Source organism: Coregonus clupeaformis, unplaced genomic scaffold, assembly GCF_020615455.1.
Source record: "Coregonus clupeaformis isolate EN_2021a unplaced genomic scaffold, ASM2061545v1 scaf1381, whole genome shotgun sequence".
NCBI lineage: Eukaryota > Metazoa > Chordata > Actinopteri > Salmoniformes > Salmonidae > Coregonus > Coregonus clupeaformis.
This window is the reverse complement of record NW_025534835.1, coordinates 91,031-146,256: the sequence shown is the minus strand read 5'-3', so window position 1 is coordinate 146,256 and position 55,226 is coordinate 91,031. Positions and strand designations below refer to the sequence as shown.

Below are 55,226 nucleotides of genomic sequence, written 5' to 3'. Positions count from 1 at the left end.
ATTAGTTCTACCTGGATTATGTTGGAGAGGCTTCCATTAAAGAACACCCTCTGTGTTCTCTTAGACAGGTAATTCATTAGCCACAATATAGCAGGGGGTGTAAAGCCATAACACATACATTTTTTCCAGCAGCAGACTATGATCGATAATGTCAAAAGCCGCACTGAAGTCTAGCTAAACAGCCCCCACAATCTTTTTATCATCAATGTCTCTCAGCCAATCATCAGTCATTTGTGTAAGTGCTGTGCTTGTTGAATGTCCTTCACTATAAGCGTGCTGAAAGTCTGTTGTCAATTTGTTTACTGTAAAATAGCATTTTTTTCTGGGCAAACACAATTTCTAACAACACTTTACTAAGGGTTGGTAACAGGCTGATTGGTTGGCTATTTGAGCCAGTAAAGGGGGCTTTACTATTCTTAGGTAGCGGAATGACTTTTGCTTCCCTCCAGGCCTGAGGGCACACACTTTATAGTAGGCTTAAATTTAAGATATGGCAAATAGGAGTAGCAATATCGTCCGCTATTAACCTCAGTAATTTTCCATCCAAGTTGTCAGACCCCAGGTTGTTGAAACCCAGTCAATATTTAAATCACCTAGAAAATATACCTCTCTGTTGATATCATATACATTATCAAGCATTTCACACATTATCCAGATACTGACTGTTACCACTTGGTGTTCTATAGCAGCTTCCCACAAGAATGGGCTTTAGGTGAGGCAGATGAACCTGTAGCCATATCACTTCAACAGTATTTAACATGAGATCCTCTCTAATCATTACAGGAATGTGGTTCTGAATATGAACAGCAACACCTCCACCACTGGCATTCCTGTCGTTTCGCTAAATGTTATAACTTTGTTTTGCTACCACTGTATCATCAAAGGTATTGTCAAAGTGAGTTTCAGAGATAGATAGAATATGAATGTCATCTGTTATTAGCATGTTATTAATTTCATGAACCTTGTTCCTTAAGCTACATATGTTAACGTGGGCTATTTTGAACACTTTTCTGGGACGCTTGCTTGTTTTCATTGCTTTACTGGGAAGCTTAGCAGAAGTTACCGCCTCATTGCTAACAGTATTACTCTGGTTCATGGGCACATTATTGCTGAATACAATAGCTGTAGGATCAGCAGAGGCATTCAGGGCAGTTAGAGGGACATATATTAGGTTACTTACATTGTGTCTACCAATGCCCCTGATGTAATGTACATTTGCTGAAGCATTTTGACAACTCTGCGTCACGTTAGTAGGCATTAGCTGAGCTGGGCTTGGGTCATTGATAATTCATTGTCTCAACGCAGCCTTATAATGCTGTGAAATGATCCAGGAACCCAAATGATTTGGGAGAATCCCATCCTCCTTATTAAACGTGCTTTGTTTCCAAAAGGTATCGAAATTGTCAACAAAAGTTACACCCATTGAGTTGCAATAATCACATAGCCAGTTGTGAAGAGAAAGAATCCTGCTAAATCATTCAATGCCATGATTCAGAGAGGGCACAGGGCCAGATTTGATGGGCTTTTTATTAGTGTCTAGCAGAGAGTCAATCAGCTCTTTAAAATCCGGTTTCAACTGTTCAGAGCTGCCCTTCATAATGTCATTAAAACACACATGGACTATGATAGAATCGATGTCCATTGCCTGGCGTAGTACATTCGGGAGCAGCTTAGTAATGTAATTTACTCAAGCTCTGGGATAGGAATAGTCACATTTCTTACCATGCAGCTGCCCAAAATCACGGCTGGCGAGAAGGACGAGGAAATCCGCCCACTCCCACGCTTCACAGGCCTCCGACAGATGGAGAAGGCCCGCTCATTCCAGAGCAGGGACGGAAGGTTGCCGACGTCGACTTAGAAATCGTAGTAGTAGGCACTGCGGCCGCAGATACAGGCACCCCCAGCGACGAAGGTGCAGGAAGATTCAGAGAACCCTTTAAGGACGGGCCACAGGCAAGATAACTTGAGCCTGTAGCGCCTGGTGCTGGCCTCCGACAGATGGAGAAGCCCCGCTCGATCCAGAGCAAGGACGGAAGGTTGCTGACGTCGACTTCGAAAATCGTAGGGGGAGGTGTAGGAGTAGGCACATCGGCAGACACAGGTACCCCCAGTGACGAAGGTGGAGGAAGATCAGGCTCCAGGGCGGCGAAACGATTTGTTGTTTGTATCCGCACCGGTCCTCTCGTTGGGAGTGTAGACTGCTTTTGCAGGAGACCGCTGTCTTCGGCTTCCACGGCTCGTGAACCACCATTGTTGACATGCGACCATCATTGATTGCCATGCTCTTCTTGCTGTGCTCCTTCGACTCCGCTATCAAATGGGGGTGCTCCGGGCAACACCGTCCAGTCGAATAGTAGTGACGCCTCAAGCACTGCGATGCAGTGCCTTAGACCGCTGCGCCACTCAGGAAGCCCCTCAGGAGTGTTTTATACTTTGTTTGTTCCCAATGATTCAGGTAGAGTCTGTGCGCTTGGTTAACACACCCCATCACAAATTGAGAACAGACTTTCAGCATGCTTATAGAGAAGGACATTCAACAAGCACTTACACAAATGACTGATGATTGGCTGAGAGAAATTTATGATAAAAAGATTGAGGGGAATGTTTTGTTAGACTTCAGTGCGGCTTTTGACATTGTCGGTCATAAGTCTATTGCTGGAAAAACGTATGTGTTATGGCTTTACACCCCCTGCTATATTGTGGATATAGAGTTACCTGTCTAACAGATAACAGAGGGTGTTCTTTAATGGAAGCCTCTCCAACAAAATCCAGGTAGAATCAGGAATTCCCCAGGGCAGCTGTCTAGGCCCCTTACTTTTTTCAATCTTTACTAATGACATGCCACTGGCTTTGAGTAAAGCCAGTGTGTCTATGTATGCAGATGAATCAACACTATACACGTCAGCTAGCACAGCGACTGAAATGACTGCAACACTTAACAAAGAGCTGCAGTTAGTTTCAGAATTGGTGGCAAGGAATAAGTTAGTCCTAAATATTTCAAAAACTAAAAGCATTGTATTTGGAACAAATCATTCACTAAACCCTAAACCTCAACTAAATCTTGTAATGAATAATGTGGAAATTGAGCAAGTTGAGGAGACAAAATTGCTTGGAGTAACCCTGGATTGTAAACTGTCTTGGTCAAAACATATTGATACAATAGTAGCTAGGATGGGGAGAAGTCTGTCTATAATAAAGCGCTGCTCTGCATTCTTAACAGCACTATCAACACGGCAGGCCCTACAGGCCCTAGTCTTGTCACACCTGGACTACTGTTTAGTCGTGTGGTCAGGTGCCACAAAGAGGGACTTAGGAAAATTGCAATTGGCTCAGAACAGGGCAGGACGGCTGGCCCTTGGATGTACACAGAGAGCTAACGTTAATAATATGCATGTCAATCTCTCCTGGCTCAAAGTGGAGGAGAGATTGACTTCATCACTACTTGTATTTGTGAGAGGTATTGACATGTTGAATGCACCAAGCTGTCTGTTTGAACTACTGGCACCCAGCTCGGACACCCTTGCATACCCCACAAGACATGCCACCAGAGGTCGCTTCACAGTCCCCAAGTCAAGAACAGACTATGGGAGGCGCACAGTACTACATAGAGCCATGACTACATGGAACTCTATTCCACATCAAGTAACTCATGCCAGCAGTAAAATTAGATTTTTTTAAAAAGATAAAAAATACACCTTATGGAACAGCGGGGACTGTGAAGCAACACAAAAGCAACACAAACATAGACACATGCATACAAACACACGATAACATACGCACTATACACACGTACACATGGATTTTGTGTTATAGATATGTTGTAGTAGAGTAGAGGCCTGAGGGCACACACTTAATATGTTGTGAAATCTGTAATGTTTTTAAAATGTATAACTGCCTTAATTTTGCTGGACCCCAGGAAGAGTAGCTGCTGCCTTGACAGATCCCTCACTTCCAAGGCAGTAATAGTCAATGAACTAATCACGTATCATAATCTTGATGTGATTGGACTGACAGAAACATGGCTCAAGCCTGTTGAATTTATTGTGTTAAATGAGGCCTCTCCTCCTGGTTACACTAGTGACCATATCCCCCGCACATCCCGCAAAGGCTGAGGTGTTGCTAACAGTTACGACAGCAAATTTCAATTTACCTCTGCAAAAAATACTGTGTTTTCATCTTTTGAGCTTCTAGTCATGAAATCTATGCAGCCTACTCATTCACTTTTTATAGCTACTGTTTACAGGCAGTGTTCCACACCGAGTTCCCTGAGTTCCTATTGGACCTTGTAGTCACGGCAGATATTATTCACATTTTTGGTGACTTCAGTATTCACATGGAAAAGTCCACAGACAAACTCCAAAAGGCTTTTGGCGCCATCATCGACTCAGTGGGTTTTGTCCAACATGTCTATGGACCAACTCATTGCCACAGTCATACCCTGGATCTAGTTTTGCCCCGTGGAATAAATATTGTGGATCTAAATGTTTTTCCTCATAATCCTGGACTATCGGACCACCATCTTATTATGTTTGCAATCACAACAAATAATCTGCTCAGACCCCAACCAAGGATCATCAAAAGCCGTGCTATAAATTCTCGGACAACCCAAAGATTCCTAGATGCCCTTTCAGACTCCCTCCACCTACCCAAGGACGTCAGAGTTCGAAAATCGGTTAACCACCTAACTGAGGATCTAAATTTAACCTTGCGTAATACCCTAAATGCAGTCACACGCCTAAAAACAAAATAATTTTGTCACAAGAAATGAGTTGCCTGGTATACAGAAAATACCCGAGCCCTGAAGCAAGCTTCCAGAAAAGTGGAACGGAATGGCGCTTCACCAAACTGGAAGTCTTCCTACTAGCTTGAAAAGACAGTTCCGTGCCAAATTGAAGAGCCCTCACTGCTGCTCGATCATCCTGTTTTTCCAACCTAATTGAGGAGAATAACAACAATCCAACATTTATTTTTGATACTGTCGCAAAGCTAACTAAAAAGCAACATTCCCCAAGAGAGGATGGCTTTCACTTCAGCAGTGATGAATTTCTTCGACGAAAAGATCATGATCATTAGAAAGCAAATTACAGACTCCTCTTTGAATCTGCATGTTTCTCCAAAGCTCAGTTGTCCTGAGTCTCCACTGAACTTCTAGGACCTAGGATTAATGGAGACACTCAAGTTTTTTAATCCTGTATCTCTTGACACATTCATGGCCTCTAAACCTCCAAACTGCATACTGGACCCTATTCCAACTGAACTACTGAAAGAGCTACTTCCTGTGTTTGGCCCTCCTATGTTGAACATAATAAATGGTTCCCTATCCTCCGGATGTGTACCAAACTCACTTAAAGTGGCAGCAATAAAGCCTCTCTTGAAAAAGCCAAACCTTGACCCGGAAAATGTTAAAAACTATAGTCCTACATCGAATCTCCCAAAAATTTGAAAAAGCTGTTGCGCAGCAACTCACTGCCTTCATGAAGAAAAATAATGTGTACGAAACGCTTCAGTCTGGTTTTAGACCCCATCACAGAACTGAGACTGCACTCATGAAGGTGGTAAATTACATTTTAATGGCGTCAGACCATGGCTCTGCATCTGTCCTTCTGGGGGCGTCCTCCGAGTGGCGCAGTGGTCTAAGGCACTGCATCGCAGTGCTAGCTGTGCCACTAGAGATCCTGGTTCAAATCCAGGCTCTGTCGTAGTCGGCCGCGACCGGGAGACCCATGGGGCGGCGCACAATTGGCCCAGCGTCGTCCAGGGTAGGGGAGGGAATGGCCGGCAGGGATGTAGCTCAGTTGGTAGAACATTTGCAACGCCAGGGTTGTGGGTTCAATTCCCATGGGGGCCAGTATGAAAAAAAATAAAAAAGAATGTATGCCCTCACTAACTGTAAGTCGCTCTGGATAAGAGCGTCTGCTAAATGACTAAAATGTAAAATGTAGACCTTAGTGCTGCTTTTGACACCATCGATCACCACATTCCTTTGGAGGGATTGGAAACCCTAATTGGTCTACACGGACAAGTGCCTGGTTTAGATATTATCTGTCGGAAAGATATCAGTTTGTCTCTGTGGATGGTTTGTCCTCTGAGAAATCAATTGTATATTGTATGTTTCGGTGTTCCTCAAGGTTTCGTTTCCGGACCACTATTGTTTTCACTATATATTCTACCTCTTGGTGATGTCATTCGGAAACACAATGTCAACTTTCACTGCTATGCGGATGACACACAGCTCTACATTTCGATGAAATATGGTGAAGCCCCAAAATTGCCTACCCTGGAAGCCTGTGTTTCAGACATAAGGAAGTGGATGGCAGCAAATTGTTTACTTTTAAACTCGGACAAAACAGAGATGCTAGTTCTAGGTCCCAAGAAACACAGAGATCTGCTGTTGGATTTGACAATTAATCTTGATGGTTGTACAGTCGTCTCAAATAAAACTGCGAAGGACCTCGACGTTACTCTGGAACCTGATCTCTCTTTTGACGAACTTATCAAGATTATGTATCTTCGTAACATTGCAAAAATCTGAAATGTTTGTCCAAAAATAATGCAGAAAAGCTAATCCATGCTTTTGTCACTTCTAGATTAGACTACTGCAATGCTCTACTCTCCGGCTACATGGATAAAGCTCTAAATAAACTTAAGTTAGTGCTAAACACGGCTGCTAGAATCTTGACTAGAACCAAAAAAAATTATCATATCATTCCCGTGCTAGCCTCTCTACACTGGCTTCCTGTTAAGGCTAGGGCTGATTTCAAGGTTTTACTGCTAACCTGCAAATAATTACATAGGCTTGCTCCTATACCTACTGTATCTCTCCGATTTGGTCCTGCCGTACGTACCTACACGTACGCTACAGTCACAAGACGCATGGCCTCCTTATTGTCCCTAGATATTTCTAAGCGAACAGCCGGAGAAAGGGCTTTCTCCCATAGATCTCCATTTTTATGGAATGGTCTGCCTATCCATGTGAGAGAAGCAGACTCGGTCTCAACCTTTAAGTCTTTACTGAAGACTCTACAAGGGCATCTCTTCAGTAGGTCTTATGATTGAATGTAGTCTGGCCCAGGGGTGCGAAGGTGAACGGCAAGGCACTGGAGCGACGAACCACCCTTGCTGTCTCTGCCTGGCCGGCTCCCCTCTCACCCTATTACTGGGTTACTAGTGCTCTTGCATGCCGTCCCTAGGAGGGGTGCGTCACTTGAGTGGGTTGAGCCACTGACGTGATCTTCCTGTCTGCTTTCGCACCCCCCTCGGGCTCGTGCGGTGGAGGAGATCTTCGTGGGCTATACTCAGTCTTGTCTCAGGGTAGTAAGTTGGTGGGGTCATAGTGGTGGGGTCATAGTGGTTGGCCCTGTCCAGGGGTATCGTTGGATGGGGCCATAGTGTCCCCCCGTCTCAGCCTCCAGTATCTACTGTATGCTGCAATAGTCTATGTGCCGGGGGGCTAGGGTCAGTCTGTTATATCTGGTGTAATTATCCTGTCTTATATGGTGTCCTGTGTAAATTTAAGTATGCTCCCTCTAATTCTCGCTCTCTCCCTCTCTCCATCCCCTCCTGGAGGACCTGAGCCCTAGGTCCATGCCTCAGGACTACCTGGCCTGATGACTCCTGGCTGTCCCCAGTCCACCTGGTCGTGCTGCTGCTCCAGTTTCAACTGTTCTGCCTGCGGCTATGGAACCCTGACCTGTTCACCGAACGTGCTACCTTGTCCCGGACCTGCTGTTTCTGACTCTCTCTCTCTACCACACCTGCTGTCTCGACCTCTGAATGCTCGGCTATGAAAAGCCAACTGACATTTACTCCTGAGGTACTGACCTGTTACACCCTCTACAACCACTGTGATTATTTGACCCTGCTGGTCATCTATGAATGTTTGAACATCTTGAAGAACAATCTGGCCTTAATGGCCATGTACTCTTATAATCTCCACCTGGCACAGCCAGAAGAGGATGCGCCACCCCTCAGAGCCTGGTTCCTCTCTACGTTTCTGCCTTTTTAGGGAATTTTTCCTAGCCACCGTGTTTCTACATCTGCATTGCTTGCTGTTTGGGGTTTTAGGCTGGGTTTCTGTATAAGCACTTTGTGACACCTGCTGGTGTAAAAAGGGCTTTATAAATACATTTGATTGAATTTGATTGTTAATATTCACACACAGGCCTAGTACTCAGTCATGTAGAATGACCTTTCGCTGGTCTATTGAGAGCTCATAAACGGCAATGAGTTTACCTGCCAGTACCATGCCTCATTAAGTTTGCTATGATGGCGTCAGCAATGGTCAACAGCCTACATGTTGCCATCTTCGCTGGCTACCTGATATAAGTACATTGCCTATATCTACAAGTGGTTGCCTGGGTCATATTGCTTAAGGTTTGCATGTACATGAGTAGATATTTTAATGTTGATGATTACCAGATGATTACTCATTTAGTTTCAGCGAGGGCACCCGGCAGTGCGTCTCCAGGGCGGCTGGGTTCATGCTGCTTACGGTTGCTAGGGAGAATATTCCCATATACCAAGATGACAGCTCATCTTGCCTCAAGCGAGGGTACCCAGACGTGCGTCATATGAGACATACGTTGCACAGCTCATCCGAGACGTGGGTAATATTCACACAAGGTATACACAGTCTTGTAATGGTAGGATGACTTTAGCTGGTCTATTTGATAATATCTAAACAGCGCTTTCTGCCTTAGTTACACATAGTCATGCTGTTTTAGCCAGTTTTTTGCCTGTAGGCTATTTTATATTGACGCTTTGCTTGGGCAGTGAGCTACCCTGAAGGAGCAGAGCCTATATCGTCAAGAGTTGCATTATTAATTCTTTAATATTTATTTTTATTTTTATTTATTTTATTTAACCTTTATTTAACCAGGTACGCCAGTTGAGAACAAGTTCTCATTTGCAACTGCAGTCTGGCCAAGATAAAGCAAAGCAGTGCGATAAAAACAACAAACAGAGTTACATATGGGGTAAACAAAATGTTCAGTCAATAACACAATAGAAAATATATATACAGTGTGTGCAAAATGTAGTAAGTTATGGAGGTAAGGCAATAAATAGGCCATAGTGTAAATCAATTACAATTTAGTATTAACACTGGAGTTATAGATGTGCAGAAGATGATGTGCAAATAGAGATACTGGGGTGCAAATTAGCAAAATAAATAACAATGTAAAAAACAATATGGGGATGTGGTAGTTTGGTGGGCTAATTACAGATGGGCTGTGTACAGGTGCAGTGATTGGTAAGCTGCTCTGACAACTGATGCTTAAAGTTAGTGAAGGAGATAAGAGTCTCCAGCTTCAGAGATTTTTGCAGTTTGTTCCAGTGATTTGCAGCAGAGAACTGGAAGGAATGGCGGCCAAAGGAGGTGTTGGATTTGGGATGACCAGTGAGATATACCTGCTGGAGCGCATACTACGGGTGGGTGTTGCTATGGTGACCAATGAGCTAAGATAAGGCGGGGATTTGCCTAGAAGTGATTTATAGATGACCTGGAGCCAGTGGGTTTGGTGACGAATATGTAGTGAGGGCCAGCCAACGAGAGCATACAGGTCACAATGTTGGGTAGTATATTGGGCTTTGGTGACAAAACGGATGGCACTGTGATAGACTACATCCAATTTGCTGAGTAGAGTGTTGGAAGCTATTTTGTAAATGACATCGCCGAAGTCAAGGATTGGTAGGATAGTCAGTTTTACGAGGGCATGTTTAGTAGCATGAGTGAAGGAGGCTTTGTTGTGAAATAGGAAGCCGATTCTAGATTTCACTTTGGATTGGAGATGCTTAATGTGAGTCTGGAAGGAGAGTTTACGGTCTAACCAGACACCTAGGTATTTGTAGTTGTCCACATATTCTAAGTCAGACCCGCCAAGAGTAGTGATTCTAGTCAGGCGGGCGGGTGCAAGCAGCGTTCGATTGAAGAGCATGCATTTAGTTTTACTAGCATTTAAGAGCAGTTGGAGGCCATGGAAGGAGTGTTGTATGGCATTGAAGCTCGTTTGGAGGTTTGTTAAGACAGTGTCCAATGAAGGGCCAGATGTATACAAAATGGTGTCGCCTGCGTAGAGGTGGATCTGAGAGTCACCAGCAGCAAGAGCGACATCATTGATATACACAGAGAATAGAGTCGGCCCGAGAATTGAACCCTGTGGCACCCCCATAGAGACTACCAGAGGTCCAGAAAACAGCCCCTCCGATTTGACACATTGAACTCTATCTGAGAAGTAGTTCGTGAACCAGGCGAGGCAGTCATTTGAGAAACCAAGGCTATTTAGTCTGCCAATACGAATGCGGTGGTTGACAGAGTCGAAAGCCTTGGCCAGGTCAATGAAGACGGCTGCACAGTACTGTCTTTTATCGATCGCGGATATTATATCGTTTAGGACCTTGAGCGTGGCTGAGGTGCACCCATGACCAGCTCGGAAACCAGATTGCATAGCAGAGAAGGTACGGTGGGATTCGAAATGGTTGGTGATTTGTTTGGTAACTTGGCTTTCAAATACTTTCGAAAGGCAGGGCAGGATGGATATAGGTCTGTAACAGTTTGGATCTAGAGTGTCACCCCCTTTGAAGAGGGGGATGACCGCGGCAGCTTTCCAATCTCTGGTGATCTCAGACGATACGAAAGGTAAGGTTGAACGGGCTAGTAATAGGGGTTGCGACAATTTCGGCGGCTAATTTTAGAAAGAAAGGGTCCAGATTCAGATTTAGATTCAGATCCAGATTAAACATATTTCTACTTGGTGTTTTCCTTTCTGAACTATTGAAAGGTAGCTGATATGCATTTTTCTACATTGTAATGGACACAGTGCAACCTTTGTTAGCTTGGCTGCTGGCAGGCTTCGGTGCAGTATAGCAAAGCCAAGTCAACCCATGCTCATGGTTCTCACAGGGGAAGTGAAATGATAGGCTACAATGACTTTGCTCATGATCATGTACGCCGCAAATTAAATGTAACTATAAGTTCCTTGAATTGTCTTTATTGGGTGCCTTTTCATTATCTGGATAGACACTTGTGGTTTCTAGCTAACGTTACACCAATCAACTACATTGAAATATTTTTCATTCTGTTTCCTTCTACACACACGTAGCTATGCGGTGATCCCTTGCCTGTTTCCTGAAGCGCGAGCTCACACACACCACAGTAACCACCGACCAGCCCAGCGGAAGCCCTTGATGAGTACCGCAGCGATTCCCCATTTTCCTAAAACACGTTGGCTATAAATAGGCTAGTTAACAAACTGTCAGTGGAAGCCCTCACTGCATGCTGACTCAGACGGTCAGGGTTGAAGTGATGTAGGCCAGTGGATAATATCGTAGTCTCATTCCCATGTTCTACTCCTTGATTGGTGGAGAGGTTAACTGTTTGTTTAGGCAATTTTTTTAGGCTTCTCCTAACCTGTGCAGTGGCAGGCAAGAAAAGACCCTTAGCGTAGCCTCTTCTAGCCTGGGCATTTAGTGCCCTCTGTTGGAGAATAGTTATACTACTTGTTTGGAGATACTGCTTGTTTGGCCCATGATATTCGGAGATTTGCTATAAAAAGCAAGGCCCATGGTCATTAGGACATACAAAGAAAAACATCTTCAAACATTTTGCAATTTGAAAACAAAAATGTGTATTTCTTATCGGTCGAAGTATACCCTCCGTGTTTCAGTCTGTTTTCGTCTGTTTGGTGCCTACTAAACACTACTCGGGACAATACCCTGTGAGTGTATAGGAGTAATGGTGCCAGATCTCAACATGGCTGTTGTCCAAAGAATTCGAGCGGATGAGAAAAAAAATGGTGTCTGCCTTCTCTCCCTCTCCAATTTCATTCTGGTACTGCTCAGCCACAAGCTCTTGGTCTGCTCTGCCTAGCATTTTTTTTTTCCTTCATCACTATTCGGTTGTAATTGTTTTTTTTTGTCATTTAGCAGACGCTCTTATCCAGAGCGACTTACATGAGTCATTTAGCAGACGCTCTTATCCAGAGCGACTTACATGAGCAATTAGGGTTAAGTGCCTTGCTCAAGGGCACATCGACAGATTTTTCACCTAGTCGGCTCGGGGATTAGAACCAGCGACCTTTCGGTTACTGGCACAACGCTCTTAACCACTAAGCTACCTTTAGCCTACACCACCCACAGTTGTAGGTAGGCAATACATAGGCTACTGTGAAATTAATTTAATTTTTTCTTGGAATAGAAACACCATAATATAAATCAATTTAATTAAGCTAAAATATCAGAAAGAAATCATAAAAAGTAAAGGCCAGTATCAGCTTTTTTTCATAAATAAAATAAAATAAATAATTTCAAACTGCAGCGGTCAAATTATTTGCTCACAGAAGCAAGAACCAACAAGCTTGACATATGCATTGAGCATGGGAATTATTATTTATGATTTCTTTCTGATATTTTAGCTTAATTAAATTGATTTATATGATGTTTTTTCTATTCCGAGAAAAACAAAAATACATTTTACAGTAGCCTATATATTGCCTACCTAAAACATATTTTAATACATTTGAAGTCCTTCACAATAGAAACTACATATCCTAATGTTAGAAAGTAGAATATAAACTATATATAGGCTACTGTGGGTGGGGTAGGATAAATAATTACAACCGAATAGCCCCAATTAAAAGAATAGTGATAAAGGAAATGAAAAATGCTAGGCAGAGCATGCCCAGAGCTTGTGGCTGAGAAGAACCAGAGCGAAATTGGAGCACAGAGAGAAGGCAGACACCATTTTCTAAGTCTGCTCGAATTACACTCTACTCCTCACTCTACACTTACATGCTCTGGCATTCTCATGCTCATTTGAATGACTTTGTATCTCATTCGAACGACTTAGTATCTTGTTTGAACGACTTAGTAACTGGCATTCAAAAGCAGCCCTGCCTTAGGCTATCGAAGAACTGTCAATGAACAATCATATCAATGGATGGAATCAGGGAATGAATGGCTGCAGCAACCGTCACATGGTCTGCAAGCTGCTTAACATATGAGGCATAATTAGACAAAATAACAAAATAGCTTGTTCAAACGACTTTGTATCTCATTCGAACGACTTAGTATCTTGTTTGAACGACTTAGGAAAAGAAACAACTTAGTATCTCGTTTGAACTTTTTAAACAATAAATTTTTTTACTAAGTCATTCAAATTAGATACTAAGTCGTTTGAACAAGATACTAAGTCGTTCGAATGAGATACAAAGTCGTTTGAACAAGCTATTTTGTTATTTTGTCTAATTATGCCTCATATGTTAAGCAGCTTGCAGACCATGTGACGGTTGCTGCAGCCATTCATTCACTGATTCCATCCATTGATATGATTGTTCATTGACAGTTCTTCGATGTTCAAACAAGCATTCCAAGTCTTCGTTTTTTGTTATTGTTGTCCACAATCACAAAATAAGTGTATGCAGGCCTACATGTTTTAGCTGTTTGCTGAGTAATAAATCCACAGTCACAAAGGAAGTGTATGTAGGTCTACATGTTTTTAATCAATGCTCATTTTCACCATGAAAATCATATTTTATGCAACACAGGAAAACGATATAAGACTTTGGTCTTGTTTATTCAGCAACTTCTTTGCCCTGTAAGAAGAAAGACAGAATATAATGGATGAGTATTAATAATGAACATGCTAAATATATTAATATATGTACATTTGGAAATCATGTAATGGATCAAACATTTAAGGCTCAGTGCTAAGCTTTGATTTTCAATTTTGACGTACCAACTTAGTTTTAATTAATCCATTTATGTTTTGACCCGAAATGTTATTCTTAGAGATCTTAAATACATTTTAGTATTTTATTTAATTAATTAATTAAATATTAATTTTTTTATTTATTTTTTATTTTTTGTGTAAAAGTTCTGTATTGACCTCTGTGAAGACTGCATCATAGGTGGTGTTGATGTGGCCATATGTGACTTGTTTCAGGAAACTAGGTGTATGTCGCGTGTCACTACTTCACAGGAGCGCCATTTGAACATAAACTTTATTTATTTATCAAAATGCGTTTTTTTGGCAGATTGCCTTCTGAAACATGTGAACTTTCATGTGCCTTAATAACAAACGTGTATGCCATCTGTAAATACGAATACAATTGTTAAATTACGAGACTAGTTGGTTAAGCCATGGAAAAAGACAGCAACCTTCCCGCTAGATTGGCTGAGATACTGAGTGGGCTGGACATGCCGAGAGATGAGTTCAGATTGGTCTGCCATGTAGCACGCTACTGTCTATAATATGAGCTGGTCGGTATGTGTAGGTAATCCTTTCTAACGCGTTGTTTTTGAAAGATATCACGTCTTACAATTGCATAAGTGTTGCTCTCCACTTTCTGGAGGACCAAGTTTTGAAATTAGGAGAATTAGAGTATGATAGCTAAGGAGATGGAGACAATTCTGGTGTTTCATTGCAAATATGCAGACAGAGTCGAAAAGAGAACACACAGAAGGCTGTTGTATAAAACACCTGTCTCCGGATTACATCTTCAAACTAAAGGCAACCATGGCATCCATGACAGAGAGGGAGAAGTGTCCATCCATGTATATGGGCAAGATAGTCTAGCTAGCTACATTTTCAGACATTACACGTTTCTAATTTTGTCAGAATGTCGTTTTCATTTCAAGTTAAAGTGTACTGTTAGCTAGCTAGCTAACGTTAGCTGGCTGGCTTGCTAGCTAACATTACGTGTATGATCTGTGTAGTAATATTATTAGTATCTCAGAGCCATTTTCATTGCTAGTTATAGCCTAATGTTAGCTAGCTAACATTGAACCTGGTTGGTTAGCTACCTGCAGATTCAGTCAGGGTAGTAACATTAGAGTTGGGATTATGGCTAATTGTTTAGCTAGCTAGCTACATGTCTAAACAAAAGACTCCACTATGCAAGTAACTATTTCAATAGAATTTTTATGATGTCACTGCGACAACTGTCGATAGACGTAGCTGATAAATTCGCTCTGGCTATCTACTCCGACTTCAGAGCACTCTCGTATGACTGTGCCAGAGTGCAGAATAACAAATGTACGAAAGCTCAACACCCATTGAATATGGGCAGTGTCAGTAAACGTTGGCAAAAAAGCATAATTCAATTGTTGCCAGCAGCACAGTTATGGTCACCAACGCTCTGGTAACATAAAAACAGCCTCTGGATAACATAAAAATTGACAATCTGACAACGCTCTGAGTTTACAAATGTCCAGAGCACACTCTGGCACTCCAGAATAAATTTACGAACACACCCGTAGTATAAACCAGCCTTTAGTCTTGAAATCTTTGGTTGTTTAATACATAGCCTCACATGTGAATCCTTAAAGAAATGGGTGGGGCTAGGGCTTAAGTGGGTGTGAACGATGCTGAATGGGTGTAGACAAAGAAGAGCTCTCCAGTAGGTGTACCAAAACATTCAAGGGCCCTTTTCTCAAAAGTGAGGTTACAAGTTTATCAACTTTAAAAGCAGAATTACTTTTCCATTGTTCCTCAACCGTAGTGCATGATATATATTTTTTTATACAAGTCTCTACTTTTATCCAATGTAAAAAACACCATTTCAAATTTTGCTACATAAGACTAAATCGAGCCAGTCGGTCACATATTTGATCATTTAGTCAGATACAGGTTTAGCAGCAGCTCTGTACCTTTCCAGTGTCGCGGGTCTTGGCTCTGAGCTTGTTGACTTGAGTCTCAGCGATGTCAGCACGCTCCTCAGCCTCCTCCAGCTCATGCTGAACCTTCCTGAACTTAGACATGTGGCTGTTGGCTTGTTCCTCCTGGGTGAGGAAAAGAGAGGAGTAAACATCAGTATTCAAAATTTGAAGCTTCAGGTAGCATATTAATATTCTTTTTTTCTTAAGGTATTTCAACGTTTTATTTTATTTTATTGACTGATTTAGGAATAGCAATGTTCATAGGGAGATAGATGATACAGCAGAGAACGTGAGTGGTGGAACGGGGGAACAAACCAATGCCTCCAGGGGCCTCCAGGGGCCTCCAGGGGCCTCCAGGGGCCTCCAGGGGCCAATCAGAAGTATTAACTCCCCTTGGATATCTTCACATTTAATTGTGTTACAAATTTGGATTAAAATGGATTTAAATTAAAAATTTTGTCAACGATCTACAAAAAAAATACTCTAATGTCAAAGTGGAAGAATGATTCGTTTTTTTTTTTAATTGATGAAAAATAAAACCCTAATATATCTGGACTAGATAAGTATTCTCACCCCTGAGTCAATACATGATGTAAACACCTTTTGGGAGCAACTACAGCGATGGGCAAGTCTCTAAGACCTTTGCACACCGGGATTGTGCAATATTTGCCCATTTACTAATTTCAAAATTCTTCTAGCTTTGTCAATTTGGATGTTGATCATTGCTAGACAGCCATGTTTATGTCTTGCCATAGTTTTTCAAGTCAAAATCCCTCTCATTAGCTACCCACAGTTAATACTGAGCGAGTAGGTGTTTGGTGTGAGTAGTTGAATTCGTCTGTGAGCTTCATTTATAGGCTGTTTTACATTTTATTTAGTTGAGTGTATCGACTGACAGCCTGTACAGGTCTGGACCGATTTTTGAATATTTTTTTGGTGCCTATTTTTACTCACGTATGTGTGATCAATATGGCTGTAGGCAGAAGCCTTGCTTTGGCGTTTCTAATTTATTATTCAATTCAAACGTGGAGATGATCCCCCACTCCCATTCCAGCTACACCGAAAGAAGTTGATGACGCATGGGAGGAAGTGTGAACTTTGGCCATGAACAACTTTAGCGGCACCTGATATCACCGTTCCTCCTTCCCTTTAGTTTCTTTACTTTACTTTAGTCAAAACTGTAACTAGGCCACTCCGGAACATTCATTTACTTCTAGGTAAGAAAGCCCCAGTGTAGATTTGGCCTTGTGTTTAGGTTATTGTCTTGCTGAAAGGTTAATTCGTCCCCCAGAACCAGACAGAACCAGGTTTTTCATCTTACAGGGATTTTGCCTGTTCTTATCTCCATTCTGTGTTTTGTTTTTTTAATCCTGAAACAATCCCCAGTCCTTGCCGATGACAAGCATACCGATAACATGATGCAGCCATCACCATGCTTGAAAATATGGACAGTGATACTCAGTGATGTGTTGTTTTAGATTTGCCCCAAACATGACGCTTTGTATTCAGGACAAAATGTTTTCCTTTGCCAGTATTACTTTAGTGCCTTGTTGCAAACAGGATGCATGTTTTTATACTGTACAGGCTTCCTTCTTTTCACTCTGTAATTTAGATTAATATTGTGGAGTAACTACAATGTTGTTGATCCCATCCTCAGTTTTCTCCCATCACAGCCATTAAACACTGTACTGTTTATAAAATCACCATTGGCCTCATGGTGAAATCTCTGAGCGGTTTCATTCCTCTCCGGCAACTCAGTTAGGAAGGACACCTGTATCTTTGTAGTGACTGGGTGTATTGATACACCATCCAAAGCCTAATTAATAACTTCACCACCCTCAAAGGGTTATTCAGTGTCTGCTTTTTTTTACAGCCATCTACCACTAGGAATTGAAAGAGCCTAAACTATGGACATTAAACTGTATGGACATAGGGCGGCAGGTAGCTTAGTGGTTAAGAGTGTTGTGCCAGTAACCGAAAGGTTGCTGGTTCTAATCCCCGAGCCGACTAGGTGAAAAATCTGTCGATGTGCCCTTGAGCAGAGCACTTAACCCTAATTGCTCCTGTGAGTCGCTCTGGATAAGAGTGTCTGCTAAAATGTAAATGCATTTAAGTTTTGTAATGTCTACAAGGGAAAAAAATATGTTTTTGAATGTATGCTTTCAGGGTATTTGACTAAGTATGTGACTCACCGCTTCCTCAGCCTGCCTCTTGTAGGCCTTGACTTTCATCTGCAGCTTATCTACCAGGTCCTGAAGTCTGTTAACGTTCTTCTTATCCTCCTCAGTCTGTGGGAGAAGATCAAAGAATCAATGCCCCATAGTTTTATACACAAACCTGTCTGTGTTAGTGTCAAGTTTGTGAAGAAGGTACTTTCTCTTACCTGGTAGGTGAGCTCCTTGACTCTGCGCTCATACTTGCGGACTCCCTTGACCGCGTCTACACCTCTTCTCTGCTCAGCCTCCACCTCAGTCTCCAGCTCACGCACCTTTGTGGAAAAAATGGATGTAGGCATTTATTTGAGGTGGTGAAATCAGATTGTCTGTTCCTATGTACTTTTACAATTTTAATTGAAGGGTGTCTGTAATGATAACAACATCTTTTCATTCTCTAGGTGAGAGAAAAAGTCATTACTCAATGCTCCTGTGTATTTGTATATGATCAAATACATTTCCAGCAATCAGTCTTTCAATCAACTCTAATCCACCCTGCTATTAACTCACCCTGGACTCCAGTTTCTGGAGCTGCTTCTTGCCTCCCTTCATGGCCAGATTCTCAGCCTCATCCAGGCGGTGCTGCAGGTCCTTGACTGTGACCTCCAGGTTCTTCTTCATCCTCTCCAGGTGAGAGCTAGTGTCCTGCTCCTTCTTCAGCTCCTCAGCCATCATGGCCGCCTGGAATGGTAGTTTGTTTAATTTATGCACCAATTGGCAATAATCATAACGTCCCTATGAGATCTTTGTTGTGGTAAACCAGCCCGGCTACCATTGGCCCTTGGATACAAATCAAGTGGATGTAATTGACTCACGTCAGTGATGGCCTTCTTGGCCTTCTCCTCTGCATTCCTGGCCTCCTGGACGATGTCCTCCACCTCTCCCTGCACCTGCACCAGGTCAGACTCCAGCTTCTTCTTGGAGTTCAGAAGGCTGGTGTTCTGGAGGAGGTAAAACGATTTGTTTGACTCTCAAGAGAACTTACAAGTCACAAAGCTGAAATTATTAAAATCTGAACGCAAGCAATGTCAAATTCCAGGTGTGTGTAAACGGTATGTTAGGTAGAGTTTAATTTGAAGGGGCTTTTGACCGGTACCTGGGAGTGCAGCAGTCCAACGCGCTCGCTGGCGTCTACCAGCTCAGTCTCAGCCACTTTGCGGCCTCTCTCTGTCTGCTCCAGAGCAACTCTCAGCTCCTCGATTTCAGCCACCATCAGACCGTTTCTGCGCTCCACCATGGCTGCCTGCTCCTTCATATCATCTGAGGCGCGGACGGCGTCATCAAGGTGCAATTGGGCATCCTGGGGTTCACAATGACATAGGTTCATTAGGAGTCACTGACCACCTTCCAGAGACACTTGAAACCCCACCTCTTTAAGGAATATCTGGGATAGGATAAAGTAATCCTTCTACTAATTTTTTTTTTTTTAGAATAATAATCATATTATAAAGTGGTTGTCCCACTGGCTATAAGGTGAATGCACCAATTTGTAAGTCGCTCTGGATAAGAGTGTCTGCTAAATGACGTAAATGTAAATATAAATTACTTGTGGAAGTAGAGGTGATAGGATGGGTGATAGAAATGCTCATTGGTAAGAATTTCCCCAATATCACTACCGTTCAACAGCATATTAGTTAACTCTATTAAATTCCTCTGTGCTATAATTTTCTACAGATTCACAAGCAAATCCCTCCCCAGTCCCTTTACCTTGAGCTGTCCCTGGACATTCCTCAGCTGTTTCTGGGCCTCAGCGGCCTGCCTGTTGGAGTGGCTCAGCTGGACCTCCATCTCGTTCAGGTCTCCCTCCATCTTCTTCTTCACCCTCAGGGCGTCATTCCTGCTCCGGACCTCAGAGTCCAGGTTGCTCTGCATGGAGTCAACCATCCTCTGGCTGTTCCTCTTGATCTGCTCCATCTCCTCGTCCTTCTCAGCCAGCTTCCTGTCCACCTCACCCTTGATCTGGTTCAGCTCCAGCTGCACACGCAGAATCTTGGATTCCTCATGTTCCAGTGTTCCCTGAACAAAGAGAAGCAGTCAGGCAAATTGTGTTCAATACATTTGGATGTGTATAACACAAGGAATTAAATATATATGACTACAATAAACATCAATACAGGGAGTGTTGGACTGTAGCTGGCATTGGCTAGTGTACCACTTTAGTCGTATTGTTTGTATATCGTATTTTAAATTTGTGTGACTGTCCTTGTCTATCAGGGTTTTGTTATTTGTCATCTTTTGTGTTTTTAGTGGACCCCAGGAAGAGTAGCTGATGCTTCTGCAATAGCTCATGGGGATAACACTATTTTTCCAATCAAACAGCTGTAGTTTGTACCTCAGCCTCCTCCAGAGCGGTCTGGATCTCAGACTTCTCTGTCTCCACGGTCTTCTTGGCCTTCTCCAGCTCATGGATGCTCTTGCCAGTCTCTCCGATCTGCTCAGTCAGGTCAGAGATCTCCTCTGCACACACAAACACAGGAGCAGTTTAGACTTGGGAGATTTTGGGGGATATTGCCAATGCAATGAAGTTGACGTTGAATCATAATAATTACTGGGGCCGAGCTCCCCGCAATCCACTGTAATAGCTACTGTAAATTGGACATTGCAGTTAGATTAACAAGATGTTAAGCTTTCTGCCCATATAAGACATGTCTATGTCCTGGAAAATTTGCTGTTACTTACAACAGTCATGCTAATCACATTAGCGCAGGTTAGCTCAACTGTCCTGTATATGGGACACCGATCCCGTAGAGGTTAACCAATAGCTACCCGGACTATCTGCATTGTCTCTTTTTGCACTAAATCATCACATGTGCTGCTGTTACTGTTTATTATCTATACCTATATGCAAAAATCTACCTCAATTATCTCGTACCCCTGCACATGGACTCTGTACTTTTACCCCGTGTATAGAGCCTAGTTATCATTACTCATTGTGTATTTTTTTCCTTGGGTTATAATTTTTCTATAATTTCTCTTTTCTTTCTCTTTGCATTGTTGGGAAGGGCCCGTAAGTAAGCATTTCACTGTTAGCCTACACCTGTTGTTTACGAAGCCTGTGACAAATACATTTTCATTCATGAAATTAATCAGCACTTCATAGGGTCTTGCAAATCTAATTGCCCCCACTTCCTTGGGTCGTTCAAAGGAATACCGATTACAAGTTTTTTTTTAAATGGTATAATAGAAAATGTTGAAGATTACAGATTACAGATTACAGATTACTGCTGTCAAATGCTCACGTTGCAGGTTCTTGTTCTCTCTCTTCAGAGTCTCCAGATGATCCAAAGCCTCCTCGTAGGAGTTCTTCATCTTGAAGAGTTCAGTGCTCATAGAGCGAACCTCCTTCTGAGCTCCTTCCAGCTCAGCCTGACCCTCCTCATACTTCTGCTTCCACTCTGCCAGAACCTAGGGAAATCCATTAGAAGTCATTGATGAAGTTTGGAATCAGAAATATGCTACAATTATATTACAATTGATCATATAGCAGACAGAAAATATCACCCTAGCATGAGGTTTATTCATTTTAACCTTGTCAAAGTTTCTCTGCTTCTTGTCGAGGTTGGCAGCCATTGCGTTGGCTCTCTCAACATCAATCATGAGGTCCTCCACCTCTCCCTGCAGCCTCTGCTTGGTCTTCTCCAGGGAGGCGCACTTGGAGTTTGTTGCCTCAATGGTCTCCTCAGCCTCCTGCAGACGCTGGGCCAGCTTCTTCCTTATGGACGACAGACGGTGTACAAATGTTAAAATACATATCAACGTAATATTTTCTTAGAGCCCCCTACCACCCTCACCATCCACACCGTATATTTGAGTTTTTGCTGTTGAGTGTGACTCACTTGGCCTCCTCCAGCTCCTCTGTGCGCTGGATGGCATCAGTTTCATACTTAGTCCTCCACTGAGCCACCTCACTGTTGGCCTTAGACATGCCGCGTTGCAGCTCTGCCTTGGCCTCCTGCTCCTCCTCAAACTGCTCCCTCAGGAGGTCACAGTCATGGCGGGCAGACTGAACACCGTGGGCCAGTGCGTTTTTAGCCTGTAAGAGAGAAAAGGAGATAAATTACAAATGACAAAGTCTCTGAGGGTGGCGTAGTCACCGTCTATATGAAGCTCTAAACTCTGTAGTCGGTGATGTCCGTTTTGAGTCCCTTACCTTGACCTCCTCCTCAATCTGCCTCTTCAGCTCCTCCACCTGCTGAGTGAAGGCCTGTTTTCCTCTGGTCAGCTGAGACACCAGGGATTCCTTCTCCTCCAGCTGGCGGCCAAACTCACCTGCAGGGATAGAGGGACCTCTTGTTAATGGGGTCTCTGTTCACTAAGTTTGAAAAATGTGTTTTTTAAGGTAACATAGGGCAGTGTTAGGTCTTGAATAGTCGGGGTTGGGTGGATAACTTTCTAAATGTAATCCGTTAGTTACTAGTTACCTGTCAAATTGTAATCAGTAACGTAATTTTTGGATTACCCAAACTCAGTAACGTAATCTGATTACTTTCCGTTACTTTTGGATTACTTTCCCCTTATGTGGCATTAGAAGCAGACAAAAAGGATCCATCAAATGCATTTGGTGATCATCATAGTGGTCTCTGAATTGTGGTCAGACTCGCTTTTGGAACAAACAAACAAACTTGCGAGAAAACATCATTTCTGAATTTAAAAGTAATCAAATAAGTAATCGTCTAGTTTTTCAAAAGTATTAGTAATTTGATTACAATATTTTTTCTGATAATGTAACCATGGCTTTAAAGTGCGACCATTACAGTTTGCGTTTTTTTGTAATCAGATTACATGTAATCAGTTACTCCCTGTGAACAGTACAGTATAAACTATGTGGACTGGACTATGTGGGTACAGCCCCCAACCCATGTTATTGTGTTTTACAGAAGGAAAGCATTGGTTTGTTGTTCATTGGTGATGATGGGTACCATTTTCTGTCAGGAGTCTGGCCCTCTGTCCACTGATGTCGTTGATCTGGCGAACATTCTCATCATTCTTAGTCTTGATCTCGCTCAACTGGTCCTCAAGAGTACGGCACATCTTCTCCAGATTGCCCTGTTAGTGAAACATGTTCCATCATAACTTTATATATGGGACTCCTGTCAACTTCAGTTCACTTGAATGGTAATGTAGTTGACCCTCCTCAACACTGCTTGATCAAAGCATCACTACTCACCTTAGCCTTGGCGACAGCCTCCATGTTGCTGGAGAGGTCATCAATCTCCATCTTGTACTCACTCTTCTCCTTCTCCAGCTTCTGCTTGACGCGCTGCAGGTTGTCGATCTGCTCCCCGAGCTCAGCCACACTGTCGGCCTGCTTCTTGCGCAGAGCGGCAGCTGTGGCCTCGTGCTGCAGGGTGGACTCTTCAAGATCACGACGCAGCTTCTGGAACTCAGCCTCACGCTTCTTGTTCATCTCAATCTGAGCAGCAGTGGCGCCTCCGGCCTCCTCCAGCCTCTCGCTGATCTCCTCAAGTTCCCTGGAGAGATCGGCCCTCTGTTTCTCAACCTTAGCCCTGGCAGCACGCTCAGCCTCAATTTCCTCCTCCAGCTCCTCAATCCGGGCCTAGAACAGGGGGCAGGAGCAGGGAGGGATGAACACTACAATACATAAAATAATAATAGTGTGTATATTTTTCATAAATGTGTTCATACAAAGCCAGTTACACTAATATAATAAGTAAATAGTGTCCCATGCGGGAACCAAAACCATAACAGTAAGAAGCACCAGCAAGAAGCACCATGTTTCAACCTACAAGCCACCAGGAAAAATGTGTGCTACCAGAATATTTTTTTATGAAATGTTTCAGGTGTGTGCTTTCCTGTACTGTACCTGGAGTTCCTTGATCTTCTTCTGCAGCTGAGATCCCAGAGACTGCTCATCCTCAATCTTGCTGAGGAGCTGGGAGGTCTCAAACTCCTTCCTAAGAAACACAAACACGTCGATTGCAAAGATGGTTTTGGTCCGATAGGGTAAAGAGAGAGTATCATATGTAAATGCTATTTCATAATTTCAAGAATTAGTCAAGAACAACCATTATGATCAAGATGGCAGGTAATACTGTGTTAATTTATTTGTGTTTACTTCTTGATTTTCTCATCAGACTGCTGCTTGTCATTCTCCAGGTCCATTATGGACTCCTGGGCCAGTTTCAGATCTCCCTCCAGCTTTCTCTTGGCTCTCTCTAGGTCCATACGGAGCTTCTTCTCTTGCTCCAGAGAACCCTCAAGCTACAAGATAAAAACACACATGTATTTTTCTTATGTAAACAACTGAAGATAATATCATCTTACATACTATCATGGCCAAAATGTCAAACTCCACTCACGTCGTCCACTTGCTGTTCCAGCTTGGTCTTGGACTTGGTCAGAGTGTTGACTTTGTCCTCCTCTGCCTGCAGGTCGTCCAGTGTCTGCTGGTGGGCCTCTTGGAGGGCTTTCTTCTCCTTGGTCAGCTTGGCAACACTCTCATCCAAAGACGCCATCTCCTCTGTCAAGTTTTTAACCTGAAAACGGCCACACCAAAATTAGCCTTTGGTCACTTCACCATGAAGGGGAGAATTGGTTTGATATGTATTTCATTCAGATTAGAAATGTCAACAAGTACTGTTCTATAGAGTCAACACTAGATGGCAGTGAACTCAATGCCAGTGTACTGAATGGAAGTCATAAACGAGGGGGATCTGAACATACAATTACTGTAGGGAGAGAGGGGTGGTGAGAGAGAGAGAGGAGAGAGGGGAGGAGAGGAGAGAGGAGAGAGGAGAGGAGAGAGGAGAGAGGAGAGAGGGGAGGAGAGGAGAGAGGAGAGAGGGGAGGAGAGGAGAGAGGAGAGAGTACCACTATTCTACTATTTTGTGTCTTCATTTTTCCTGCACACATAATATAACTGTAATTCCATTTCTGTTGAGCTATTTTATGTTTTGAGTTGATTATTGTTTGGTTAGACTGTCTATGGATGACACAAGACCTTGTTTTCAGTTGCGTGCTTCTCCTTCTCCACTTTGGCCAGGGTGAGCTCCATGTCATCAATGTCCTTCTTCAGCTCAGAGCATTCATCCTCCAGCTTCCTCTTCTTGGCAGTCAACTCAGCATTCATCTCCTCCTCATCCTCCAGCCTCTCGGTCGTCTCTTTGAGTTTGGCCTCCAGCTGGATCTTGCTCTTGATGAGCCCCTCGCACCTTTCCTCAGCATCGTTCAGATTCTCTGATTCCTGGTTTCAGAACAGGAGAAAAATCAGCAGCCTCACTTTGTGTATCAACATATAGATTTGATTTAGTCAGAGGTCAGAGCAAATCTATATAAATTCATGAAATATATATATATATAGTACCAGTCAAAAGTTTGGACACACCTACTCATTCCAGGGTTTTTCTTTATTTTTACTATTTTCTACATTGTAGAATAATAGTGAAGACAACAAAACCATGAAATAAAACATATGGAATCATGTAGTAACCAAAAAAAGTGTTAAGCAAATCAAAATATATTTTATATTTGAGTTTCTTCAAAGAAGCCACCTTTGCCTTGATGACAGCTTTGCACACTCTTGACATTCTCTCAACCAGTTTCATGAGGTAGTCACCTGGAATGCATTTCAATTAATAGGTGTGCCTTCTTAAAAGTTAATTTGTGGAATTTCATTCTTTTTTAATGCATTTGATCCAATCAGTTGTGTTGTGACAAGGTAGGGGTGGTATACAGAAGATATCCCTATTTGGTAAAAGTCCAAGTCCATATTATGACAAGAACAGCACAAAGAAGCAAAGAGAAATGACAGTCCATCATTACTTTAAGACATGAAGGTTAGTCAATAGGGAACATTTCAAGAACTTTGAAAGCTTCTTCAAGTGCAGTTGCAAAAACCATCAAGCGCTATGATGAAACTGGCTCTCATGAGGACCGCCACAGGAATGGAAGACCCAGAGTTACATCTGCTGCAGAGGATAAATTCTTTAGAGTTACCAGCCTCAGAAACTGCAGCCCAAATAAATGCTTCACAGAGTTGAAGTAACAGACACATCTCAACATCAACTGTTCAGAGGAGACTGCGTGAATCAGGCCTTCATGGTAGAATTGCTGCAAAGGACACCAATAAGAAGAAGAGACTTACTTGAGCCAAAAAACACAAGCCATGGACATTAGACCGGTGGAAATGTGTCCTTTTGGTCTGGTGTCCAAATTGGTGATTTTTGGTTCCAACCGAAGTGTCTTTGTGAGAATCTCAAATATTAAATATATTTTTGATTTGTTTAACACTTTTCTGGTTACTACATGATTCCATATGTGTTATTTCATAGTTTTGATGTCTTCACTATTATTCTACAATTTTAAAAAATAGTAAAAATAAAGAAAAACCCTTGAATGAGTAGGTGTGTCCAAACTTTTGATTGGTGCTATATATATATATATATATATATATATATATATATATATATATATATATATATATATATATATATATATATATATGTATATGTGTGTATATATATGTATATGTGTGTATATATATATGTATATGTGTGTATGTATATATATGTATATGTGTGTATGTATATATATGTATTCATATATGTATATGTGTGTATAAATGTAAATATGTATATGTTTGTATAAATGTATATATGTGTGTGTGTATAAATGTATATATGTATATGTGTGTATATATGTATATGTATGTATATGTGTGTATAAATGTAAATATGTATAAGTGTGTATAAATGTATATATGTATATGTGTGTATATATGTGTATATATATGTAAATATGTGTGTGTGTGTGTGTGTGTGTATATGTATAACATGGAGAATAAAAATGTGTGCTCATCTGTGTATTCTTGTGTATGTAAATGTGACCTTATGAGGATCATTTCTCACTCACCGATGCAACTTGGAGTGCCAGGTCATTCTTCTCTTGCGTAATAGACACCATCTTCTCCTCCAACTCCTTCTTGCGGGCCAGAGCCTTGGCCAGGTCTGTCTTCATCTTGTCGAAGTTCTCCTTCATGTTGGCCAGCTCCTTCTCAGTCTCGGCACTCTTCAGCAGGGGCTTGATCTTGAAGTACACCTTCATCCATGGCCAGGTTTTCACATTCATGAATGAGCGGATGTTGTACTGGATGGTGAAGATGGCATCTCTGGTCAACAGAAAGGATAGAGTGGCATGGTGAGTGACATGCTTAAAGGCCCAGTGCAGTCAAAATCATGATTGTCCTGTGTTTTATATACATTTCCACACTATGAGGTTGGAATAATCCTGTGAAATTGTGAAAATAATGAGAATGCCCTTTTAGCGTAAGAGCTGTTTGAGAAGTTCGCCTGAAATTGGTGGGATGGCGTTTTGACCTGCCTGGTGACATCACCAGGCAGTAAGTTAGTTAATAGACCAATAAGAAAGATTTCCAAACCTCTCTGCCAATAAGAGCTAGTTCTCAATTTTCACCTCCCCACTAAGACCACTCCCAGACAGTCATAGCTAAATTCTTGCTTGAGAAATTGCTCTTTGCTAAGAAGCTATTTTTGTTTCTTTTTCACTATTTTAATTTTGAAACAATCTTCGTAAGGTACTTAATTGTTACCCATAAATTATTTGATATTGAGATAAAAACAGCTGCATTGGACCTTTTTTAAAGCTACATTCAGGAATGCAAGGACTTACAGGTCATGCTTAGCTCATGAGGCATTTTATATTCTTTAAGAATTAATGGGTAAATAGTTTATTTATTTATTGTCCTATCATGATTGAATGGTCCCCAACCCTATATCCTAGACACCCACCTGAGCGACCCACACACTAAGGAGAAGTCCTTATCTGTTTTATAGGCCTACTGCAAGTAGCCTATACACAGCCGAGACTGAAAGAAAGATCACCGCGGTCAGAGACCCACTAAAGCAGCACTGCCCCCTCAAGTTTCTGAGCCTGCCTGGCAGGGTTGGTCCACCAAAGCCAAAGCCTCCGAATGGGTGAGCATAATATACAAGGAAATTCTCAAAGCTTGCTAATGAGAACCTTGACGACCTCGTACCTAGCCGGTGGGGAATCCGGTGGAGTACCCCCACCCAGGTAGTGGCAGTGCTGGCAACACTGGCTGCAGTAACCCATGGGGAGGGGGTCAAACTCGGACAATCAAAGAGGGGGCAAATTATTGTGGCCCTGGCGGCACAAAATAATCAAATGGTCTGACTGCTCGGAGATGCTTGGGAAAATGCTCACAACGGGGGACCAGTGTCTGTGTGTGTGTGTGTGTGTGTGTTTCAGGGTAGGGGGGTGTATCTAAGCTCCATCAGCTAGGACTTGACATTGGTTTATCAGATCTCCCCATTCTTGCTCAATTTTTGCAGGCCTTCTCAAACAGCTACAACTGTAAATGCATTCACACGTCAAGCCTTCTCTTGAGTTGGGCTCCGGGATGGAACAACTGTTGAACATCTGAGCTTGTGGTTGTTTGTGGGGGGAAGGGTGGGGAGAGTGTGTGTGTGTGTATGTATCCCACATCTGTTGCTATGGGGTAATGATGTTAGTGGCAGTATAGGTTGAATCACAATTATTGCTTGCCAAAAATGTGATTTTTGTAATGCCAGTCCTGGTTATAGGTAACAATCCTTCATAGGAAGTGCCTACATCATTACGTGTATTATTCATTAATTGTGGAATAAATAAAGATATTCAATAATTTTTTATATATATATAAAATAACTATTCAATATAATGGAGGTGAGTGCGTTGGAAATGCCTTTGGCTGTTAATCTGCTGCTGTTCTGTGGGTGCCACTGTGTGCTCTTTCTAAAGGATGGGTCCCGATCTCTCAAAGGCCCTAGGATCCAGGGGGACAGGGGTGGTCTGCCAGTCACCGGGACGACAACCCAACTTGGGATGGGGGGAGGGTTTTAGCGGATGGAATAGTGGATATTGGAGAACAATTGGAGATTTACTCAGTAGCAGTTCAAATATCATGGTACAGCAATATGGATACACAACCATCATGGTACTTTTTAATGGTAAGTTTACAAACATATATTAGCATAAATATAATTAAAACTTGTATCTCGTTATGGTAAATGGTGAAATAAGTATAGCCAGTTATAATTGTAATGGCTTAGCAGATAATATGAAAAGACATTCAGTATTTACCTGCTAAAAGAGAAGGAATATAATATATATTGTTTACAGGAAACTGATTCAACAATTTTTGATGAAGTTGTATGGAAAAAGGACTGGGGGGGGGGGGGATATACTTCTCCCATGGGCAAAGAAAATCAAAAGGGGTGATGACATTAATTAATAATAATTTTGATCCGAATGTGTAAACTGTCCAAACAGATCAGCAAGGTAGACAGATTTTTTAAAATATGTTATTGGACCATAAACAGATTTGGCTCATTAATCTATACGGTCCAAATAATGATGATCCACGCTTCTTTGAAAATAATTTTCTTTCAAGCCTACAAGCAATACAATACTTTATTATTATGGTGTGAGATTATAATACGGTTTTAAATACCTCAATGGACCCTCATGCACTTAAGGAAATTACAAATATCATGGATATATTGGAACTAGTGGATATATGGAGGCTTAAATATCCTGACCTAGTGAGATATACATTGCAGAGGCTAAATCAAGCTAGTCGTCTTGACTACTTTCTTATGTCATTCTCGCTGGCACCAAAAGTTGAATCAAAAAATTGGCATGTACATTACTCTTGCTGAATTTCCAAGTGGGCGAGGATATTGGAAATGTAATCAAAGCCTATTGGATGACAACTAGTTTTTAACCAAGACAGAAGAATTCATAACATACTTTTTCCAACATAACATAGGTACAGCAGATCCCCTTGTTGTATGGGATCCTTTTAAATGTGCCTTTAGAGGCCATGCAATTCAATACTCATATTTAAAACAAAAGAAACGTAGGTGAAAAGTGTTCATATTAACAAAGGAAATAGAGGGACTAACAGTACAGATAGATAGCAATAATAACTGTACTAGAGAGGCACAGAATAAGTTAGAGGAAAAACAAAAGAAATGGATGAACTTATTCAAGAAAGATCAAGTCTAATATATTATAAAAAAATAAAGCGAACTGGATGGAATATGCGGATCTTCAAAATAGAAATGCTACCAAAAATAATTTACTGAAGTTTGTTACAAATTACGTCACCCATGATCCACCAAACAATATTTTGAAAGAGGAAGCAAATTACTTTAAGCATATGTTTTCGTTTCAATCTCCTCCATCTCCACTAAACTAAGTTAATTGCAAGGATTATTGTTCAATTAATAATGTCAAATGAACAGCTGTACAGAAAGAGTAATGTGAAGGCCAAATTACAGAGGAGGAAATTCTCGATGCAATTAAAGCCTCCAAGTCCGGGAAAACTCCAGGGCTAGATGACATACCAGTTGAGGTATATCAAATATTTTTCAATGTACCAAAGGTCCGTTATTAACATGTTTTAACCACTCCGATAAAAATGGTAGACTATCAGATACTCAACAAGAAGGTCTGATTTCACTATTACTGAAACAGGACCCAGGTGGTAAATGTGAAGATCCAGTATAAAGATGCAAAAATTCTAGCAAAATGCATAGCGCATAGAATTAAAAAGGTGTTAGATTTTATTCATGGACGATACATTGGAGATAATATAAGACAAGTACAAATCTGAGAAACCAGGCCTACTATTCATAGCAGACTTTGAAAAGGCTTTTGATAAAGTATGACTGGAATTGATATATAAATGCCTGGACTATTTTAATTTTGGAGAATCTCTTATACAATGGGTTAAAGTTATGTATAGTAACCCTAGGTGTAAAATAGTAAATAATGGCTACTTCTCAGAAAGTATTAAATTGTCAATAGGAGTAAAACAATGTTGTCCATAATCGGCATATCTATTTATTATGGCCATCGAGATGTTAGATATTAAAATCAGATCCAACAATAATATCAAAGGGGCTAGAAATCCAGGGCTTAAAAACAAAGGTGTCATTGTACGCTGATGATTCATGTTTTATTTTAATACCACAAGTTGGATCCCTCCACAGCCTCAGAGGATCTAGATAATTTTTCTAAACTCTCTGGATTACAATCGAATTATGATAAGTGTACCATATTACGTATTGGATCTCAAAAAATGTTAACGTTTACATTAACGTGTAGTTTACCAATACAATGGTCAGACGGTGAAGTGGACATACTAGGTATTTATACCCTGAACAAAAAATAAACGATCTCACTACAATACATTTGAATAGAAATTAGACAAGATTTTGCTACCATGGAAAGGACAACAGCTGTCTATTTGTGGGAAAATCACCCTGATTAACTCTTTAGTCATATGCCAGTTTACCTATTTACTTATGGCCTACACCCAACGACTTGTTTTTAAAAATGATATGAGTCAAAAATATTCAATTTTATTTGGAATGGGGAAGCGAGACTAAATTAAACGGGCCTATTTATATAATGAATATGAATTCGGAGGGCAGAAACAATTAAATATTAAAGCGTTAGACGTCTCACTCACTAAAGGCTTCAGTCATACAAAAGCTACACTTAAATCCGAACTGGTTTTCTTGTAGATTAGTAAGAATGGCTCACCCCGTGTTCAAGAATGGCCTGTTTCCCTTTATTCAGATTACAACCTCTCACTTTCGGTTAATTGAAAATGAAATCATTTCCAAACTATCGCTATTTTTAAAACAAGCAATAGAAAGTTGGCTGCTATTTCAGTTTAATCCACCAGAAAAGACCAAACAAATATTACAAGAAATATTATGGTTAAACTCAAAAATACTAATTGATTATTTATTTATTTTTTAAATCAGAAAAAAAAGTATAATCTTTGTAAATGATATCACAAATAGGACTGGTGACATGCTGTTAACAAAAATATATGGAAATGTCTTCTCTATCCAAAATTACAACCAACTGATTGCAGCATTACCGCAGTGTAAAGGGGAAAAGGTAAGGAACTTGTCTGTCGGCATTAAAGACCAAAATTGCCTAAAGCAAATCGTGATGAATAAAAAAGTTTAATCTAAGAACCAAAAAATGGACAGCTGCGCCATACATGTTGCAACATAGTTGGGAGGAGATTTTCGATTTTCAATTCAATTCAAAAGTTTGTGAAAGACGCCAGATTCAAAACTAAAATTATTACACATTATTCTTGCAACCAACAGAATGTTATATGTATGGGAGATACAACCATCTAAGCTCTGCAGATTTTTCTGCGAAGAGACAGAATCATTAGATCACTTGTTTTGGTACTGCCCATATGTAGCTTGTTTTTGGTCGCAGGTTCAGGAATGGCTGAAAAATTGCCACATTTACTTGGAGCTAACTCTGCAAAGTCATAGTCAATCGATCAATAAAATAATAATACTCTTAGCAAAACATTATATCTTTAATTGACAATCTGTAGAAACTATGAGACTAGAAAGGTTCAGGACTTTTGTGAAACCGCATAGTTAAAAAATATATGGCTAATAGAAATCAAAACTGGATGGCGTTCAGAAATAGATGGTATGGGTTGAGGGGAGCTGAATGGTGAAAAAACAATGAAAAAAAAATAATAAGTCTACTATTCCTCACCTCCTCTCCATCATCTTGGTGAACTCTTTCCTCATGAGGAATCCACGGCTGAGAGCCTGGACCATGCCGATCAAAACGGCCAGCTTCTCATCTCTCATCTCCTCCAGGACACCCAGCAGACCGGCTTTGAAGAACACCTGAGGCACAGGTAAAAATGGAACATTGGAACCACAGTCAGATGGTTACAGATAGAAAGGGTTGGATCAAAACAGGGCAACAACACCACTGGATTGATTTGAACAACATAAACATTGCATAGGCTGTTTCTAAGTTGTAAGTTATTGTACAGTTGCAGATGAATAATGAACACAGATACAGATAACTGCAACCAAATCACTCTAAACCAATGCAACATGATAATGAGTTGAGTTTCTATACTTAGATGTGAGTAAAAATAGTTTTCCAACCTTTTTCATTAGTTAAATGAAGATACTGGTGAGATGTTGAACAGTTAGTGTTGGAATTATCATTGAAGTTGTGTTTTGTTGTCAGCTTTTGCTGGGGGTATTTGACTGACCTTGGTGTGTCCAAACTTGTAATCGTCGTGATTTATGTCAATGGACCCAAGCAGCTTCTCAGAAGCCTTCTTGTTGTCCATGAACTGGCCCTCGGGGATGACACTGGCATTCAGTACTTTGTACCTGAATGAGGAGACATTTTTAACTTATGTGAAGTTGTAATAGGTTGGTTATACAGTGCATTCGGAAAGTATTCAGACCCCTTGACTTTTTCCATATTTTGTTACGTTACAGCCTTATTCTAAAATGTATTCCAAAAAATATTGTTCTCATCAATCTACACAGAATATTCGATAATGACAAAGCAAAAATTGTTTTCAGAAATGTATGCAAATGTATTAAAAATAGAAAAAACAGATGCCTTATTCACATAAGTATTCAGACCCTTTAATATGAGACTCGAAATTGAGCTCAGGTGCATCCTGTTTCCATTGATCATCCTTGAGATGTTTCTACAACTTGATTGGAGGGCACACACCTGTCTATATAAGGTCCCACAGTTGACAGTGCATGTCAGAGCAAAAACCAAGCCATGAAGTCGAAGGAATTGTCCGTAGACCTCCAAGACAGGATTGTGTCAAGGCACAGATCTGGGGAAGGGTACCAAAAAATGTCTGCAGCATTGAAGGTCCCCAAGAACACAGTGGCCTCCATCATTCTTAAATGGAAGAAGTTTGGAACCACCAACACTCTTCCAAGAGCTGGCCGCCCGGCCAAACTGGGCAATCGGGGGAGAAGGGCATTGGTCAGGGAGGTAACCAAGAACCCGATGGTCACTCTGACAGTGCTCCAGAGTGCCTCTGTGGAGATGGGAGAACCTTCCAGAAGGCACCTAAAGACTCTCAGACCATGAGAAACAAGATTGTCTGGTCTGATGAAACCAAGATTGAACTCTTTGGCCTGAATGCCAAGCGTCACGTCTGGAGGAAACCTGGCACAAACATTTCTAAAAACCTGTTTTTGCTTTGTCATTATGGGGTATTGTGTGTAGACTGATGAGGGGAAAAAATCAATTTTAGGATAAGGCTGTAAAGTAGCAAAATGTGGAAAAAGTCAAGGGGTCTGAACTTTCCGAATGCACATGAAATAGCTATTCTGATGCTGGGAAAACTCTTGGAGCAGATCTTTCTGTGTGTGTGTGCGTGTGTGTGTGTGTGTGTGTGTTGTTGTTGTGCGTGTGTGCATTTGTGTTTGTGTGTGTGTACCTCTGCTTGAAGTCAGCGTAGATGATTCTGCTGGGGAAGCCCTTTCTGCAGATCCTGATACCCTCCAGAACACCATTACACCTGAGCTGGTGGATAACCAGGAAGTTCTCCATCAGACCTGGTAAAACAAACCAAGTCTCTTTTAATACACATAAACAGATTAAATATTGGACTCATTAAGGTTACTCATACTGTATTGATAAGATGTAATATTTAACGCAATATTTCGGGACCTGGAGTCTTTGACTCGTTGGGGATCAGGCAGCGCACAAAGTGAGGATGAGTGCTCCTCAAGTTGGTCATCAGCTTTTGTAAGTTCTCCTGTAAGAGGGTTACAAACCATTTTCTCATAAATAATTTATGATAATCAATGCACCTTTTGAAGGACTGAATATACACATTTCAAGAGCTCACCCTGAACTGGGAAGACACAGTCTGCATGGAACCACCCTTCTTCTTGCCTCCTTTCTTGGTTGTATCTGTTCAAATGTGGAAAAGTAAAATATAATTATAAATAAGAGAATCAAATGCAAACACTACCAATGAGATTGTGTAAAATAACACCTATTGTATGTGTAAATTAAACAAGTGAATAACCCTGAGAAATTGTGATACATTCAAAGGCTTTAAAGACAATGTGGGTCTGAGTTGTAACTAGGGCTTAATTAAATATGTTGACGTGATGCTGGTCTTACCCTCAGGTGGGGCAGCAGGATACAGGGTAGCCATCAGTTTGACTGAGGACTTCCCGTACATCAGAATAACTGAGTCGTTCAGGGGGTCCTTGTTCTTCTCCAACCAGCCAGTGATGTTGTAGTCCACAATGCCGGCGTAGTGCACCAGGGAGAAGTGGGCCTCTGCCTTGCCTTTGGCAGGCTTGGGCTTCTCATATGCCTTGGTTTTGCCAAGATGTTGGTCGTTCAGCTTGTTCTTGAAGGTAGTGTCTGACGCCTTGGGGAACATGCACTCCTCTTCAAGGATGGAGAAGATGCCCAATGGCTTTACAAAAAGAGATGTATATCAAATGATTGATATTTACATTTAGGATCACATTTATTCCTTTTGCAAACATGCTTTTATAGGATTCTATTCATTTAGGGGCACAAAATAGGAAACCTATTGAGTTCTCAACAGTCAGATACATTGTACCACTGTGAATATATCTCTCGATAACTTACCTTCTCAATAAGCTCAATGCAGGCAGCCAAGTCCATGCCGAAGTCAATGAAGGCCCAGACGATTCCCTCCCTCTTGTACTCCTCTTGCTCCAGGACGAACATGGTGTGGTTGAAAAACTGTTGCAGTTTCTCATTGGTGAAGTTGATGCACAGCTGCTCCATGCTGTTGTACTGTTGGTGGAATTTCAAAAGGGATAATTTCATTCTACAAGGCTGTAATCCTTCTTAATCACAACTAATTGTCTTGTTCTGGTCTCATACTCACATCAAAGATCTCAAACCCGGCAATATCGAGCACACCGATATAGAACTGCCTTGGATTCTTGGTGTCCAACATCTCGTTGATACGGATGACCATCCACAAGAACATCCTCTCGTAGATGGACTTGGCCAGAGCCATGACTGCGTTATAAACCTGCAATGATAATAACTCAAATTATTACAGGAGATATTGGCCATGTCTAGTGATAAGGCGATAAGCGCTTGGGAAAACAACATTACTATTTTTAGAAAGCAATGCACTCATCCCCAAAATAATTCAGGTTGTTAGAAAATGGTAGACGTTTGATGCTGTGTTTGACCGCCTTACCTGAGGCACAGTCTGTCCCTTGGTCACGTACTCGTTGCCGACCTTCACTCTGGGGTAGCACAGACATTTCAGCAACTCAGCTGAGTTCAGGCCCAGCAGGTAGCCGATTTTATCAGCAACTGGAGAGAGAGCCAACAACAACAGATCACTTGTTTCTGATGTCAAACTGACAAAATAGTTTGGCCAGCTCTTTTGTAGGTTAGGTTTAGATTTGAACCCACATCTATTATTTAAAATCATTTTCCGGGGGTTTGAGTTTTTATCTCATGCCTGTCTGTCTTATGTGTTCTATTTATATGTTTGGGACTGGGAAAGGGCCTAATGCTTTCCATATTGTATATCTTTGAGTGGGACTCACCCTCTGTGCCGTCTGGCTCGGCCTGCTCCTCACGCTGCTTCTGCTTGAATTTCAAGTTGCCATGGTGCATTACAGCTCCTGTCAGCTTGTAGATGGCCATCTTCTCATCATTAGAGAAGCCCAGGATTGTAATGGCATCCTGGCATTAGAGAGGAAGTACAACCGTGAAGAACTGAACGGCAGTTTGCTCAGTTACAGTACACTACCGTTCTGTGTTCAGTCCAGAACAAATGGGATGGATACAATTGACTGGCTTCTCTGTTCCACATGATTGCTCTTGGCCAACACACTAGTATATGGCAGCACAAAATTAGTTTTACACAGTTCCACAGGGCATATAGTGGCAGTCTCTTGTGGATGTCTTACAGGTATGTGCCTCAAGGCGAAGAGTGAAGGCATGAAGAGTGCCTTGAAGCACGTGCCTAACTAACACAAGGTGCCCAGCTGCCACCAAGTTGGAATTGCACAGTGCATTCAGTGTGTATGGTGATCCTACCCATTCCATATCTAGAGTTTGGTTAACACTTTGTATGACTCACATCTGTGGCATCCAGCTCGACCTTGTCGTCGATGCTGGCCACAGTGACCTGACCCTGGCTGATCATGGGGAAGTCGTAGGGGTTGGTGGTGATGAGCGTCATTTCTGTGGACAACGGATAATGGTTTGTCAGTTAAATCTCTTAGAATTGTGCTGTCCTACCTTTACAGTATCTCTCCCTCCTTTACTCAATAGATGGACTCAAGGATACATGTAGTATATAATACATAGCATCAAAAGAGGGGACTGAGGCTCCAGGACTAGTGCATCACAGTGCATTACTTGATAGATCTTTCCCATGAAAGACCTTGAAAGACCTGACCCATGTTTAGATGCCTTGTTACCTTGGATGTAGTCATTGTAATAATATTAACAGTGTGGAGTATGAAAATGTTTAATAAGTTCCACAGATGGGGGTGGGAATAATTTCACATAAACCTCTACTTTGCCTTACCAACTAGCTCAGGTTTGTGGTTGGTCATCATCTGGTAGAAGATATGGTAGCCTCGCTCAGCGGGCAGCTGGAAGGCCACTCTGGACTTCTCCAGCAGGTCTGAGAGAGAAAGAGAACAAGTGATAGAAAAATATTATATCTGATGATGTGATCTCCTCGAAATATGCTGTGTGAATTAAAAAGATTCTCCGGTACTTTTGTATACTTTATAGTCAGTAGTTCTGAAATTATCGCTCACGAGTCAAAAATGGTCCCCGAAAATTACGTACTACCTCACATATGTGCAGATATGTGCACCAAGTCATTACTCTCTCTTTCGCTCTGCTGTGTGTGCAACTTGCTAGCTGTCACTCAAATGGCGAAGGGCTGAAGCTCATTGGCTGAAACTTCAATTGCTAGGGGGCTGGCCCACCTGGGGGAAAATGTAGGGAAAATGGCGCTTCCAGAAAAAAGTCACTTTAAAACTAGGGATTTCCTGGCTAATTAAGTTAAGACAGATTGTGCATGTATAAACTACACATAGACACATCCAGCCCAAAGCACGAGATTTAAAAAATACTTGCTAGTCTACTACACATAGACACATCCAGTCCAAAGCGCGAGATTTAAAAAAGACTTCCTAGTCTTCAAAGTTCCGGAGCAAGTCTTTAAGGAAAGCATTGAGAAACAATCAAAACCAACTCACAGGTCTCAATGTCAGCTTTAGCCAGTTTGCCTCCTTGGAAGTGAATCCTGATGAATTTACCCTATAGTAGAGCATGGGGGTTAGAAATAGGTCAACTAAATAAATCTACCATTTTACTTTGATAGACCCCTTGAAATGTTACAGTTCGTTGGACATCTATTGATACAACTATAGGGAACTACTGACATTTTTCCACCCAATATAACGTACTTCCACAGTCAATTCTTCATACTTACGAAGCGAGACGAGTTGTCGTTCCTCACTGTCTTGGCATTACCGTAAGACTCCAGCAGAGGGTTAGCTGCAATGATCTGATCTTCAAGAGACCCCTGATTTGAGAAAAAACACAAGTTGCTCAGAAACTGGGAAACACTTTACTTAAAACAGTATTCAGCACTTGAATTTTTTTTTTACACAGCCCACCAAACTGAAATATGTTAAAAAGGCATAACCTACCTGCATTTTGGTGGGGTCTACTTCCTTCTTGACACCAGAAACTGCAATGGTGGCGAAGTACTGGATGACACGCTTGGTGTTGACAGTCTTTCCTGCACCGGATTCTCCACTGGTTTATATGACCGAGAATGATGGGTTTAAGTGTCATATTGGCTTTTGCTAAGAAATAGCACTGACAAATACACTGTTCACCTGTTTTCTAACATAAGTTAGAATATTTCCACTCATCGACTCATTATTACGCACAGTCTAATCCATTCATAATGCCATGTGTACTGAACACATATATAAATGCAACATCCAACGATTTCAACGATTTTCCTGAGTTACCGTTCATATAAGGAAATCAGTAAATTGCAAAAAAAATGAATTAGGCCATGGGTGGGCCTTGGAGGGCATAGGCCCACCCACTTGGGAGCCAGGCCCAGCCAATCAGAATGAGTTTTTCCCCACAAAAGGGCTTTATTACAGACAGAAATACTCCTCAGTTTCATCAGCTGTGGCTGGTCTCAGAAGATCCCGCTGGTGAAGAAGCCGGATGTGATCCTGGGCTGGCATGGTTACACATGTGGTCTGCTGTTGTGAGGCCGGTTGGACATACTACCAAATTCTCTAAAACTTGTTGGAGACTGCTTATGGTAGAGAAATGAACATTAAATTCTCTGGCAGCTGCTTTGGTGGGCATTTCTGCAGCAGTCAAAATGCCAATTGCACACACCCTCAAAACTTGAGACATCTGTGGCATTGTGTTGTGTGACAAAACTGCACATTTTAGAGTGGCCTTTTATTGTCCCCAGCACAAGGTGCACCTGTGTAATGATCATGCTGTTTAATCAGCTTCTTGATATGCCACACTTGTCAGGTGGATGGTTTATCTTGGCAAAGGAGAAATGCTCACTAACAGGGATCTAAACAAATTTGTGCACAGAATTTAAGAGAAATAAGCTTTTTGTGCGTATGAAACATGGGACCTACACTTTACATGTTGCGTTTATATTTTTGTTCAGTATATTTTCATCACACCCAAGTGACCTAATCCATTCATAATGTCATGTATTTTATAACACCAAGTGACCCAACATATTACAATAGAAACATCTTCTCAAGTGGAATTATAGTAAATAACTTACGTAATCAGGACGGACTGGTTCTCCTTATCTAGAACCAAAAAACATGTTCCTTATTATACTCAAGCAACATTATGGGTACATAATTGCATTCATAAGCATCATCATGAATTTCATTTTTTGGTACATTTTCCATTTAAGTCTAGTGAAATCAAATATTCCCAGCAAACTGCTTTAACTAGAAAACAGTGAATACCATCCATCCATGCATCCATCCATCCATGCATCCATCCATGCATCCATTTACATTTTACATTTCAGTCATTTAGCAGATGCTCTTATCCAGAGCGATTTACAGTTAGTGCATTCATCTTAAGATAGCTGGGAGTGACAACCACACATTACAGGCATAGAAAGTACATTTTTCCTCAATAAGGTAGCTGTCAGTAGAGTCAGGGCTAGAAGTACTGGTTAAGTGTTATTTTTTTATATATATTTTTTTGCATCCATCCATTCATTAATTTATCCATCCATCCATCCATCTATCTATCTATCCATCCATCCATGAGAGCTCGTACCAATCATCATGAACTGAAAGGCGTTGTCAGAGACGGAGAAGATATGGGGTGGAGCCTCCATCCTCTTCTTCCCTCTGTAGGCGTTGACAACATCTTCGTCATACACGGGGAGCCACTTGTAGGGGTTCACCGTGGCACAGAAGAGCCCAGAGTAGGTCTGGATGAAAGGGATTCAATGAAATTAAGGGATTTATGTGAGGATGAGGGTGTGCTTTGATATACTAATGTGGATCTACTGTATTGGTATGTTTTGGTTTCTACAGTTCATTTCTGTGTAGTACTGTTTGTGTGTTCATGCATGTGGGAATTTCTTATGTTCATTTACAGTATGTGTGTATGTTTATGCAGGTTTCTTACATAAATCATCCATGCTGCATAACGCTCTTTGAGGTTATACAACACAGAGGCTTCATTCAGGTAGGTCATCATGGCCATGTCCTCAATCTTGTCGTACTTAGGGGGGTTCATCTGGTAGATGTCTGCTTCTTTGAACTCTTTATCCTGAAACGGTCAGAAATCTAGATTACACACGGATCAAACTGGACATGACTGAATGCTTTTTGCTCATTGAATACAAGTTCAATCTTGGTCCCGTGTAGCTCAGTTGGTAGAGCATGGTGCTTGCAACGCCAGGGTTGTGGGTTCGATTCCCACGGGGGGCCAGTATAAAAAATAATAAAAAAAAACACTTAAGTCGCTCTGGATAAGAGCGTCTGCTAAATGACTAAAATGTTAAAAAATGATTTTTTTAAATCCCCACTGACACATACATGGTGATTCTTGACTAGTCAATATCAATAACTCCATGCCGTTTTTAAATAGTTCAATAAAAGTGTTTTGTTTGAGGGTTAAAAATATTCTGTTAAAAAAAGAAAAATGCTTCTTAATCTTTTGTTAATGATTTCATATTGACTTGTGGCATGTTTTTGATCATTTTGAAATATATATATATTTTTTTTAATAGTGTAATTGCACAAACTTGAATTTGAATACTTTTCAGATTGGACTTACCATTGTAGTGCCGTCAGGATTCGTGACTTTTACAGTACACTTTCCCTCTGTCCTGCCAATGATCAGACCCTTAAGGTACAGCTCCTTGACGTCTGTCACATAGCAGGCGTTCTTTGAATCAAAGGGTGCGGCTTGTGCCTCAATCCTCTCCCTCTCGGGTTTACGAAGGTACATGGCAGCCTTGCCGTAGATTTGCATCTCCGCGTCCGTACTCATGGTGACGGATCACTAGGAAAGAGATGAAACAAGAGACATGATTGACTCTGTGGTGCATTCCTCCCCAGTCAATAGAGTGAGCGGTATCTCACACAGAATATTTTTATCACATTTTATGTGAAGACTCAAACCACGTCTCACCTTCTTTTTCCACTCCTACAGATGAATTTGTACGTCTTGGAGGACCCTGTGAAACATCAGGGTGTTGTGAATACGCATATCTAAAGCATTATAATTTAGCCCCCGAAGGGCTAGAAAACATTTTGAATGGCATCATTCAACTTCATCATTACAGTCCAATTCGACTACAGGTGCAACTGGAAACTTTCATTTTCCTATTTGCAATTCACTTTACTACACATTCTCTCAAGACTTCAAATAAATACCCCTGAAAACCCAGTTACATTCTAGACCACCCCCTCAATTTACAAACAAGAGCAGGAATACCACTTTTTACGGTGAATGAAAGTTACACTTTACATTAAACTAAAACATTTTAAATCAATGCCACTTGATTGCATATTGTAAAATCATACAAAAGACATGTAAAAAAAAATGCTGAACTCAAACAGTGTAGTTAGTTACTGCCTCAGATGCTGAGCGCAAATATGAAACTGTATGTACAAATCTAAGGAGGCGGAGAGAGTCTTACCACAGAGGAAGAAGGTATCTGACTTAAGAACGCTGGGGCCTCAGCCTCCTTATATCTGTTTGAAAGTGCCAAGCAAGCAAAAGTTAATTATGGACCACTCTGGTAAAGGAAATGGATTGGATGAGAGACCTCTGTGTGTCTGTGTCTCACTAGCCCCACCCACTTCCAGGAGAACCACACTCCTTATTCTTTAACCATTGATTGTTCTAGACTACGTTGAGACCTTGAGGAGGATCAGGTTACCTACTGCAGGAATGTCTGCATATGACATGTCCATCTAACCTGCTACTAGAGTAAAGCTCTGTGGCTGACCTTGAGCTGTTGTACTTATTAAACTTGTACAAACTGTAATTTACATAAATCAAATACAGGGCTTTAGTTTAGAACTCAACCTACTGCTTGAATGTAAATATCAGACTGGGATAAATTGACGTTCGCGATCTCCCGCTATCTGCAAGTGTGGCCAATGGCATAACACCTTATTGACATGAAATTCAACCAACCAATCTTAATACATAAACATTAGAATACATATTTCTCTTTAATATAATATAATATTTGTCTCAATAAAATTTCACAGAATTTACGTAAATGAGAGATGTCATAAACTAATAATTAAAAGTTTGATTTATCAAATGTATTACAATGTCATTGCCCCTCAAATAGTGTAATGGAGTGAGTCCATGTTGTCCCAAACCTATTATAATTCTTTATATATATATAATATAATCTGACCTTATTTAGTTGAATTTCAGTGGCATTAATCCTTATCAAGAACTATATATATATTTTCCCCCCCTTTTTTTTCTTCATATTTCTATTTTTTTTGCTAGTAAACACGTGAACTGTCTCCTCACCTCATTGTGATGGAGTTGGCCATTACCTTGTGCTTTGCTTGGTTTGATTTATCACTCTGGTGAAACCATATTAAACACATATTTAAAAACTAGAACAGACACATTTAGGCTTTAAATTATAGCTGATAATGTGTAGTTATTAATCTACAGTGTGAAGAAGCTTAAGGTGCTAAAACAGTCCAGTATGATTCTTACGATTTAAGGTTAGAGTTAGAATTCCTATGACCCATGACACCAGTACAGTATTTCATTAATCTTATCCACTCATATGGCTGAGGGAGATATAATACAGCTGCCTCAAACTTTTATGACTTTTATTCTGAAGTAAATCGCTTATCAAAAGGCTATTTATACTTTATAAATACTTCATAAAAGTTTTGAGTGACCAGTCTAATTTCTCACAAAAACATGGAAAACCCATAGGTAGAGATTCCATATATACAGTTGAAGTCGGAAGTTTACATACACCTTAGCCAAATACATTTAAATTCATTTTTTTTTCTCACAATTCCTGACATTTAATCCTAGTAAAAATTCCCTGTCTTAGGTCATTTAGGATCACCACTTTATTTTAAGAATGTGAAATGTCAGAATAATAGTAGAGAGAATAATTTATTTAAGCTTATTATTTCTTTCATCACATTCCCAGTGGGTCAGAAGTTTACATACACTCAATTAGTATTTGGTAGCATTGCCTTTAAAATTGTTTAACTTGGGTCAAACGTTTCAGGTAGCCTTCCACAAGCTTCCCACAATAAGTTGGGTTAATTTTGGCCCATTCCTCCTGACAAAGCTGGTGTAACGGAGTCAGGTTTGTTTCAGTTCTGCCCACAAATGTTCTATAAGATTGAGGTCAAGGCTTTGTGATGGCCACTCCAATATGTCTTGAGATGTTACTTCAATATATTCACATAATTTTCCTTCCTCATGATGCCATCTATTTTGTGAAGTGCACCAGTCCCTCCTGCAGCAAAGCACCCCCACCTCATGATGCTGCCACCCTGTGCTTCACGGTTGGGATGGTGTTCTCCGGCTTGCAAGCGTTCCCCTTTTTCCTCCAAAAATAACGATGGTCATTATGGCCAAACAGTTCTATTGTTGTTTCATCAGACCAGAGGACATTTCTCCAAAAAGTACGATCTATGTCCCCATGTGCAGTTGCAAACCGTAGTCTGGCTTTTTTATGGCGGTTTTGGAGCAGTGGCTTCTTCCTTGCTGAGCGGCCTTTCAGGTTATGTCAATATATAGGACTCGTTTTACTGTGGATATAGATACTTTTGTACCTGTTTCCTCCATCTTCACAAGGTCATTTTCTGTTGTTCTGGGATTGATTTGCACTTTTTGCACCAAAGTACGTTTAAATAAAATAAAAATATGTCATTTAGCAGACTCTTTTATCCAAAGCGACTTACAGTCATGCGTGCATACATTTTTGTGTATGGGTGGTCCCGGGGATCGAACCCACTACCTTGGCATTACAAGCGCCGTGCTCTACCAGCTGAGCTACAGAGGACCACAACGTTCATCTCTAGGAGACAGAACGCGTCTCCTTCCTGAGCGGTATGATGGCTGCGTGGTCCCATGGTATTTATGCTTGCGTACTATTGTTTGTACAGATGAACGTGGTACCTTCAGGCGTTTGAAAATTGCTCCCAAGGATGTGGAGGTCTACAATCTTTTTTCTGAGGTCTTGGCAGATTTCTTTTGATTATCCCATGATGTCAAGCAAAGAGGCACTGAGTTTGAAGGCAGGCCTTGAAATATATCCACAGGCACACCTCCAATTGACTCAACTGATGTCAATTAGCCTATCAGAAGCTTCTAAAACTATGACATCATTTTCTGGAATTTCACAAGTTTTTTAAAGGCACAGTCAATTTAGTGTATGTACACTTCTGACCCACTGGAATTGTGATACAGTGAATTATAAGTGAAATAATCTGTCTGTAAACAATTGTTGGAAAAATTACTTATGTCATGCACAAAGTAGATGTCCTAACCGACTTGCCAAAACTATAATTTGTTAACAAGAAATTTGTGGAGTGGTTGAAAAACGAGTTTTAATGATTCCAACCTAAGTGTTAATACATTTCCGACTTCAACTGTACATGTGTTTTGAATGTTGCTATGAACGGTACAACAACATTTACTTAAAGGTGTTATGAATGGTTTCACAGAAGTGTTATGAACGCCTTTATGTGTATCACCTTCAGATAAAGTAAAAGTAATAACGTGTCACCAAAAGAATCACAAATCCTGAAACAATTCCTGTCTTTCTCCACATTGGAGATTTTATCTGAGATTTATCCTTAAGGTTTGATATACATTTACATTTACGTCATTTAGCAGACGCTCTTATCCAGAGCGACTTACAAATAGGTGCATTCACCTTATAGCCAGTGGGATAACCACTTTACAATGTGTATTTTTATATATATATATATTTTTTTTTTGGGGGGTTGGAGTAAAGGGGGGGGTAGAAGGATTACTTTATCCTATCCCAGGTATTCCTTAAAGAGGTGGGGTTTCAAATGTCTCCGGAAGGTGGTGAGTGACTCCGCTGTCCTGGCGTCGTGAGGGAGCTTGTTCCACCATTGGGGTGCCAGAGCAGCGAACAGTTTTGACTGGGCTGAGCGGGAACTATGCTTCCGCAGAGGTAGGGGAGCCAGCAGGCCAGAGGTGGATGAACGCAGTGCCCTCGTTTGGGTGTAGGGACTGATTAGAGCCTGAAGGTACGGAGGTGCCGTTCCCCTCACAGCTCCGTAGGCAAGCACCATGGTCTTGTAGCAGATGCGAGCTTCAACTGGAAGCCAGTGGAGTGTGCGGATTTGTATTTGTTAAGAGACATAGGTTCATGGTATCAATCAACACTTTTTCTTTCAAGTCAATCATTTCACAGCTTTTAATATCCATTGAATCTTTTCTGTCAAACGTCTGCAATCAATTGTTGTGTAAAAGTTATTTATTTCCAATTGGTTCAGCTAAATTAATGTGGCATTTTGTTTTATTCAATCGTGCGTCTCATCCGATCCCCTACTAGCAGAATAAAGTTATCACAATGTTCTCCCAACCTATTTGCAACAATGTGACAATGTCATGTATTAATTAAGCCACTGTTGGAAACATCATAGGGGGCGCTGCAGGAGTCATGTTGAGTAGGCAAGGCCAACAGTCTTTTAATTTCTTGAGCTATCCTATTCTCATCTCTGCAGTCGAGGCTTATTGTTTTAAGCCTTTGTAGTGATTGAGTATCGGCCAACTCTTCCACACAGCTGCCACAACATATTTTCTGGATGCGTTGTGGATAGAGAGAGTTCTTCATACCATGCAGATTATTCAAATGGAGTTCATTACATTCAAGATATTTTAATGGGAAGGTGTGTAGATATCTTTAAATTATATTTGACATTTGTCATGGTATCAGCGGGACATGTTTCTCTTAGATCCACAATTGGGCATAAGCTTTCCTTAGAATCAGCTTACCAAGTCCTCAACTTAACCATTACGGGGGAAATTACAAAACAGATGTTAGATCAATGTCAAAGTAATTCTGTGCTTACCTGGTACTCCAAGCTAGAGGGCACACCTGTACACTTGGCCACAAAGGCCAAAGCTCAGGATTCTCATAATGGAGTGAGCACTGTAACGGAGTGGTAAAACGGTACCTGGACAGGAAGGGGTAAAGGTGTGCTGTAGATGAATGTAGCGGACCAAGCCCAGGTCTGGAGACCTGCTGGCAGTGTGCACAGGCTTTGTTCACTAACACATCTGATTGATTTGAATCAAGACTATGAGCAGTTGATTAGCTGAATCAGCTGTGATAGAGCTGACACGCCTGATTGATTTGAATCAAGACTATGAGCAGTTGATTAGCTGAATCAGCTGTGATAGAGCTGCGGTGGAACAAAAGTTCTGCACACCTTGCAGCTGTCCAGAACCGTTACTAAACCCTGATGGTAACATCACAATGACATCGATGACATCACAGAGTGGCAGGAAGCTTAGTGGATAGAGTGTTGCGCTAATAATTGAAAGGTTGCTAGTTCTAATCCCCGAGCTGACAAGGGTTTCTTAGGGGGATATGCAAAAAAATAAATATATGTATTTTTTTTTTACATCAGACCAACTCCTTCAATGGCCTACTCGTTGAAGTTCGCAGTTGTCTAAAAAACACAAATTTTGCTCAAAACGTTTTACCCTTAAGTGTGTGTACATTACTGTATTCATACCTGGGATATTGTTTTTCAACAGGAAAAGTAAAAAGCCTCTTTAAGGGTGCTGTAAATACGCTCACATGTTATTGTGACAGGCGTGAGTTGCCTGCGAGTCCCCAGCCGTTGGCTCACAACAGCATTTTTTTGTAACATGATTTAATCCATTACAATGTCCCCCCACGGTAAAGGTCTAAATTGGGATGTATAATGTCACATGCAGTGGCAGGGATCCATATAACAGTCCTGGTCCCCTTTGAAAGACTTGGAGTGGCCAGAGCAAGGCTTAGCTCATTCAGAGCTTATTTTCCATACAGGCCACATATAATGATAATATAATAATATGCCATTTAGCAGACGCTTTTATCCAAAGCGACTTACAGTCATGCGTGCATACGTTTTTGCGTATGGATATCTCAGTGGTAAATATATTACAGTAGCCAATGTCACCAATGTGAGGACAGGGTTGACTAAAATGGTCAAAAATGCTGTTCTGCACCCGATACCTCTGTGTCCACAGTATCGGTTGTCAGGGCTTTTACTTTTGCAGCAAGTCTATGAAAGGCTGAAATGTCTGATTTTAAACATATTGCATGTAAGTATAAATAAATGAATCCAAAAGGTGAGTTATTGTGTCTTTTCAGCAAGATGTGCATCTCTATAACCACCCAATCAAACAGATCTGTTAAACCTTAGAGGGGGAAACATAACCATTCTCTTAGAACTCCAGTTCAATGTCCTGAAGTCAAAGACAGAGTTACAAAAGCAGTAGAACGAAAACAGGATGATTTACAAAGCCCTATCAGTGACCTTGTCTTCAATAGGGCCATGTTCACAAACTGGGGTGTCAGAAGTAAATGTAACCTTCACAGCACAATCGTTCGGCATGAATTTATCACCCCCCCCCGTGATGAGTAATAACCCAGATCTACTGCCATTTGAGCTGTGCACCAGTGGGATATGGCCATATACAGAATAGACGTGGCCAAAGACAGACCAGTGTCAAATACGCGCTTCTTTTTTGGACAGCTATATTTTTAGATGTTCACATGTAATGACAACACATATAACTGGGAAGACGAAACAGTTTAAGGACAGGACAAGTTCATAACAAAAGAGAACATTGATGAAAGCGGTAATCCCATCCCCTCCCCTTCAAGGGTTAGGGTTGTACTGCAGCTGTTGAGTGTACATGCATCTTGGGTAGAAAGGGACTGGTCCAGACCAGCCTTAGGAAAGAGTGACATCACTGTCCCCTGGAGCAGCGGTTACCAAACCTCCCCAACCCCCCCCAAAAAAAGATATATACACTACCAGTCAAAAGTTTTGGACACACCTACTCATTCCAGGGGTTTTCTTTATTTGTACTATTTTCTACATTGTAGAATAATAGTGAAGACATCAAAACTGTGATCAACAAATCAAAATATATTTGATATTTGATATTATTCAAAGTAGCCACCCTTTGTCATGATGACAGCTTTGCACACTCTTGGCATTCTCTCAACCAGCTTCATGAGGTAGTCACTTGGAATGCATTTCAATTAACAGGTGTGCCTTTTTAAAAGTTAATTTGTGGAATTTATTTCCTTCTTAATGAGTTTGAGCCAATCAGTTGTGTTGTTACAAGGTATACAGAAGATAGCCCTATCTGGTAAAAGACCAAGTCCATATTATGGCAAGAACAGCTCAAATAAGCAAAGAGAAACGACAGTCCATCATTACTTTAAGACATGAAGGTCAGTCAATCCGGAACTTTGAAAGTTTCTTCAAGTGCAGTCGCAAAAGTCATAGACACATTTCAACATCAACTGTTCAGAGGAGACTGCGTGAATCAGGCCTTCATGGTCGAATTGCTGCAAAGAATACACTACTAAAGGACACCAATAATAAGAAGAGACTTGCTTGGGCCAAGAAACACGAGCAATGGACATTATACTGGTGGAAATCTGTCCTTTGGTCTGATGAGTCCATCAGAAGTTTAAATTCTTGGTTCCAATCGCTGTGGCTTTGTGAGACACAGAGTAGGTGAACGGATGATCTCCGTATGTGTGGTTCCCACCGTGAAGCATGGATTGTCAGGTGTGATGGTGTGGGGGTGCTTTGCTGTTGAAACTGTCTGTGATTTATTTAGAATTCAAGGCACACTTAACCAGCATGGCTACCACAGCATTCTGCAGCGATAGGCCATCCCATCTGGTTTGGGCTTAGTGGGACTATCATTTGTTTTTCAACAGGACAATGACCCAAAACACACCTCCAGGCTGTGTAAGGGCTATTTTACCAAGAAGGAGAGTGATGGAGTGTTGCGTCAAATGACCTGGCCTCCAAAATCACCCGACCTCAACCCAATTGAGATGGTTTGGGATCAGTTGGACCGCAGAGTGAAGGAAAAGCAGCCAACAAGTGCTCAGCATATGTGGGAACTCCTTGGAAAAGCATTCCTCATGAAGCTGGTTGAGAAAATGCCAAGAGTGTGCAAAGCTGTCATCAAGGCAAAGGGTGGCTTCTTTGAAGAATCTAAAATATTAATCTATTTTGATTTGTTTAACAATTTTTTGGGTTACTACATGATTCCATATGTGTTATTTCATAGTTTTGATGTCTTCACTATTATTTTACAATGTAGAAAATAGATAAAATAAAGAAAAACCCTTGATTGAGTAGGTGTGTCCAAACTTTTGACTGGTACTGTAAATACAGTGTATATATATATATTTGTTTTTTTAAACGAACTCAGTCCGGCTTTAAACTTACTGTTGAACGTTGTAAAAGTAGAATGCACAAGGTGCAATTTATAAATTAGGTAGTATATCATCAGTTCCTCTTGTCATGTTAGTCATTGCAGACCTTAGAGAGCTATTTATAACTAAAAAATCAACTACCCCATGTCAGCTAACGTTTTATTTTTATATATATAGGTTTTTTAGTCCATAGATATTGTTGACATTTTATGGTCACTCAAATATCACATGAAAACATATAAGACATGGGAAAATGTATAGAATAGCAAGAAAATGTGCTTTAAAACTGCAAAATGTTCTTTGCACCACATGAAAAAATGTGTAGAATTGCAGGAAATAAGATTTAAACCTGCTAAATTCTCTCCACCATCAAGAAGGGGTGTGAACAGTTTGTGTCATGAACAGTGCTTGTGCCCATAGAAATAGACGTGGAGCGTGTGCGTGCGCAGGTGGGTCACGGGATGTTCCCCAATGCTGGAAGGGGGAACCCCTGCCCTAGAGTATAGCATCTTGGGTAGCAGGGTACTGGTCTTAGGAAAGAGTACATAAATGTTAACGTCTCTGTCTAAGATGGGAAAAAAATATACAGTCAGGTCCAAAATTATTGGCACCGTTGATAAATATGTGCAAAACAGACTATAAAATAAATAATTAAAATACTGAGCTATATATACAAATATATACAAAAAAAGGGAAAATTACATAATTTTATACAATTGCTCAGAGAAAGAGATGTTTAATTTGAAAATAAATTTTTAAAAAGATAAAAGTATATGCAAAAATTGTTTTTAATGTTTATATTATTTTATACTAATACAATTGGTCTGAGAAAAATATTTTGTTTAACAAGTAATTAAAAAAAATAGGTTTTAAAGGTTTCTGGCTGTTTTTAATACTCCAGCACCCTCCCCTTGCGAGGATAAAGACTGAGCGTTTTCTAAAATGTTTTATGAGATTGGAGAACACATTGGGAGGGATTTTAGACCATTCCTCCATGCAGAATCTTTCCAGACCCTTGATGTCTTTCATCTGTGCTCATGGACTGCCCTCTTCAATTGACGTATACACGGACATGGTGACGGACATGGTGACTGAGTTCGTCAGGAAGTGTATAGGGGATGTTGTTCCCACTGTGACTATTAAAACATACACAAACCAGAAACCGTGGATAGATGGCAGCATTCACACAAAACTGATAGCGCGAACCATCGCATTTAACCATGGCAAGGTGACTGGGAATATGACCAAATACAAACAGTATCTGCGTGCTCAGCCCCCTCCTGTACTCCCTGTTCACCCATGACTGCATCGGCACGCACGCCTCCAACTCAATCATCAAGTTTGCAGACGACACAACAGTAGTAGGCCTGATTACCAACAATGACGAGACAGCTTACAAGGAGGAGGTGAGGGCCCTGGCAGAGTGGTGCCAGGAAAATAACATCTCCCTCAACGTCAACAAAACGCAGAAGCTGAGAGTGGACTTCAGGAAACAGCAGAGGGAGCACGCCCCTATCCATATCAATGGGACCACAGTGGAGAAGGTGAAAAGCTTGAAGTTCCTCGGTGTACACACATCACTGACAATCTGAAATGGTCCACTCACACAGACAGCTTGGTGAAGAAGGCGCAGCAGTGCCTCTTCAACCTCAGGAGGCTGAATAAATTCAGCTTGGCCCCTAAGACCCTCATAAACTTTTACAGATGCACCATTGAGAGCATCCTGTCGGGCTGTATCACCGCCTGGTACGGCAACTGCACCGCCCACAACCGCAGGGCTCTCCAGAGGGTGGTGCGGTCTGCCCAACGCATCATCAGGGGCACACTGCCTGCCCTCCAGGACACCTACAGCACCCGATGTCACAGGAAGGACAAAAAAGATCATCAAGGACATCAACCACGCGAGCCACGGCCTGTTCACCCCGCTACCATCCAGAAGGCGAGGTCAGTACAAGTGCATCAAAGCTTGGGCCGAGAAACTGAAAAACAGCTTCTATCTCAAGGCCATCAGACTGTTAAATAGCCATCACTAGCCGGCTACCACCCAGTTACTCAACCCTGCACCTTAGAGGCTGCTGCCGTATGTACATAGACATGGAATCACTGGTCACTTTAATAAGGGAACACTAGTCACTTTAATATTGTTTACATACTGCTTTACTCGTTTCATATGAATATACTGTATTCTATTCTACTGTATTTTAGTCAATGCCAATCCGACATTGCTCGTCCTAATATTGATATATTTCTTAACCCTCCTGTTATGTTGTGGGTCAATTTGACAAGTTTCCACTTTTGCATTGTCTAAAATACTAGTTAACCACTCTTTTTCGCCATGAAATTACATGACTTTTCCTCATTTAGGGTCATGAACCTAACTGCAAAATGTGGACACACTGATGTGTTGTGGAATGTCTGTGTACATTTTGTATACAAACATGATGTTGTGGGTCATTTTGACCCGGAGGCTTTCATGTGTATATATATTTGCACAGGTGCAAAACAAAAAAGTGTCTTTGATGTATTTTGTTTTGACTGGTCCTGGTTGCACTTTTAGAATTGTGTTTGGGTTAAAAAGGGCTTTCCCAAGCTTCTCCTCAGTGTGAGAGCAGCAGGTCCCTGACACAGACACTCAAAAATGAGCTCCAAAAGATTTTCAATCAATGAAGTCTTATCACAAATTCTGGACTGTGACAGTGAAAAAGAAGAAGAGGTTTCAGAGACAGAGGATATTTCAGAGATAGAGGACAATGCTGTTGATGATCCAGATTTTGTCTTCATTGAAGAGGATTCAGAGGAGGAGTCTGCCGTACCATCCCCTACATCAGATGAGAGACAGAGCATGCAACAAGCATCATCAAGAGAAGAGAAGACATGGAAGTCTAAAGATGGTCATATTGAATGGTCACCGTCACCACAACGAGGTCAAGGTAGACTCTCAGCTTCCAATGTAATAAAAATGGTTCCAGGACCTACACGATTTGCTGTCACTCGAGTCCATGACATACAATCAGCTTTTGAGCTCTTTTTACCCCAAGCAATAGAGAAGATTGTTCTGGACATGACCAACTTGGAGGGGAGCCGTGTGTTTCAAGAGAACTGGAAGCCACTGGATCGGATTGACTTGCATGCATACATTGGATTGCTCATATTAGCTGGAGTCTACCGGTCAAACGGAGAAGCAACGGCCAGCCTGTGGAATGAAGAGAATGGAAGGCCAATATTTCGGGCAACAATGTCTCTACAAGAATTCCACATAATTTCTCGGGTGATTCGCTTTGATAACCGTGATACCAGACCGGGTCGACGTGAAAGAGACAAACTAGCTGCAATCAGAGATGTATGGGATAAATGGGTGGAAATTCTACCGTTACTGTACAATCCCAGTCCTCATGTTACAGTTGATGAACGCCTTGTTCCATTCAGAGGACGTTGTCCCTTCAGACAGTATATGCCAAACAAGCCTGCAAAATATGGCATCAAAATATGGGCAGCATGTGATGCCACATCAAGCTATGCATGGAATATGCAAGTTTACACTGGGAAGCCACCCGGCGGAGTGCCTGAGAAAAACCAGGGGATGCGGGTGGTGCTGGACATGAGTGAAGGGCTGCAAGGTCATAGCATCACGTGTGACAACTTCTTCACATCCTACCGCCTTGGTGTTGAACTACAGAAGAGAAAGCTGACCATGGTTGGAACAATCAGAAAAAACAAACCTGAACTTCCCAGTGAGCTTCTGAAAATGCAGGGCAGAACTGTGCATTCCTCTAAATTTGCTTTCTCTGAAAATGCAACTGTTGTTTCATACTGCCCAAAGAAGAACAAGAATGTTCTTGTAATGAGCACAATGCACAAAGATGCATCGCTGAGTGCAAGAGAGGACATCAAGCCACAAATAATACTGGACTACAATTCCACCAAAGGAGGAGTTGACAATTTGGATAAAGTCACAGCAACATATAGTTGTCAGCGCATGACTGCCCGCTGGCCTTTGGTGATTTTCTACAACATTGTGGATGTGTCTGCTTACAATGCCTATGTCCTGTGGACTGAAATCAACCAGCAATGGAATGGTGGCAAATTGTACCGACGCCGGCTTTTCCTAGAGGAGCTCGGCAAAGCTCTCATCACTCCCAAGATCCAGAGGAGAGTCCGGCCTCCTCGGTCGACAGCAGCTGCATCTGCCGTCCAGAAAATTCAAGCTGGACCATCAACACATGCCTCCAATCAACCAGAAATGGATCCAGTGGATACAGGCAGTGGCAAGAAACGGAAAAGATGCCAGCTCTGCCCCCTCGACAAGACAGTAAAACAAGCACCACTTGTGTAGAATGCAATAAATACATCTGCAGAAAGCACACACACACATTGTGTTCAACATGTAGAGAGAAAGACTGAAGGGATAATATGGACCAATAGGGGGGGAAAAAACCTACTTGGGGAAACTGAAAAATCTTGTTTGTGAGAAAGGAAATATGTTTAACAAATAGTTCTTAAATATTGTTTAAAAAAATAAAAAGTATTGTATTTCTTCTTTCTGAAATGTCTGATAAGACAAAATAAAGTTGTTTCTGTTTTTACTTAATTCTTTGACTGTCTTGAGTGTGTTTAAACTGTGCGGGTCAATTTGACCCGTAACATAATGGATGTCATTTTTTTCCAGCAAAGCACAAGGGTTAATTCTATTATTTTACTTTTAGATTTGTGTGTATTGTTGTGAATTGTTAGATACTACTGTACTGTTGGAGCTAGGAACACAAGCATTTCACTACACCACCAGCAATCTGCTAAATATGTGTATGCAATAACATTAAATTACGATTTGATTAGATTTTGAATTCAAACCATGTCCGGAGATTAACAAACCATTTCTTTGTGGATTTTGAGGTGTGCCTTGATTTCTTCCCGTTACCTATATGAAAAGTTCTACAGCTGCACCATCGAGAGCATCCTGACTGGTTGCATCACCGCCTGGTATTGCAACTGTTTGGTATCCGACCGCAAAGCACTACAGAGGGTAGTGCAAACTGCTCAGTACATCACTGGGGCTGAGCTCAATTACATCCAGGACCTCTATACCAGGTGGTGTCAGAGGAAGGCCCTAAAAATTGTCAAAAGACTCCAGACACCGAAGTCATAGACTGTGCTCTCTGCGACCGCACAGCAAGCGGAACCGATGCACCAAAACTGGAACCAACAGGTCCCTGAACAGCTTCTACCCCCAAGCCATACAACTGCTCAATAGTTATTTAAATAGTTAACCAAAACGCTATCTGCATTGACCCTTTCTGCACTAACTTTTTTAGACTCATCACATATGCTGCTGCTACTGTTTACTATCTGTCACTTTACCGCTACCTATATGTTCATATCTACCTCAGTTACCTCGTACATCTACACATCATGCACATCAACTCAGTACTGGTACCCCGTGTATAAAGCAAAGTTGT

The 55,226-nt window shown here is 41.2% G+C and overlaps 1 protein-coding gene across 1 annotated transcript; it reads right to left on the bottom strand.

The window, feature by feature from the left end:
* Positions 1-13,471: 13,471 nt before the first annotated feature.
* Positions 13,472-41,975, bottom strand: LOC121558461 (myosin heavy chain, fast skeletal muscle-like). Its single transcript, XM_045218118.1, has 41 exons — positions 41,962-41,975; positions 41,451-41,496; positions 41,094-41,321; positions 40,440-40,583; positions 40,083-40,239; positions 39,568-39,595; positions 38,438-38,546; positions 38,218-38,310; positions 37,982-38,042; positions 37,297-37,395; positions 36,844-36,947; positions 36,305-36,443; positions 35,947-36,065; positions 35,623-35,772; positions 35,358-35,528; positions 34,875-35,178; positions 34,594-34,658; positions 34,413-34,500; positions 34,180-34,297; positions 32,974-33,097; positions 32,457-32,593; positions 26,739-26,994; positions 24,829-25,071; positions 24,188-24,364; positions 23,944-24,089; positions 23,692-23,782; positions 23,035-23,424; positions 22,787-22,913; positions 22,018-22,136; positions 21,704-21,900; positions 21,396-21,579; positions 21,107-21,272; positions 20,200-20,324; positions 19,575-19,883; positions 18,964-19,167; positions 18,683-18,808; positions 18,378-18,548; positions 18,038-18,142; positions 17,847-17,942; positions 15,646-15,777; positions 13,472-13,589 (listed from the first exon to the last, which is right to left on the bottom strand). The coding sequence occupies exons 3-41, from the start codon at positions 41,307-41,309 to the stop codon at positions 13,569-13,571; spliced, it is 5,811 nt and encodes a 1,936-aa protein (XP_045074053.1). The 5' UTR covers positions 41,310-41,321; positions 41,451-41,496; positions 41,962-41,975; the 3' UTR covers positions 13,472-13,568.
* Between the last annotated feature and the right edge of the window lie 13,251 nt (positions 41,976-55,226).

Excerpts from the sequence above, each read along its gene's own strand:
- LOC121558461 (XM_045218118.1), bottom strand. The coding sequence starts at position 41,309 with ATGAGTACGGACGCGGAGATGCAAATCTACGGCAAGGCTGCCATGTAC. Across the intron at positions 37,396-37,981 it reads TAAAGCTGACATTGAGACCT|ACCTGCTGGAGAAGTCCAGA; the intron begins GTGAGTTGGTTT and ends TTTCTCTCTCAG. Across the intron at positions 19,168-19,574 it reads ATGTCCAGGGACAGCTCAAG|GATGCCCAATTGCACCTTGA; the intron begins GTAAAGGGACTG and ends TGTGAACCCCAG.